Consider the following 71,478-nt stretch of genomic DNA (forward strand, 5'->3'; position numbering starts at 1 on the left):
GCTAGAAGAAAAGGAATTTACGGTAAGTAAACAAAATTCCCTTCTTCTTTTTCGCTCCTAATTGGGAGACCCAGACAGTGGGACGTCCAAAAGCAGTCCCTGGGTGGGTAAAAAGATACCACATGAACGGGCTGTCAGACAGCCTCTTCCTACAGGTGGGCCACCGCCGCCTGAAGGACCTGTCTACCTAGGCTGGCATCTGCCGAAGCGTAGGTATGCACTTGATAGTGTTTGGTAAACGTGTGCAGACTCGACCAGGTAGCCGCCTGGCACACTTGCTGAGCCGTAGCCTGATGCCGCAATGCCCAGGACGCACCCACGGCTCTGGTAGAATGGGCCTTCAGTCCAGATGGAATCGGAAGCCCAGCAGAACGGTATGTGTGAAGAATTGGTTCCTTGATCCACCGCGCCAGGGTGGATTTGGAAGCTTGCGATCCCTTATGCTGACCAGCGACTAGGACAAAGAGCGCATCAGAACGGCGTAGAGCCGCCGTGCGAGAAATGTAAATCCTGAGTGCTCTCACCAGGTCCAACAGATGTAAACCCTTTTCAAATTGGTGAACTGGATGCGGACACAAAGATGGCAAAGTGATATCCTGATTGAGATGAAAGGAAGAAACCACCTTGGGAGAAAACTCTGGAATTGGACGCAGTACTACCTTGTCTTGGTGAAACACCAGGAAGGGAGATTTGCAAGATAACGCCGCTAGCTCGGACACTCTTCGAAGAGACGTGACCGCCACAAGAAAAACTACCTTTTGTGAAAGCCGAGAAAGGGGAACCTCTTTCAAAGGCTCGAAAGGCGGCTTCTGGAGAGCAATGAGAACCTTGTTCAGATCCCAGGGTTCCAATGGCCGTCTGTAAGGAGGAACAATATGACAAACTCCTTGGAGAAACGTGCGTACTTTAGAAAGCTGTGCCAAGCGCTTCTGAAAGAATACGGATAGCGCGGAGACTTGACCCTTAAGAGAGCTAAGCGACAAACCTTTTTCCAACCCAGACTGCAGGAAGGAAAGAAAAGTTGGCAATGCAAATGGCCAGGGAGAAACCCCTTGAGCCACGCACCACGCTAAGAATATCTTCCACGTTCTGTGATAGATCTTAGCTGAGGATGGTTTTCTAGCCTGTCTCATTGTGGCAACAACTTCATGAGATAAACCTGAGGCCGCTAGGATCCAGGACTCAATGGCCACACAGTCAGGTTCAGGGCCGCAGAATTCAGATGGAAAAACGGCCCTTGAGACAGCAAATCTGGACGGTCTGGTAGTGTCCACGGTTGGCCTACCGTGAGATGCCACAGATCCGGGTACCACGACCTTCTTGGCCAATCTGGAGCGACGAGTATGGCTCGATGGCAGTCGGACCTGATTTTCCGGAGAACTCTGGGTAACAATGCTAGAGGTGGGAACACATAGGGGAGTCGGAATTGCGACCAATCCTGAACCAAGGCGTCTGCCGCCAGTGCTCGGTGATCGTGAGACCGTGCCATGAAAACTGGGACCTTGTTGTTGTGTCGTGACGCCATCAGATCGACGTCCGGCGTCCCCCAGCGGCAACAGATCTGCTGAAACACGTCCGGGTGAAGGGACCATTCTCCTGCGTCCATGCCCTGGCGACTGAGAAAGTCTGCTTCCCAGTTTTCCACGCCTGGGATGTGAACTGCGGATATGGTGGACGCTCTGCTTTCCACCCACGTCAAAATCCGATGGACTTCTTGAAAAGCTTGGCGACTGCGTGTTCCCCCTTGGTGGTTGATGTACGCCACCGCCGTGGAATTGTCCGACTGAATCCGAATCTGCTTGCCTTCCAGCCATTGTTGGAAGGCTCGCAGGGCAAGATAGATTGCTCTGATTTCCAGAACATTGATCTGCAGGGTGGACTCTTCCAGAGTCCACATCCCCTGAGCCCTGTGGTGGAGATACACCGCTCCCCACCCTGATAGGCTCGCATCCGTCGTGACCACTGCCCAGGACGGGGGAAGGAATGACTTTCCCTGTGACAATGAGGTGGGGAGAAGCCACCAACGCAGAGAGTCCTTGGCAGTCTGAGAGAGGGAGACAGTCCTGTCGAGGGACGTCGATTTCCCGTCCCATTGGCGTAGAATGTCCCATTGTAGAGGGCGCAGATGAAACTGCGCGAACGGGACTGCCTCCATTGCTGCTACCATCTTTCCTAGGAAATGCATGAGGCGCCTCAGTGAGTGCGACTGGCTCTGAAGGAGAGATTGCACTCCAGTCCGTAGCGAGCACTGCTTGTCCAGTGGAAGCTTCACTATCGCTGAGAGAGTATGAAACTCCATGCCAAGATAAGTCAGAGATTGGGTCGGGGTTAGATGAGACTTTGGAAAGTTGATAATCCACCCGAAACTCTGGAGAGTGTCCAGTGCCACCTTCAGACTGTGTTGGCATGCCTCTTGAGAGGGTGCCTTTATAAGCAGGTCGTCTAGATACGGGATGACCGAGTGACCCTGCGAGTGCAGAACAGCTACTACTGCTGCCATGACCTTGGTGAAGACCCGGGGGGCTGTTGCCAGACCGAAAGGTAACGCTACGAACTGCAGGTGTTCGTCGTGTATGACGAAGCGTAGGAAACGCTGATGCTCTGGTGCGATCGGCACGTGGAGATACGCATCTTTGATATCTATTGATGCTAGAAAATCTCCTTGAGACATTGAGGCTATGACGGAGCGTAGGGATTCCATCCGGAACCTCCTGACTTTTACGTGTCTGTTGAGCAACTTTAGATCCAGGACGGGCCGATACGATCCGTCCTTTTTTGGGACCACAAACAGATTGGAGTAAAAACCGTGACCTTGTTCCTGAAGAGGGACGGAGGTCACCACTCCTTCCGCTTTTAGAGCGGCCACCGCCTGCAACAGAGCATCGGCTCGGTCTGGTGGGGGAGAAGTTCTGAAGAAACGAGTTGGCGGACGAGAACTGAACTCTATCCTGTACCCGTGAGACAGAATATCCCTCACCCAACGGTCTTTGACGTGTGACAGCCAGATGTCGCCAAAGTGGGAAAGCCTCCCACCGACCGCGGGTGTGGGAATCGGAGACCTCAAGTCAGGAGGACGCCGTCTTGGCAACGGTTCCTCCGGCTGCCCTTTTTGGGCGTGACTGAGACCTCCAAGAATCTGAGCGTCTCTGGTCCTTTTGAGTCTTTTTTGACGAGGTGAATTGGGACCTGCCCGGTCCTCGAAAGGACCGATAACCAGACTGACCCTTCCTCTGTTGGGGTCTGTTTTGTCTGTGTTGCGGTAAGGATGAGTCCTTACCCTTGGAGTGTTTGATGATTTCATCCAAACGCTCTCCAAACAATCGGTCACGAGAAAAAGGCAAATTGGTTAAGCACTTCTTGGAATGAGAATCTGCTTTCCAATGTCTCAACCACAGGGCCCTACGCAAAACAACGGAGTTGGCTGACGCCACTGCCGTGCGGCTTGTAGCGTCAAGAACAGCATTAATCGCGTACGACGCGAATGCCGCCATTTGCGAGGTCAATGGTGCTACCTGCGGGGCAAATGCACGTGTGACGGAGTCAACTCGCGCAAGCCCGGCTGAGATAGCTTGGAGTGCCCATACGGCTGCAAAAGAAGGCGCCAATGACGCTCCAATCGCTTCATAGATGGATTTCAGCCAGAGCTCCATCTGCCTGTCAGTGGCATCTTTAAGTGCCGCTCCATCCTCAACTGCAACCAAGGATCTAGCTGCAAGCCTGGAAATTGGAGGATCCACTTTTGGACACTGGGTCCAACCCTTGACCACCTCAGGGGGAAAAGGATAGCGTGTATCTTTAAGCCGTTTAGGAAAACGCCTTTCAGGATAAGCGTGGGGTTTCTGGATTGCGTCTCTAAAGTCAGCGTGGTCCAGAAAAGTGCTTAAAGTACGCTTAGGGTATCTGAAATGGATTCTCTCGTGCTGCGAAGCTGACTCCTCCACAAGAGGAGCTGGTGGGGAAATATTTAACATCTTATTGATGTTAAATATAAGATCATTAACTATGGCGTCACCATCTGGTGTATCTAGATTGAGAGCGGTCCCAGGATCAGAATCCTGATCAGTTACGTCCGCCTCATCACCCATAGATTCATCTCGCTGGGATCCTGACCATTGAGATGAATGTGAAGGCCCGTCATAGCGAGCCCGCTTAGGCTGCCCGGGGCCATCATCCGAGTCAGAGTCTTCACCCTGAGGTGTATATGCCCGTCCCGGAGCTTGGAGCTGAGGGGGATCAGGGGGCAATGATTGCACAGTGTCCGTGGCCTGAAGTACAGGCCTAGCTCGCAATGTGTCAAGAATTTGTGACATAGTGAGAGACATTCTGTCAGCAAAAGCTGCAAACTCAGTTCCTGTCACCTGGACAGCATTCACAGGTGGTACACCCTGGGTCACGTCCAGCAGAGGTCCCGACTGTGCAAGCGCCGCAGGGGCCGAGCACTGCACACAATGGGGGTCCGTGGAGCCTGCCGGTAGAAAAGTCCCACATGCGGTGCAGGAAGCATATAATGTCTGTGCTTTGGCACCCTTGCGTTTTGCGGACGACATGCTGCTGGCTCTCTGCAATGTGAGAGAGTCTATAGCCAAAGGGCGACCAGCGCTATGCAATACAAAGTATTTGTAGCAACAAAATACTAAGAATAGTACTGGCACAAGAGGGGGTGAGCCCTGAGGGCTGCTTACCGCCCGCTGAATAGCGGGTAAGAGGCTGTAGAATTCCTTGTCTGGGTCTCCCCGGCTCCCCTCTGCAGCTCAGCGTGTCAGCAGGAATGGCTGCCGGCGTCTGTGGAGAGGGGCGGTCCGTGGGAGTTCCCAAACAAAACTGCGGGAAACAGTGTCCCCTCTGTGCCGATTGGGAGGGCTGGAGTATGTAAAAACGACTCCAGCCCTCAGCGCTGATGCACTGGCCAGCGTCCCGCCCCTCTCCTGACTGGCAGGTCTGGGGGCGGGAACGAACGGAAGCAGGCCGCAAAAGCCGGGGACTCGAGTTATCAGCGCGGCCGCCGTAAAAGCGCGGGCCGCGCTGAAGTCCCCGGCGCACCACAAGTGCCAGCCGCGCCGCAGTCCCAGCGGCCGGCATGACCGATTCCTAAACGTGGCCAGCGTCCCGCCCCTCTCCTGACTGGCAGGTCCGGGGGCGGGAACGAACGGAAGCAGGCCGCAAAAACCGGGGACTCGAGTTATCAGCGCGGCCGCCGTAAAAGCGCGGGCCGCGCTGAAGTCCCCGGCGCACTACAAGTGCCAGCCGCGCCGCAGTCCCAGCGGCCGGCGCGACCGATTCCTGGAAGTGTGCCTGCTTCAGCTAAGCTGAATGAGGCCATGGCACAAGCGCCGTAGCGCAGATGTCCCCCGGCGCACTACAACACCCAGCATGCTGCGGTGTGAGCGCCAAATGCACGGGGACACAGAGTACCTTGAGGAAGCAGGGCCATGTCCCTGATGTACTCCGCTCCATCCAGCATCTTCTCCAGGGGCTGTAGATGGAGCCCGGTCTCAGTGCCTGGAGACCAGTAAATCCCACTTCACCCAGAGCCCTGTAAAAAGGGATGGGGAAGGAATCAGCATGTGGGCTCCTGCCGCCGTACCCGCAATGGGTACCTCAACCTTACAAACACCTCCGACATACAGTGGGGTGAGAAGGGAGCATGCTGGGAGCCCTGTTTATGGGCCCTCTTTTCTTCCATCCGATATAGTCAGCAGCTGCTGCTGACTAAAAACAATGGAGCTATGCGTGCGTGTCTGACCTCCTTGCGCACAAAGCTAAAACTGAGGAATCTGTACTCCTACGGGAGGGTGTATAGCCAGAAGGGGAGGGGCCTTACACTTAAGTGTAGTTCTTTGTGCGGCCTCCAGAGGGCAGTAGCTATACACCCACTGTCTGGGTCTCCCAATTAGGAGCGAAAAAGAAATAAAAAATACAGACGCAAATACCCCCATAGAATATAATGTGTGTACTGTTAGAAGGGGATCAAATGTCAAAGGATTTGCAAATAAAGCCCTAAAAAGAATTCAGTTTACAGGGTTTGTCTGGCGCCAATCCCTTGCACATTGGAGGCAAGTGGTGCTGATGACATTGCCACATCACATACATGTTCTGCACATGTACTGTTTGTTAACATATGCCATGTGCACGTGTGTGGGGTCAAAACAATGTCAGCACTGCTCACCTGTGACGTGGAAGCAAGCGGCGCCGAATAATTCCTTTGAAGCATCCTCCTAAGGACATGAAGAGTAAACTTTGCAGAGGAACTCTGATATGCAGATATTCTCCATTACAGAAAAATGTGTGAAACCTTTATAAAATATAAAAATATATTTGCAATTGGGGTAAAGAAAGTGATATATTGTGCACCATACACAAAAATCATAAAACAAGAGTCTCTCCGATTCGATGCACTCAGTGACTTTATTTACGGCTTCACCAGCCCCAGATCGGCCCATGCCACAACATATATCCACCAGTCTGTAGAGTTCATTTATTTTACTCCATTGAAATAAAACGTAACAAGCAGAGGATAATGTACAGATAATGGGGAACAGAGTAAAGCGCAGAGGAAGGTGGAGAGGAGAGAATGTGATTGTGGGGAAGGGAGTGTGCAGAACAACACAGAGCAGGTCACTTATAGAGAATGTCGTAGTGTCCGGGTCGGTAGAGCAGGAACACCTGTGGATTTGAGCCCTCAGGAAACACATGGGTGACTGTGCTGCCCCCCTCACCCCTGTCCATATATTCAACCTGGATAGAAACATTCAAGGCCTGGGAGAGAGCAATGATGTGAATGTGGTCACTTTCCTTACACATGGGCTCAACCTCCTGAGCAGGAAGAACAGAAGGAATGGGAAGAAAAGAAGAAGAAAAAAAAAAAAATTAATATTGCAAAGATTTGCAATGGCAATAAATGGCAAATTACAAGTTAAGCATTAAATGCATTATGGAGCAAAAACAAGGTACCGTATTTTTTGTTTTATAAGACGCACCAGATTATAAGATGCACCCAAAATTTAGAGGGAAAAAAAAATATAGGAAAAAAAAGGTTTAATGTTAAAATGAGAGTCTGTCTTATAATCCTAGTGCATCTTAATCCTAATACTCACCGGGGGGAGCGGCTCAGGAAAGTCACAGGAGGCAGGGTCAGCAATACTGGCTGAGAGGAGGGGGTGTTGAGGCTCAGCGATACTGCGGGCTCGGGGGTATCGCAGCGGGCACCATTGATTTGCCAGCGGTCTGCAGGGGTGTCCCGGCAGTGTAACAACTCTGGGTAGCTTGTCATGGCAGTGGAGCAGGGTCATAGGAGGCAGAGTAGGTAATACTGAGGGCTTGAAGAAGCAGTAGAGAGGATCACATGGCGGTGTCTCAGCCACGATATCCATTGATCTGACTGCGGGGCTCCATTGAATCGCCCACAGTTGACGAGATGGACCTCAAGAAAACTGCCACGGAGGTGGCGCATGGCCAGATAGGACTCAGTGACCATTTTCTTGAAGTCTATTACGTCAATCTGCGCACGCACCGCCTCCGCAGCCATTTTCTTGAAGTCCATCGCATCAACCGCAGGCGATTCAATGGAGCCCGCAGTCAGATTAATGCACTTGCCACCAAGACACTCCGTCCTGTGACCCTTTCCACTGCTCCTCTGAGCCCTCAGAATCACCTACCCTGCCTCCTGTGACCCCGCTCCACCACTGCACCGGTAAGCCATATCCGGATTGTAAGACGCACCCCCAGTTTTTTGTGGGGGCAAAAAAGTGCATCTTAAAAAGCAGAAATACAGTAAATGTAATTTAGAAAGACTATCTTTCCTGTGACACCTAATAACTAGTGTTGAGCGAGTAGTTAGCGAGTACTGTCCGCTACGCGCATATTTGTTACGAGTAGCAAACACAATGCAAGTCACTGGGAAATACTCGCTAAGTAGCGAGTAAAGCAAAAACCGTACTTTTCGTGCGAGTAGCAAATAGTACAGCTTTGGAGTTACTTGCTACTTAGCGAGAATTTCCCATTGACTTACATTGCGCCCGCTACTCGTAACGAATATGCAAGTAGCGGACAGTACTCGCTAACAGCATAGTGAGTACGATTAGTCAACTACTCGTTCAACACTACTAATTTTTCTAAAACTGTTTCAAATGGAGCATAGCCAGTTAAAACAACTCATGCCATTACTTTAGTGATAGTGACACAGAAGTAAAATCTTAATCAAGAACACAATAAATAGAGCACAATCCATGTAGGTCATAAGCAAAGGGGGAAGTAAAATTACAGACAAAATAAATTAAAAACCCAAAACGATCATTTGGCATGAAAGTGCTGCAGACAAGATTAATCCGTCTTTTTCTATGTACAGTGGAACCTTGGTTTACGAGCATATTCCGTTCTAGGACTGTGCTTGTAAACCAAGTTACTCGTCTAGCAAAGCAAGATTTCCCATAGGAAATAATGCAAGCGCAGAATTCGTTCCACAACTTGTTCAATGGCCCGTCTTAGTACACACACACACACACACACACACTCCCGGTTCTTGTAGTTTGCGGTACAAGATGTGTATCGAGTAACCATCGAGACCCATGTCTGAGCTTACGCTGCCAGAGCGCTGACGTCAAACCCATGAGCCGCTTGCCTCAGATTGGTCAGCACGCTGCCTTTGAGAAGCAGCTGACAGCAGAAGTTCCTCCGTCGCAATGGTTACCCGATACACATTCTGTACCGGCGTACTACAAGAACTGGGAGGCTGGCGATGGAACAGTAAGGTGAGCATAGTGTGCGTGCGCGGACTGCAAGAGCAGGTCAGAGCGCAGTGAAAATACGGAACCGGAAGTGTGTGCGGTGACTATTTTGCTCGTACAGCAAAGCATTGCTCGTAAACAAGAGAGTCACAAATTTACAGCAAGCTTTGCTCGTAAAGCGAAATACTCGCACCCCAAGTAAAGCCTGCTTTACACCTTGCAATTAAGCATACGATATCGTATGCGATCATACCCGCCCCCATCGTATGTGCGGCACATTCAATTTGTTGAACGTGTCGCACAAACAAATAAACCCTTCCGTCACATGTACTTACCCGTCCATACGACCTCGACGTGGGGGCGAACATCCACTTCCTGGAGTGGGAGGGACATTCAGCGTCACAGACGTCACGCGGCAGCCGGCAAATAAAAGCTGAGGGGGCGGAGATGAGTGGGACGTAAACATCCTGCCCACCTCCTTCCTTCCGCATTGCCGGCGGGAGCTGCAGGACGCAGGTAAGATCTGTTCATCGTTCCCGGGGTGTCACACACTGCGATGTGTGCTACCCCGGGTACGATGAACAACCAGACGTTCAATTTTTAGGAAATGGACGTGCATGCGATGAATGTTTTACCGTTCAATCGCACGTAGCTGTTACATGCTACAATGTAACTTATGATGCCAGATGTGCGTCACTTACGACGTGACCCCGACGACACATCGTAAGATATATTGTAGCATGTAAAGCGCCCTTAAACCGAGGTTCTACTGTACTAACATTGTAGACTATATATGTACAGTAGTTCCAAGTGTCAAATAACTTTATAGGATTTAGGAGGTTGTGACTGTTAAACTTTATCCTTCAGTTAAATTTCCGAACCAAGTAAAAGGAAAAACGTGCATGTTCTATATCTAATAAATCTACAGATACTACTCATAGGCAGTAGGTTCTTTCCATCTCTAAACTTAGCACCTCTCGTATTGTACACCAGGATTTGCGTTACCTGCTGGCAGAATTCCTTGACGCTTCTTCCGCCTTCTATAAAGTGCTGGTAGAAGACATTTTCCCTCTGCAAGTGTCCAGAAGTCAGAAGGCGCAGATAGACGACCACATAATCTGAAACAGTCTGCTCATTAAATGCTGCTAGTAGCTCAGACACTGCAGGACGTTTCTCTGCAAGAGCAATTAGATCCATGAACTGTGAACGCAAAAAAAAACAAAACAAGAAGTCCCATAGATGAGTCGCCACAATGGCCAAGACAAAAGGAACAGGCCATCAGAACAAGTGCCCCAAATAGGAAAAAATACAGTTAGAAGAAGAGGGTGCAATGGTCTAGCAGGTAATGGTGCTTACTGTGTTATGGAAATCTTCTATAGTAAATTCTGTAAACCCTTGTCTGATAAGCTCCTCTTTGCTACGCAACGCCACCTCTTTAAACCTAGAAGAAAAGGAAAAAAAATAAAAATTTTATTTTCCTACAAAAATGTTACTTTAGACCCACATTCAGCATTCTCACAAAGGGTTTCAAGAAATTTCACAACAAATTGTATGGTGCATTTTCTCCTGAGTACGCCGATACTCCATATGTGATGAAAAAAGAGAATTTTGTTACTTACCGTAAATTCTTTCTTAAAGTTCCGTATTGGGAGACCCAGACAATGGGTGTATAGCTTCTGGCTCCGGAGGACACACAAAGTACTACACTAAAAAGTGTAGCTCCTCCCTCTGAGCATATACACCCCCTGGATAACCAAATCTAGCCAGTTTAGTGCAAAAGCTGAAGGAGGACAGCCACCCACAAGTAGAGATAGAGCAAAAAACCGGAACAACCGGAGCCTCTGTCTACAACAACAGCCGGTGATAACACGCGGAACAAGAAACTGCCAACAGGCAACAGGGAGGGTGCTGGGTCTCCCAATACGGAACTATAAGAAAAAGAATTTACAGTAAGTAAACAAAAAAATCTCTTTTTCTTTATCGTTCCTATGGGAGACCCAGACAATGGGACATCTCAAAGCAGTCAATGGGTGGGAATAAACAGAAAACTGGGAAGTAGGCAAAACCTAACTTCACAAATGGGCGACAGCCGCCTGAAGGATGCGTCTGCCCAAGCTCGCATCTGCCGAAGCATGAGCATGCACTTGGTAGTGCTTTGAAAAGGTATGCAGACTAGTCCAAGTGGCAGCCTGACAGACCTGCTGAGCCGTAGCCTGGTGCCTGAAAGCCCAAGAGGCACCGACAGCACTGGTCGAGTGCGCCTTGATCCCCGGCGGGGGAGGCACCTGAGTACACTGGTAGGCATCGGAAATAGCCAACCTAATCCAACGAGCTAAGGTTGGCTTAGAAGCCGAGAGGCCCTTACGCTGACCTGTGGTTAGCACAAAACGAGAGGTGCACCGCCTAAGAACAGCGGTGTGAGACACAGATCCGGAGCGCCCGCACCAGATCCAGAGTATGCAACGCTTTTTCAAAGCGATGAACAGGAGCCGGACAAAAGGAAGGCAGGGAAATGTCCTGGTTAAGGTGGAAAGGAGAAACCACCTTAGGGAGAAAGTCCGGAGTCGGACGGAGAACCACCTTGTCTTGATGAAAAACCAAAAAAGGTGACTCCGAAGAGAGCGCAGCCAAATCAGAGACTCTGAGGGAAGTTATGGCCACTAGAAAGACCACTTTCTGTGAAAGACGAGACAAAGAAACCTCCCTAAGAGGCTCAAAGGGGGGTTTCTGTAAGGCCGTGAGGACCAGATTGAGGTCCCAGGGCCGCCGGTAAGGCGGAATGATGTGAGACGCGCCCTGCATGAAGGTGCGCACCTGAGCCAGCCGGGCGATACGCCGCTGGAACAACACTGACAGAGCCGAAACCTGTCCCTTGAGGGAATTGAGGGATAGTCCTAGCTGCAGAACGGACTGTAGAAAGGACAGGAGGGTCGGCAAGGAAAAAGGCCAAGGAGCATGGCCGGAAGAGCGACACCAGGACAGGAAAATTCTCCAAGTCCTGTGGTAAATCCTGGCCGAGGAAGACTTCCGAGCCAGAGTCATAGTGGAGATGACTTCAGGAGGAATACCAGAAGTAGTCAAGATCCAGGACTCAAGAGCCACGCCGTCAATCTGAGAGCCGCAGAATTCTGGCGGAAAAACGGACCTTGAGAGAGAAGGTCTGGACGGTCCGGGAGATGCCACGGCACCTCTACGGACAGATGGAGCAGGTCTGGGTACCAAGCTCGCCTGGGCCAGTCCGGAGCAATGAGGATGACCCGACGGCCCTCCATTCTGATCTTGCGCAGGACTCTGGGCAAGAGAGCTAGAGGGGGAAACACGTAGGACAGACGAAACTGGGACCAATCTTGAACCAGAGCGTCCGCTGCAAAGGCCTGAGGATCATGGGAGCGAGCCACGTAAACCGGAACCTTGTTGTGCCGGGATGCCATTAGATCCACTTCCGGAGTGCCCCACTTGCGGCAAATTGCGAAAACACTGCCGGATGCAGGGACCACTCGCCATTGTCCACGGTTTGACGGCTGAGATAATTTGCCTCCCAGTTTTCCACGCCTGGGATGTGGACTGCGGATATGGTGGACTTGGAGTCCTCCGTCCACTGAAGGATGCGTTGAACCTCCAGCATTGCCAGGCGGCTGCGTGTCCCGCCTTGGTGATTGATGTAGGCAACCGCTGTCGCGTTGTCTGACTGGACTCGGATATGCTTGCCCGCCAACAGGTGGTGAAAGGCTAAGAGAGCTAGAAGCACAGCTCTGGTTTCCAGCACATTGATCGAGAGGGCTGACTTGGACGGAGTCCAAGTGCCCTGCGCTCTGTGGTGGAGATAAACCGCTCCCCAGCCGGATAGACTGGCATCCGTGGTGAGAATCACCCAGGACGGGGCCAGGAAGGAGCGTCCCTGAGACAGAGAGAGGGGCCGAAGCCACCACTGAAGGGAGCCCCTGGTCTGTGGCGACAGAGCCACTAACCTGTGCAAGGAGGAAGTCCGCTTGTCCCAACAGCGGAGAATGTCCAGCTGCAGAGGACGCAGATGGAACTGGGCAAAGGGAACCGCCTCCATTGACGCCACCATCTGACCCAGCACCTGCATTAGGTGCCTGATGGAATGACGGCGGGGCCTCAGCAAAGAGCGCACCGCCAGATGGAGGGACTGCTGTTTGACTAAGGGCAGCTTCACAAGTGCCGGCAGAGTCTCGAATTGCATCCCTAGGTACGTGAGCTTCTGGGTCGGAGTCAGAGTGGATTTGGGCAGATTGACAAGCCACCCGAATTGGACTAGAGTGGCGAGAGTGAGCGAGACACTCCGCTGACAGTCTGCACTGGATGAAGCCTTGACTAGAAGGTAGTCCAGGTAAGGAATCACTGCCAACCCTTGGAGGTGCAGAACCGCAACCACTGCTGCCATGACCTTGGTGAATACTCGAGGAGCCGTGGCTAACCCGAAGGGGAGAGCCACGAATTGGAAATGTTCCTCTCCGATTGCAAAACGTAGCCAACGCTGGTGTGAAACTGCAATTGGCACAGGTAGATAGGCATCTCTGATGTCGATGGATGCCAGGAAATCTCCTTGGGTCATTGAGGCAATGACTGATCGCAGAGACTCCATGCGAAAATGCCGCACATGAACATGCTTGTTGAGAAGCTTGAGATCCAGGATGGGCCGGAAGGAACCGTCCTTTTTGGGAACTAGGAAGAGATTTGAGTAGAAACCTCTGAACCGTTCCCGGGCGGGAACCGGTACAATTACTCCGTTGGCCTGCAAGGATGCCACGGCCTGAGAGAAGGCGGCGGCCTTGGAGCAGGGGGGAGTTGACAGAAAAAATCTGTTTGGCGGGCTGGAAGAGAATTCTATCCTGTAGCCGTGGGAGATGATATCCCGCACCCACTGATCGGAGACGTGTTGAAACCATACGTCGCCAAAGTGGGAGAGCCTGCCACCGACCAAGGACGTTGCTGGCGTGGCCAGATAGTCAAGAGGAGGCTGCCTTAGTGGCAGCAGCTCCTGCGGTCTTTTGAGGACGCGGCTTCGTGCGCCAGTTGGGTTTTTGGGCCTTGGCTGAGTTAGTGGACGAGGCCGAGGGCTTAGAGGACGACCAGTTGGAGGAACGAAAGGAACGAAACCTTGACTGGTTCCTGCCCTGGACAGGTTTCCTGGTTTTAGTTTGTGGAATAGAAGTACTCTTCCCGCTAGTAGCTTCCTTAATAATTTCATCCAGTTCACCGAACAGCCTGGACCCAGCAAAAGGGAGCCCAGCAAGGTACTTCTTTGAAGAAGCGTCTGCCTTCCACTCTCGAAGCCACAAGATCCTGCGGATAGCGAGGGAATTAGCCGAAGCCACCGCAGTGCGGTGAGAAGCTTCCAGCATGGCAGACATGGCATAGGATGAAAAAGCTGAAGCTTGAGAAGTTAAGGCAACCATTTCGGGCATAGATTCCCTGGTGAGGGAATGCATCTCCTCTAGAGAAGCAGAGATGGCTTTGAGAGCCCACACTGCTGCAAAAGATGGGGAGAACGAGGCCCCTGCCGCCTCATATACAGATTTGGCCAGACGGTCAACCTTGTCGGTCAGTGGAATCCTTAAGTGAGGTGTCATCAGCCACTGATACAACTGTCCGGGCTGAGAGTCTAGACACCGGAGGGTCTACCTTTGGTGAATGAGCCCACTCCTTGACCACCTCTGGTGGAAAGGGAAAACGGTCATCAGAACCACGCTTTGGAAAGCGTTTGTCAGGACAGGCCCTAGGCTTGGTCACAGTAGCCTGAAAACTGGAGTGGTTAAAGAACACACTCCTTGTCCTCTTAGGCAAGGTAAACTGGTGCTTTTCTGCCAGAGAGGGTTGCTCCTCTGATACTGGCGGATTGAGGTCCAGTACAGAATTAATGGATGCAATCAAATCACTAACATCTGAGTCACTTTCGGACAGATCAATGGGGCACATGGAGGCTGCCTCCGAGCCCCCAGTAACGGCATCCTCCTCGTCCTGCGAGTCAGCTCTTGAATCAGAGCCGCGGGACGAGGAAAGAGAGGGAGCCCTGCGTCTCCTTTTAGGAGGACGGGGTCTGGGACCAGATGAAGAATCCTCTGTGAGCTCTGCTGAGAGAGCCCTAGCAGCAGAGGCGCCCTGTGAAGGGGGCTGATGCATGTTCAGCAAAGTCCGGGACAGCTGTCCCATGGAGTCGGCAAAAGACTGGGAGATAGACCTAGAGAAGGATTCTACCCAAGCCGGGGGTTCAGCCGCCGGAGCAGCCGGAGGGACCACTGTGGGTGCGATTCCAGGCTGAGGCATTGTCATGTTAGAGCAGGCATCACAATGTGGATATGTGCTCGGTTCAGGCACCACGAGCTTACAAGCAGTGCATATTGCGTACAGCCTTGCAGCCTTGCTCCTTGTGTGAGACATGCTGCTGAAGTGGGGGCTCTGAGCCAGAATGACCCCCAGAGAGTATATAAACAGGTCCACAACCGGAGGTTGTGGCTTACCAGACAGTTTGTGTGCCCTCCAGATCCCACAGCCCGGACCCCCAGACATTAGCAGGGATGCTGCAGCCAGCGCCGATCGCTGAGAGAACGCTGATAAAATGGCGCCGGAGCGAGGAGAGGGGGCGGGACCTACTCTGAGAGCGGGATCTGAAGGGCCAAGGAGATTTACAGGGGAGGGGACATTTACTCAGAGAGGAGTGTCCCTCCCCTGTGCCGAACGGCCGCTGGGCGGAGCCGCACTGTCCCTCTGCATGATTGACATGCAAGGGCAGTGAAATCGAAACTAGGCCTCAGGCGAAGCCGGGGCCTAAATTTAAGCGATGCGGCCGGCGCGCAGGCTCCATCGGCGCGGTTCTCAGGTGACAACCAGAGAACCGGCCGGAAATGTCAGAACAGTTACACAGCACACTCTCCCCAACAATAAAGTACAAGGGACCCCCCGAACATAAACGTCTCAGATACTTAGCTTGTGAGACGCAGGGTTTCAAGTCCCTGGGGATGAGTGCTCCGTCCAGCAGGATCCTGAAGGGCTGCGGATGGAGACCGGCCTCCTGCAAAGCAGGGAGAACCGTGCTGGCTCCCACTTCAAGCCAGAGCCCGAGAGATGGTGAAAGAGCGCGGCATGTAAGGCTCCAGCCCTGGAATCAACCTTAACAACACCGCCGACACAGTGGGGTGAGAAGGGACATTCCGGGAGTCCAGGCTTGGACCCGCTTTTCTTCAAAAACTTTCCAAAAATGAAAAATCAGATGAGAATGCATGTGTGGATGTATGCCTCCTGAACACAAAGCAATGAACTGGCTAGATTTGGTTATCCAGGGGGTGTATAAGCTCAGAGGGAGGAGCTACACTTTTTTAGTGTAGTACTTTGTGTGTCCTCCGGAGGCAGAAGCTATACACCCAATGTCTGGGTCTCCCATAGGAACGATAAAGAAATCAACTGTTTGGGCGCACGGCAAGGGGCTCAGAAGGGAAGCAGCGCAGTTTGACTTTTGGGAAGCAAAACTGGTTGGAATAGTTAGACACCATGTCGCGTTTGCAGCGCCCAAACAATGGAGCTCCCCCACAAGTGATCTCATTTTGGAAACGAGACCCCTCAAGGAAAGTATCTAGATGTGTGTTTAGCACCTTGAAACCCAGGGTGCGTCACAAAAGAAGGGAATTTTGTTTACTTACCGTAAATTCCTTTTCTTCTAGCTCCAATTGGGAGACCCAGACAATTGGGTGTATAGCTTCTGCCTCCGGAGGCCACACAAAGTATTACACTTTAAAAAGTGTAAAGCCCCTCCCCTTCTGCCTATACACCCCCCGTGCCTCACGGGCTCCTCAGTTTTGGTGCAAAAGCAAGAAGGAGGAAAAGTTATAAATTGGTTTAAAGTAAATTCAATCCGAAGAAATTTCGGAGAACTGAAACCATTCAACATGAATAACGTGTCACAAAGAACAACAGCCCGAAGGGAACAGGGGCGGGTGCTGGGTCTCCCAATTGGAGCTAGAAGAAAAGGAATTTACGGTAAGTAAACAAAATTCCCTTCTTTGTCGCTCCATTGGGAGACCCAGACAATTGGGACGTCCAAAAGCAGTCCCTGGGTGGGTAAAGTAAAACCTCGTAATAGAGCCGTAAAAAGGCCCCTTCCTACAGGTGGGCAACCGCCGCCTGAAGGACTCGCCTACCTAGGCTGGCATCTGCCGAAGAATAGGTATGCACCTGATAGTGCTTCGTGAAAGTGTGCAGGCTTGACCAGGTAGCTGCCTGACACACCTGCTGAGCCGTAGCCTGGTGCCGCAAAGCCCAGGACGCACCCACGGCTCTGGTAGAATGGGCCCTCAGCCCTGAGGGAACCGGAAGCCCAGAAGATCGGTAAGCTTCGAGAATTGGTTCCTTGATCCACCGAGCCCGGGTTGATTTGGAAGCCTGTGACCCTTTACGCTGGCCAGCGACAAGGACAAAGAGTGCATCCGAGCGGCGCAGGGGCGCCGTACGAGAAGTGTAGAATCTGAGTGCTCTCACCAGATCTAACAAGTGCAAATCCTTTTCACATTGGTGAACTGGATGAGGACAAAAAGAGGGTAAGGAGATATCCTGATTGAGATGAAAGGGGGATACCACTTTAGGGAGAAATTCCGGAACCGGACGCAGAACCACCTTGTCCTGGTGAAACACCAGGAAAGGGGCTTTGCATGACAGTGCTGCTAGCTCAGACACTCTCCGAAGTGATGTGACTGCTACTAGGAAGGCCACTTTCTGCGAAAGGCGTGAGAGAAATATCCCTCATTGGCTCGAAAGGTGGTTTCTGAAGAGCCATCAGCACCCTGTTCAGATCCCAGGGTTCTAACGGCCGCTTGTAAGGAGGGACTATGTGACAAACCCCCTGCAGGAACGTGCGTACCTGTGGAAGTCTGGCTAGGCGCTTCTGAAAAAACACAGAGCGCTGAGACTTGTCCCTTAAGGGAGCCGAGCGACAAACCTTTTTCCAATCCGGATTGAAGGAAGGAAAGAAAAGTGGGCAAGGCAAATGGCCAGGGAGAAAAACCCTGATCAGAGCACCAAGATAAGAATATCCTCCACGTCCTGTGGTAGATCTTGGCGGACGTTGGTTTCCTAGCCTGTCTCATAGTGGCAATGACCTCTTGAGATAACCCTGAAGACGCTAGGATCCAGGACTCATGGCCACACAGTCAGGTTGAGGGCCGCAGAATTCAGATGGAAAAACGGCCCTTGAGACAGCAAGTCTGGTCGGTCTGGTAGTGCCCACGGTTGGCCCACCGTGAGATGCCACAGATCCGGGTACCACGACCTCCTCGGCCAGTCTGGAGCGACGAGGATGGCGCGGCGGCAGTCGGACCTGATCTTGCGTAACACTCTGGGCAACAGTGCCAGAGGAGGAAACACATAAGGGAGTTGAAACTGCGACCAATCCTGAACTAAGGCGTCTGCCGCCAGAGCTCTGATCTTGAGACCGTGCCATGAATGTCGGGACCTTGTTGTTGTGCCGGGACGCCATTAGGTCGACGTCCGGCATCCCCCAGCGGCAACAGATCTCCTGAAACACGTCCGGGTGAAGGGACCATTCCCCTGCGTCCATGCCCTGGCGACTGAGAAAATCTGCTTCCCAGTTTTCTACGCCCGGGATGTGAACTGCGGATATGGTGGAGGCTGTGGCTTCCACCCACAGCAGAATCCGCCGGACTTCCTGGAAGGCTTGCCGACTGCGTGTTCCGCCTTGGTGGTTGATGTATGCCACCGCTGTGGAGTTGTCCGACTGAATTCGGATCTGCTTGCCTTCCAGCCACGGCTGGAACGCCTTTAGGGCAAGATACACTGCCCGTATCTCCAGAACATTGATCTGAAGGGAGGACTCTGGCTGAGTCCAAGTACCCTGAGCCCTGTGGTGGAGAAAGACCGCTCCCCACCCTGATAGGCTCGCGTCCGTCGTGACCGCAGCCCAGGATGGGGGCAGGAAGGATTTCCCCTTCGACAAAGAAGTGGGAAGAAGCCACCACTGAAGGGAGGCCTTGGCTGCCCGAGAAAGGGAGACGTTCCTGTCGAGGGACGTCGACTTCCTGTCCCATTTGCGGAGAATGTCCCATTGAAGTGGACGCAGATGAAACTGCGCAAACGGAACTGCCTCCATTGCTGCTACCCTCTTCCCTAGGAAGTGCATGAGGCGCCTCAAGGGGTGTGACTGGCCTTGAAGGAGAGATTGCACCCCCGTCTGTAGTGAACGCTGTTTGTCCAGCGGAAGCTTCACTATCGCTGAGAGAGTATGAAACTTCATGCCAAGATATGTCAGAGATTGGGCCGGTGTCAGATTTGACTTTGGAAAATTGATGATCCACCCGAAACTCTGGAGAGTCTCCAGAGCAATGTTCAGGCTGTGTTGGCATGCCACTTGAGAGGGTGCCTTGACAAGCAGATCGTCTAAGTAAGGGATCACCGAGTGTCCCTGAGAGTGCAGAACTGCTACTACTGTTGCCATGACCTTGGTGAAGACCCGTGGGGCTGTCGCCAGGCCGAAAGGCAGTGCCACGAACTGAAGGTGTTCGTCCCCTATGGCGAAACGCAGGAAGCGCTGATGCTCTGGAGCAATCGGTACGTGGAGATAAGCATCTTTGATGTCGATTGATGCTAGGAAATCTCCTTGGGACATTGAGGCGATGACGGAGCGGAGCGATTCCATCCGGAACCGCCTGGTTTTTACGTGTTTGTTGAGCAGTTTTAGGTCCAGAACAGTTCGGAAGGATCCGTCCTTTTTTGGCACCACGAACAAGTTGGAGTAAAAACCGTGACCCTGTTGCTGAAAGGGAACAGGGATCACCACTCCTTCTGCCTTCAGAGTGCACACCGCCTGAAGAAGAGCATCGGCTCGCTCGGGGGGCGGAGATGTTCTGAAGAATCGAGTCGGAGGACGAGAGCTGAACTCTATCCTGTAACCGTGAGACAGAATGTCTCTCACCCAACGGTCTTTTACCTGTGGCAGCCAGGCGTCGCAAAAGCGGGAGAGCCTGCCACCGACCGAGGATGCGGTGTGAGGAGGCCGAAAGTCATGAGGAGGCCGCTTTGGGAGCGGTTCCTCCGGCGGTCTTTTTAGGACGTGACTTAGACCGCCATGAATCGGAGTTCCTCTGATCCTTCTGAGGCCTTTTGGACGAGGAGAATTGAGACCTGCCCGCGGACCGAAACCTCGATTGTACCTTCCGTGGTTGAGGTCTGTTTGGTTTGGACTGGGGTAAGGATGAGTCCTTTCCCTTGGATTGTTTAATGATTTCATCCAATCGCTCACCAAACAGGCGGTCGCCAGAAAATGGCAAACCGGTTAAGAACTTTTTGGAAGCAGAGTCTGCCTTCCATTCACGTAGCCACATGGCCCTGCGGACTGCCACCGGATTGGCGGATGCTACCGCCGTACGGCTCGCAGAGTCCAGGACAGCATTAATGGCGTAGGACGCAAACGCTGACGCCTGAAAGGTTAAGGACACCACTTGCGGAGCAGACGTACGTGTGACTGCATTAATCTGCGCCTGACAAGCTGAGATAGCTTGGAGTGCCCATACGGCTGCGAATGCTGGAGCAAAAGACGCGCCGATAGCTTCATAGATGGATTTCAACCAGAGCTCCATCTGTCTGTCAGTGGCATCTTTGAGTGAAGCCCCATCTTCCACTGCAACTATGGATCTAGCCGCCAGTCTGGAGACTGGAGGATCCACCTTGGGACACGGAGCCCAGCCCTTGACAACGTCAGGGGGGGGAAGGGATAACGTGTATCCTTAAGGCGCTTGGAAAAACGCTTATCTGGACAAGCTCGGTGTTTCTGGACTGCCTCTCTGAAGTCAGAGTGATCCATAAACGTACTCAATGTACGCTTGGGAAACCTGAAACGGAATTTCTCCTGCTGAGAAGCTGACTCCTCAATTGGAGGAGCTGGGGGAGAAATATCCAACACCTGATTGATGGTCGCTATAAGGTCATTCACTATGGCGTCACCTTCAGGTGTATCTAGGTTGAGAGCGACCTCAGGATCAGAATCCTGATCTGCTACCTCCGCTTCATCATCCAGTGAGTCCTCCTGCTGAGACCCTGAACAGTGTGATGAAGTCGAGGGAATTTCCCAGCGAGCCCGCTTAGGCGGCCTGGGACTGCGGTTCGTGTCAGAGACCTCACCCTGGGACCTATGAGTCACCCCAGGAGCACTTTGCTGCTCCAACTGAGGGGGGCCTGGGGTCAATGATTCAACAGTGCCCGGGGCCTGAGTCACCGGTCTGGACTGCAAGGCTTCTAGTATCTTAGCCGACCATTTATCCATACTCTCAGACAGTTTGTCAGCAAATACTGCAAACTCCGTCCCTGTCACCTGGACAGTGGTAGCAGGTGGTTCCACCTGGGCCACCAGTAGCAGAGGCTCCGGCTGAGTAAGTGCCACAGGGGCCGAGCATTGCACACAATGAGGGTCGGTGGAACCTGCCGGTAGTATAGCCGCACATGAGGTACAGGTTGCAAAGTAAGCCTGTGCTTTGGCACCCTTGCTGTTTGCGGACGACATGCTGTTGTCTCCTCTGAGTACAATCCAGGAGGGTATATAGCCAAAAATCAACAGTGCGACAAAATACAATACAAATATATATATATATATATATATATATATATATATATATATATATATATATATATATATATATATATATATATATATATATATTTTATATATATATATATATATTTTATATATATATATATATATATATATATATATATATATATATATATATATATATATATATATATATATATATATATATATATATATATATATATATATATATATATATATATATATATATATATATATATATATATATATATATATATATATATATATATATATATATATATATATATATATATATATATATATATATATATATATATATATATAATATATATATATATATATATATATACACACTTCGGCACTCAGTGGGGCCAGCACCACAGGTGCTGCTTACCGACCGCTCAAAGCGGTTGTGTGATCCACCAGATTCCCTGCCTGGGCCTCCCAGAGCCGTGTTGTCTCTCCTCTCCAGCGTCAGAAGTGCTGACAGGAATGGCTGCCGGCGTTCTGTGGGGAGGAGGGGGCCGTGGGCGTGCCCTAGAAAGTGCGGGAATCTGATGCCCCACTGTGCTGAGTGAGGGGGGAGGAGGATACAAAGTATGCTCCAGCCCTCAGCGCTGACGTCCTGTGCAGCGTCCCGCCCTTCCCCTGACTGGCAGGCCTGGGGGCGGGAATATGCGATACTAGGCCGCAAAAGCCGGGGACTAAAGTTATAAGCGCGGCCGGCAAATAAGCGCGGTCGGCGCGGTAGTCCCCGGCGCACTAACACACCCAGCAGTGCTGCAGTGTGTATGGCACGAGCGCTCCATGCGCGGTCCCCCACGGGGACAGAGTACCTCACAGTAGCAGGGCCTTGTCCCTGACGATACCCAGCTCCTGTCCAGCAGATTCCCCAGGGGCTGCGGAGGGAGCACGGTCCCAGTGCCTGGAGACCGATTAGGATCCCACTTCACCCAGAGCCCTGAGGGATGGGGAAGGAAAACAGCATGTGGCTCCTGCCTATGTACCCGCAATGGGTACCTCAACCTTAACAACACCGCCGACCAGAGTGGGGTGAGAAGGGAGCATGCTGGGGGCCCTGTTATGGGCCCTCTTTTCTTCCATCCGACATAGTCAGCAGCTGCTGCTGACTAAGATGTGGAGCTATGCGTGGATGTCAGCCTCCTTCGCACAAAGCATAAAAACTGAGGAGCCCGTGAGGCACGGGGGGTGTATAGGCAGAAGGGGAGGGGCTTTACACTTTTAAGTGTAATACTTTGTGTGGCCTCCGGAGGCAGAAGCTATACACCCAATTGTCTGGGTCTCCCAATGGAGCGACAAAGAAAAATTTTATAACATTGAACTGTGGAGAACAAAAAAAAACAAAAAAAAAAACTAAGCACCAACTTTCCACTCAAAAATGTTTGGGTGTTTTTGCTCAAAATTTAGCAATTTCACAAGGGTAGCAAGATAAAAATGACAGCATAATTATTACACAATTTCTCCTGAACGTGACAATATCCCATATATGCAGTACTGTATGGCCGCATCACAGGGCTCTTGAGGGAAGGAGCGCCATCTGATTTTTGGAGGACAGATTTTACTAGAATTGTTTGCGGGTTTCATTTGCAGAGCCACCAAGTGCCTAACAGCAGAAACCCACTCAAGTGACCACATTTTGGAAATTACCTCTGGGGTGTCCCTCTACCGGTGTAGACACTATTTAGTCTCTGGAAAACTACCCATTAAGTCAAAGGCAGTGAATGTTGCAGAGTTTAAAAATTGCAAATAAGCCCTTATAATGCCCAGTACATTGTGGTGCCCGTGCGTTGTACCCAGCTCGTTGTAGTGAAAAAAGCCCGTTAAATTAAGCAGGCTTTTTCACTACAACAATGCTATAAAAGTGGAGCGCAAAGTTCCTTAGAATAGTTTGTAGACTCCATATACAGAGCCCTTAAGTGCCAGAACAGAAACCGCCTTCAAGTGAGCCTAAGACTAGGTTCATATTTCCGTTGTTTTGCATCAGTCACATGCGTTGCTTGACGCTTGTGACTGATGCGTTGTACAACAGATGACAATAATTAATAATTAGAAAGCGGACTCCGTTGTAAAACGAGAGAACGATCAGCTGCTCGCTCACAGAAGCCGGCCGGCGATCAGCTGCTCGCTCACAGAAGCCGGCCGGCGATCAGCTGCTCGCTCACAGAAGCCGGCCGGCGATCAGCTGCTCGCTCACAGAAGCCGGCCGGCGATCAGCTGCTCGCTCACAGAAGCCGGCCGGCGATCAGCTGCTCGCTCACAGAAGCCGGCCGGCGATCAGCTGCTCGCTCACAGAAGCCGGCCGGCGATCAGCTGCTCGCTCACAGAAGCCGGCCGGCGATCAGCTGCTCGCTCACAGAAGCCGGCCGGCGATCAGCTGCTCGCTCACAGAAGCCGGCCGGCGATCAGCTGCTCGCTCACAGAAGCCGGCCGGCGATCAGCTGCTCGCTCACAGAAGCCGGCCGGCGATCAGCTGCTCGCTCACAGAAGCCGGCCGGCGATCAGCTGCTCGCTCACAGAAGCCGGCCGGCGATCAGCTGCTCGCTCACAGAAGCCGGCCGGCGATCAGCTGCTCGCTCACAGAAGCCGGCCGGCGATCAGCTGCTCGCTCACAGAAGCCGGCCGGCGATCAGCTGCTCGCTCACAGAAGCCGGCCGGCGATCAGCTGCTCGCTCACAGAAGCCGGCCGGCGATCAGCTGCTCGCTCACAGAAGCCGGCCGGCGATCAGCTGCTCGCTCACAGAAGCCGGCCGGCGATCAGCTGCTCGCTCACAGAAGCCGGCCGGCGATCAGCTGCTCGCTCACAGAAGCCGGCCGGCGATCAGCTGCTCGCTCACAGAAGCCGGCCGGCGATCAGCTGCTCGCTCACAGAAGCCGGCCGGCGATCAGCTGCTCGCTCACAGAAGCCGGCCGGCGATCAGCTGCTCGCTCACAGAAGCCGGCCGGCGATCAGCTGCTCGCTCACAGAAGCCGGCCGGCGATCAGCTGCTCGCTCACAGAAGCCGGCCGGCCGATCAGCTGCTCGCTCACAGAAGCCGGCCGGCCGATCAGCTGCTCGCTCACAGAAGCCGGCCGATCAGCTGCTCGCTCACAGAAGCCGGCCGATCAGCTGCTCGCTCACAGAAGCCGGCCGGCGATCAGCTGCTCGCTCACAGAAGCCGGCCGGCGATCAGCTGCTCGCTCACAGAAGCCGGCCGGCGATCAGCTGCTCGCTCACAGAAGCCGGCCGGCGATCAGCTGCTCGCTCACAGAAGCCGGCCGGCGATCAGCTGCTCGCTCACAGAAGCCGGCCGGCGATCAGCTGCTCGCTCACAGAAGCCGGCCGGCGATCAGCTGCTCGCTCACAGAAGCCGGCCGGCGATCAGCTGCTCGCTCACAGAAGCCGGCCGGCGATCAGCTGCTCGCTCACAGAAGCCGGCCGGCGATCAGCTGCTCGCTCACAGAAGCCGGCCGGCGATCAGCTGCTCGCTCACAGAAGCCGGCCGATCAGCTGCTCGCTCACAGAAGCCGGCCGATCAGCTGCTCGCTCACAGAAGCCGGCCGATCAGCTGCTCGCTCACAGAAGCCGGCCGATCAGCTGCTCGCTCACAGAAGCCGGCCGATCAGCTGCTCGCTCACAGAAGCCGGCCGATCAGCTGCTCAGCTGATCATTCGGCCGCCGAGAGAGAGCATGCGCAGCGAAATCCTAAGGATTCCGCTGCTCAAAAAACGTTACGCTCTGCGTTCCTGCTGCCCGACGGTCAGTCATTCCACGACTGATCAGTCGGGCGGAGAATGCAACGCAAGGGCATCAGTCACAATCCGCTGCTCATAAGTGTATGGGAAACGATGGAATCCGCCAAACGGATTGCTTTGTTTATCAGAGCGGCGGATTATGACTGATGCAAAACAAAGGAAATGTGAACCTAGCCTTAGGCTTTAGCCTAGCCTTTTGGATAAGTGTTCTATTCTATTAAGAAGGAGCTTATAGATGTAAACTTCCCAGACAACCCCTGGTATGTCTTTTAGGTTACATGGAGGAAATTAGAGTAGACAACAATTTTAAAATAGTGATAGCCAGACTGCTGTATGCGGCAAGGAAAGTAATTGCCAAACACTGGATGCAGGGGACCCACCAACTAGAGGGGAATTTGTCGCATACGTTAATCATTTTGTTGCACTTTGATAGATTGTGGAATCCGTGGTTGCAATATGGATAAATATTAGAGTTGGGAGATGTTGGACTAGGGGCAGAGATAGTTCTATACATTCCAATATATGCTATTGAAGGGTTAAAATGTAAGATCTTTGATATTGATATGGGTAATATGTACACTGAGGGGGAGGGGACGTTTTTTAGTTCTGCTCGTTATTGCTGAAAACACATGTACTGTATACTTTGTGAAAAATAAAAATTTATCCGATTAAAAAAAAAAAAAAAAGTACGGAACCGGCAGTGTGTGCGGTGAGTATTTGCTCGTACGGCAAAGCATTGCTCGTAAGCGGAGTTACATCATTTGCTTGCCTGTATCAGGTTGAAAAAGATCGCGAAAGTACATCCCTGGGTCTGGTGTTCACCTCTTCTGGTCTGGGTCTACAATGCTAAATATGCAATGATTCCTCACCTTGCCTGGTTTGTTAACAATGCTGCATGTGGGTGTGTGTGTGTACAATGTTGTCCCACGCTGACACAGTAATGGATTCTTGATGCTTACTTGTGGGCTAATTTAGTTACAAGTACACACAGCATGGCATCTTATGTATTGATGTATCAGTCAGGCTCGGTGAGTGTTTGATTTGCTATCTAATATTTCCTGGGCATAAGTGCAATTCTGGCGCTACATTTTAATACCATTCAAGAGCCCAAGAGAGCACCTTCGCACATTATATATCGGTGAGATGGGACCAGCATGTATACTGTTCCAATTTTGCATGTTAACAGTCACTATTTACAATTTCTTACATGTATATGTGTAATTGAGTTTTTTTATGCTTAATATTATTCGATGTGATTTTCATGTAAACTGAAATATAAAATTATAGATATATAGATATGCATAATTGAGACAAATGTTGTTGCATACTGATGTTTTGGTGACCGACATACCTCCATCTATAATGTATAATGAAATATGTTGATTGTACTATGCACTTGCTGCGCTAATAAAAAACGGATTTTTGTGTACTCACCGTAAAATCGTTTTCTCTTAGCCATCATTGGGGGACACAGGACCATGGGTGTTATGCTGCCTATCCATAGGAGGACACTAAGATGCAAAAGCATAGCTCCTCCTCTGCAGTATACACCCCCTGGCCGGGCCAGGCAGCCTCAGTTTTAGTACACAAGGAGGACAAAAGAAAAAAAAAAACACCAAACACAGTAAACTTCTCAACAGCGGAACATGAGAAAAGAAGAGTCAAAACCAAATAAGGTACTGAGAGAACCAAGGCCCAACAGGGCAACAGGGAGGGTGCTGTGTCCCCCAATGATGGCTAAGAGAAAACGATTTTACGGTGAGTACACAAAAATCCGTTTTTCTCTGACGCCTCATTGGGGGACACAGGACCATGGGACGTCCTAAAGCAGTCCATGGGTGGGAAACATAAAAGAAAACAACACAACCCAAGGACTAGGAACCAGTCCCAGACAGTTTGGAGCGCCTACTAAGGAGGTGCTCTACTGCCATTTGCAGAATTGTCCTACCCAGATTTGCCTCAGATGAAACCCGGGTATGGACTCTAATGTTTTGAAAACGTATGTAGGCTAGACCAGGTCGCAGCCTTACACACCTGTTCCACTGAAGCCTGATACCGAATGGCCCACGAAGCGCCAACTGCTCGTGTGGAATGAGCCCGCAGCCCACTAGGAATGGGCTTGAGTTGCAAGCGGTAGACTTCCTGAATCTCAGAGCGAATCCAGCGAGCCAGAGTCGCCTTTGAAGCTGCCTGTCCCTTTTTAGGCCCCTCAGGAATGACGAACAAGAAGGGAATTTTGTTACTTACCGTAAATTCCTTTTCTTCTAGCTCTTATTGGGAGACCCAGACGATTGGGGTATAGCTACTGCCCTCTGGAGGCCACACAAAGCACTACATCAAAAGTGCAAGGCCCCTCCTCCTCTGGCTATACCCCCCCCGTGATATCACGGGTTCTCCAGTTTTAGTGCCAAAGCAAGAAGGAGGAAGCCAATAACTGGTTTAAACAAATTAACTCCGAATAACATCGGAGAACTGAAAAACCGTTCAACATGAACAACATGTGTACCCGCAAACAACAAAAAAACATCCCGAAGGACAACAGGGCGGGTGCTGGGTCTCCCAATAAGAGCTAGAAGAAAAGGAATTTACGGTAAGTAACAAAATTCCCTTCTTCTTCAGCGCTCTATTGGGAGACCCAGACGATTGGGACGTCCAAAAGCTGTCCCTGGGTGGGTAAAGAAATACCTCATGTTAGAGCTGCAAAACAGCCCTCCCCTACGGGGGTGTCACTGCCGCCTGCAGGACTCTTCTACCTAAGCTGGCATCCGCCGAAGCATAGGTATGCACCTGATAATGCTTGGTGAAAGTGTGCAGACTGGACCAGGTAGCTGCCTGGCACACCTGTTGAGCCGAAGCCTGGTGACGAAATGCCCAGGACGCACCCACGGCTCTGGTTGAGTGGGCTTTTAGCCCTGAAGGAACCGGAAGCCCCGCAGAACGGTAGGCCTCTAGAATTGGTTCTTTGATCCATCGAGCCAGGGTGGCTTTAGAAGCCTGCAACCCCTTGCGCGGACCAGCGACAAGGACAAAAAGTGCATCGGCACGGCGCATGGGCGCCGTGCGGGAAATGTAGATTCTGAGTGCTCTCACCAGATCTAGCAAACGTAAGTCCTTTTCATACCGGTGAACCGGATGAGGACAAAAAGAAGGCAAGGATATATCCTGATTAAGATGAAAAGAGGATACGACCTTAGGGAGAAACTCCGGAATAGGGCGCAGCACTACCTTGTCCTGGTGGAACACCAGGAAGGGAGCCTTGGATGACAGAGCTGCCAGCTCAGACACTCGCCGAAGCGATGTGATCGCAACAAGAAACGCCACTTTCTGTGACAGCCGAGAAAAGGAAACTTCCTTCAGAGGCTCGAAGGGCGGCTTCTGGAGAGCAACTAGTACCCTGTTCAGATCCCATGGATCTAACGGCCGCTTGTACGGGGGCACAATATGACAGACCCCCTGCAGGAACGTGCGCACCTTAGAAAGACGTGCTAGACGCTTCTGAAAAAACACGGATAGTGCCGAAACTTGCCCTTTAAGGGAGCTGAGCGACAAGCCCTTTTCTAACCCCGATTGCAGGAAGGAAAGAAACTTGGGCAATGCAAATGGCCAGGGAGACACTCCCTGAGCAGAGCACCAGGATAAGAAAATCTTCCACGTTCTGTGGTAGATCTTAGCCGAATTCGACTTTCTAGCTTGTCTCATTGTGGCAACGACTCCTTGAGATAATCCTGCAGATGCTAGGATCCAGGACTCAATGGCCACACAGTCAGGTTCAGGGCCGCAGAATTCTGATGGAAAAACGGCCCTTGGGACAGTAAGTCTGGTCGGTCTGGCAGTGACCACGGTCGACCGATCGTGAGATGCCACAGATCCGGATACCACGACCTCCTCGGCCAGTCTGGAGCGACGAGTATGATGCGGCTGCACTCGGATCTGATCTTGCGTAGCACTCTGGGCAAGAGCGCCAGAGGCGGAAACACGTATGGGAGCTGAAACTGCGACCAATCTTGAACCAAGGCGTCTGCCGCCAGAGCTCTTTGATCGCGCGACCTCGCCATGAATGCCGGGACCTTGTTGTTGTGCCGGGATGCCATTAGGTCGACGTCCGGCACTCCCCAGCGGCGACAGATTTCCTGAAACACGTCCGGGTGAAGGGACCATTCCCCTGCGTCCATGCCCTGGCGACTGAGGAAGTCTGCTTCCCAGTTTTCTACGCCTGGGATGTGAACCGCGGATATGGTGGATGCTGTGTCCTCCACCCACATTAGAATGCGCCGGACTTCTTGGAAGGCTTGCCGACTGCGCGTCCCTCCTTGGTGGTTGATGTATGCCACCGCTGTGGAGTTGTCCGATTGGATTCGGATCTGCTTCCCTTCCAGCCACTGTTGGAAGGCCAGTAGAGCAAGATACACTGCTCTGATCTCCAGAACATTGATCTGAAGGGTGGACTCCTGCGGAGTCCACGTCCCCTGAGCCCTGTGGTGGAGAAATACCGCTCCCCACCCTGACAGACTCGCATCTGTCGTGACTACTGCCCAGGATGGGGGCAGGAAGGATCTTCCCTGAGACAATGAGGTGGGAAGGAGCCACCATTGTAGGGAGTCCTTGGCCGTCTGGGAAAGCGAGACTTTCCTGTCCAGTGACGTTGACTTCCCGTCCCATTGGCGGAGAATGTCCCATTGAAGTGGGCGCAGATGAAATTGCGCAAAGGGAACTGCTTCCATGGCTGCCACCATCTTCCCTAGGAAATGCATGAGGCGCCGCAAGGGATGCAACTGGCCCTGCAGAAGAGATTGCACCCCTGTCTGTAGTGACCGCTGCTTGTTCAGCGGAAGCTTCACTATCGCTGCTAGAGTATGAAACTCCATGCCAAGATACGTTAGTGATTGAGTCGGTGATAGGATCGACTTTGGAAAGTTGATGATCCATCCAAAAGACTGTAGGGTCTCCAGCGTAGCATTCAGGCTGTGCTGACATGCCTCTTGAGAGGGAGCTTTGACCAATAAATCGTCTAGGTAAGGGATCACCGAGTGTCCCTGCGAGTGCAAGACTGCTACCACCGCCGCCATGACCTTGGTGAAGACCCGTGGGGCTGTCGCCAGACCAAATGGCAGAGCTACGAACTGAAAATGGTCGTCTCCTATCACAAAACGTAGAAAACGTTGATGTTCTGTAGCAATTGGCACGTGGAGATAAGCATCTTTGATGTCTATTGAGGCAAGGAAGTCTCCTCTGGACATTGAGGCAATGACAGAACGCAGGGTTTCCATCCGGAACTTCCTGGCATGCACATGTTTGTTGAGCCGTTTTAGGTCCAGAACAGGACGGAACGAGCCGTCCTTTTTTGGAACCACAAAGAGATTGGAGTAAAACCCTTGCCCTTGTTCCTGAGGAGGGACTGGGATCACCACTCCTTCCGCTCTTAGGGAGTCCACCGCCTGCAGCAGAGCATCTGCTCGGTCTGGATGTGGGGAGGTTCTGAAGAACCGAGCTGGAGGACGAGAATTGAACTCGATTCTGTACCCGCGAGACAAAATGTCCGTCACCCACCGGTCTTTGACCTGTGACATCCAAATGCCGGAAAAGCGGGAGAGCCTGCCCCCGACCGGCGATGCGGAGGGAGGGGGCTGGAAGTCATGAGGTAGCCGCTTTGGAAGCGGTACCTCCATTTGCTTTCTTGGGGCGCGTGTGAGCCCGCCACGAATCTGAGTTTCTTTGCGTCCTCTGAGTCCCTTTGGACGAGGTAAATGGTGTCTTGCCCGAACCTCGAAAGGACTGAAACCTCTGCTGCCACTTTTTCTGCTGAGGTTTGGTTGTTCTGGGTTGTGGTAAAGAGGAGTCTTTACCCTTGGACTGCTTAATGATATCAGCCAATGGCTCGCCAAACAGTCTATCTCTAGATAAAGGCAAACTGGTTAAACATTTTTTGGAACCAGCATCTGCTTTCCAGTCCTTTAACCACAAGGCTCTGCGCAAAACTACCGAATTGGCGGACGCCATTGAGGTGCGACTGGTAGATTCTAGGACCGCATTGATAGCGTAAGACGCAAACGCCGACATCTGCGTGGTAAGATGCGCCACTTGCGGCACTGCTGGATGTATGATAGCATCCACTTTTGCTAAGCCAGCTGAAATAGCCTGGAGTGCCCATACGGCTGCGAATGCCGGAGCAAACGACGCGCCGATAGCTTCATAGACAGATTTTAACCAAAGGTCCATCTGTCTGTCATTGGCATCTTTAAGTGAAGCGCCATCCTCCACTGCCACTATGGACCTAGCTGCGAGCTTGGAAATCGGGGGGTCTACCTTTGGACACTGTGTCCAGCGCTTGACCACCTCAGGGGGGAAAGGGAAACGCGTATCTTTAGATCGTTTAGAGAAACGCCTTTCTGGGTGAGCGTCGTGCTTCTGGATTGATTCTCTGAAGTCAGAGTGATCCAAGAAAGCACTCAATTTACGCTTGGGATAAAGGAAACGAAACTTCTCCTGCTCTGCCGCTGCCTCTTCTGCTGAAGGGGCTGGGGGAGAAATATCCAACAGCCTATTGATGGCTGAAATAAGGTCGTTTACCATGGCATCCCCATCAGGGGTATCCAGGTTGAGAGGGGTTCCAGGAATGGATTCCTGATCACTCTCATCAGACACATCACAGGGAGACTGATTGCGCTGAGACCCTGAGCAGTGTGATGACGTCGAGGGTCTTTCCCAGCGAGCTCGCTTAGGGTGGCTGGGGCTATCATCTGAGTCATAATCCTCGGCCTGTGAAGCCGTGGACCCCCCTGTGGGCTGGATTAATTCCAAGTGAGGGGGACCTGAGGACAGAGGCCTCGCCGTGCCCAAAGACTGAGCCCCATGCATAGATTGCAAGGTTTCAAGGATTTTTGCCATAGACAGAGACATATTATCAGCAAAAACTGCAAAGTCTGTCCCTGTCACCGGGGCAGAACTTACAAGCGTCTCAGCCTGGGTCACTACCTCTCCTGACTCCGGCTGGCGAAGCAGCACCGGGTCGGAGCATTGCACACAATGGGAGCCTGCTGGTAGATCAGCCCCACATGCAGCACACGCAGTACACACAGCCCTGGCCTTGGCAGCCTTGCGTTTTGAGGATGGCATGTTGCTGCTTCCACAGAGTGATCTGGGAGAGCAGCCAGAAGCGACCTCACAGTGCAAGAAAAACAATATCTATATATCTGTACACAGTACACCGATACACCGTGAGGCACTAGAGGGACCAGCACAGAAAAATCGCTTACCGCCCGCTTAAAAAGCGGGTGTGTGGTCGCCAGATAGCCCCTAGTCCAGGTCTCCCAGAGCCTTGCGTCCTTCCTCCAGCCAGACTGTATGTAATGGCTGCCGGCGTCCTGAGAGGAAGGGGGGCGGGCCCTGGGCGTTCCTGGCTAAGAGCGGGAAGCCTGCTTCCCTCTGTGCCTAGTGTGAGGGCTGGAGCATGTAAATCAGGCTCCAGCCCTCGTCGCTGCTAGCGAACAGCGTCTCTCCCCTACCCTGAATGACAGGGTGGGGGCGGGAACAAATCGGAGCTGCCGGCGTCCTAGGCCCAAAAAGCCGGGGACTCAATTTATAACCGCCGCCGCCGTAAAAGCGCGGACGGCGGATCCCCGGCGCACCACAAGTCACAGCAGCGCCGCCCGGTCCAGAGGGGGTCGGCGCTGCGTTCCCATACACAAAAAATCCCCCAGTAATCTGTAGGGACACTAACTCCAACGTTGCGGTCCCCGGCGCACTACAACACCCAGCCAGCCCGGAGTGTGTCTGTGCCTGCCGGGGACACAGAGTACCTGTATGATGCAGGGCCTGTCCCTGATCGTACTCCTGCTCCGAATCCATCAGGTTCTAATGGGTCTGTGGATGGAGCCCGGCGTCAGAGCTGAGAGGCCGGCAGGATCCCTCTTCCACAGAGCCCTACAAGGGGATGTGGAAGGAAAACAGCATGTCAGGCTCCAGCCCTGTACCAGCAATAGGTACCTCAACCTTACAACACCATCCAGGGGTGAGAAGGGAGCATGCTGGGGACACTATATGTGTCCTCTTTTCTTCCATCCGAAATAGTCAGCAGCTGCTGCTGACTAAAATCTGTGGAGCTATGCATGGAATGTCTGACCTCCTTCGCACACAAAGCTAAAACTGGAGAACCCGTGATATCACGGGGGGGGTATAGCCAGAGGAGGAGGGGCCTTGCACTTTTGATGTAGTGCTTTGTGTGGCCTCCAGAGGGCAGTAGCTATACCCCAATCGTCTGGGTCTCCCAATAGAGCGCTGAAGAAAGAGTCCGTTTTCCTAAATGGGGCTGTCCTGGATATGTAATATCTGAGAGCTCTGACGAGGTCTAACGAATGCAGACCTTTCCACCCTATGAACCAGGTGTGGACAAAAGGAAGGCAGAACAATGTCCTCGTTCAAATGAAACTGGGTAAGAACCTTTGGAAGGAAATCCGGAAGGGGGCGCAGAACCACCTTGTCCTGGTGAAAGATCAGAAAAGGCTCGCGGCAAGCGAGTGCTGCTAGCTCCGAAACCCATCTGATGGACGTAATTGTCACCAGGAATGTTACCTTCCAGGACAGAAGAGCAAGGGAGGATTCCTTGAGGGGTTCAAAGGGAGACCTCTGGAGGCCGTCCAGAACGAGGTTCAGGTCCCATGGGTCCAGCGGTCGTTTGTACTTGCGTTTTTTGAGCCAGGCGGCATTGGTAGAAGATTGAGGGCGCTGAGACCTGCCCTTTAAGGGAACTGAGAGCCAACCCCGCTTGCAAGCCAGACTGTAGAAAGTCGAGAATTCTGGGGATGGCCAGAGGCATAGGCTGGACGTTAGTTTCCCTGCACCATAAAAGGAAGATTTTCCACGTACAGTGGTAAATGCGGGATGAAGCAGGCTTTCGGGCGCTGATCATGGTGGAAATAACCGCGGGGGAGAATCCCGCTCTTGTTAATACCCAGGTCTCAATGGCCATGCCGTCAGCTTCAGTGCTCTGGAGTCCTGATGGGAAATGGGCCCTTGGGTCAGCAAGTCTGGGATGTCTGGAAGGCGCCACGGTGATAACTAACTCGGCGTACCAGGCGCGCCTGGGCCAGTCCGGTGCTATCAGTATCACCGGGACTCCCTCTGCCTTGATTTTCCTGAATACCCGCGACAGCAGGGGTAGAGGTGGAAATATGTAAGGCAGGCGGAATTGGTGCCAGGAGCAGACTAGAGCATCCGTGCCGAGTGACTGCGGGTCACGTGACCTGGCTATGAACGCGGGTACCTTTGCATTCAACCTTGAGGCCATTAGGTCCACGTCTGGTGTGCCCCAGCGAGTGCAGATGTGTAGAAACACTTCTGGATGGAGAGACCATTCTCCGGCGGCCAGGCCTTGGTGACTTAGAAAGTCTGCTGCCCAGTTCTCTACCCCCGGTATGTGTACCGCTGATATCACTGATCCCGACGATTCGGCCCAGCTGAGGATCTTGTGGGCCTCGAGATAAGCAGCTTTGCTGCGGGTGCCCCCCTGCCGATTGATATAGGCTACAGCTGTCGCATTGTCCGATTGGACTCTAGTCTGACGACCCGCTAGCAGAGGACAGAACGCTCTGAGCGCAAGGAAGATCGCGCGGAGTTCCAGGATGTTTATGGGTAGGAAAGACTCCTGAGGCGTCCAACGTCCTTGAGCAGTGTGGTGCCGGTCCATTGCTCCCCAGCCTAGGAGGCTGGTGTCCGTGGTCAGGACCAGCCAGTTCACTGGGAGAAAAGATCTCCCCTTCGATAGGGATGAGGACCGAAGCCACCAGCGGAGCGCGTACCTGACTGAAGGAGTCAGGTGAAGATGTCTGTCCAGGGAGAAGGGGCTCTTGTCCCAGACCGTTAGAAGGGCTAGCTGCAGTGGGCGGAGGTGCAGTTGAGCAAAGGGTACTGCTTCCATAGCTGCCACCATCCTGCCGAGCACTTTCATGCTGAATCGAATGGAGCGAGACGGAGGACGTAGAAGGCAGCGTACCGCTCGTTGAAGAGCGATTGCCTTGTCCTGAGGGAGAAGGATCAAGCCCCGACGGGTGTCCAGGGACATGCCCAGGAAGGTGATGGATCGTGATGGGATCGGGGATGATTGTCCAGATTCACTAGCCACCCTAAGCGGGATAGGGTGTCCACAGTGATCTGTACGCTGGTTGAGCAGTCGCGGAAGGAGGGGGCCTTGATGAGGAGGTCGTCCAAGTAAGGGAGAACGACTACTCCCCTGGCGTGAAGGACGCTCATGGCGGCCGCCATGACTTTGGTGAAGACCCTTGGTGCGGTGGCAAGGCCGAAGGGTAGAGCTACGAATTGAAAGTGTGTGTGCAGGATCCTTGGGGCTCTTCTCCTTGCACTCAGCAAGGGACTTTCTCATAATAAATACAGTAAATGTCGTGGGAGCCTTCCCTGCAGCGTCTTTTCTCCCTTTGTCTGGGAAACCAGTCAGGGGGATCTCAACTTAAAACACTGCTTCAGTCCAGGCAGTGAAAATAGAGTCAGCTTGCTGTGTCCGGTCACACCGGTGCCATATTCAACTCAGCCTGCAAAGCGGGGCTGAGGAATTGGGCTATAGGGGCACAGGCCTTTACCCTGGGCTTTGGAAAAAAGAGAATTTTGTTACTTACCGTAAATTCTTTTTCTTATAGTTCCGTCATGGGAGACCCAGACCATGGGTGTATAGCTACTGCCCCCGGAGGACACACAAAGTTACTACACTCAAAACGTGTAGCTCCTCCCTCCTAGCATATACACCCCCTGCTAGCCAGTCCTAGCCAGTTTAGTGCAAAAGCTGAAGGAGGACATCCACCCACAAGAAGAGACAGTAAAATCCGGAAGAACCGGAACCTCTGTCTACAACAATAACAGCCGGTGAAGACACACGGAACAAGAAACCTGCCAACAGGCAAAAGGGAGGGTGCTGGGTCTCCCATGACGGAACTATAAGAAAAAGAATTTACGGTAAGTAACAAAATTCTCTTTTTCTTTATCGTTCCTATGGGAGACCCAGACCATGGGACGTTCTAAAGCAGTCCATGGGTGGGAATAAACAGACAACTGAGAAGCAGGCAAAACCTAACTTCACAAATGGGCAACAGACGCCGGAAAGATGCGTCTGCCCAAGCCCGCGTCTGCCAAAGCATGAGCATGCCTCGGGTAGTGCTTCGAAAAAGTATGCAGACTAATTCGAGCTGCAGTCTGACAGACCTACTGAGCCGTAGCCTGGTGCCTGAAAGCCCAAAAGGCGCCGACAGGTCTGATCAAATGTGCTCTGATCCCCGGCGGGGAAGGCACTTGAGTACACTTGTAGGTCTCGGAAATGGCCGACCTAAGCCAACGAACCAGGGTCGGCTTAGATGCCGAGAGACCGCTACGCTGACTAGCAGTCAGCATCAGAGAGAGGTGCACCGCCTAATAACGGCGGTGCGAGACACAGATCCGGAGCGCCCGCACCAGATCCAGGATATGCAACGCTTCCTCAAAGCGATGAACAGGAGCCGGACAAAAGGAAGGCAGGAAAATTGCCCCGGATAAGGTGGAAGCAGTAACCACCTTAGGGAAAAAAGTCCGGAGTCGGACGGAGACCACCTTGTCTTGATGCAAAGACCAAAAAGGGGGGTGACTCCGAGAGAGCCAGAACTCTGACGGGAAATTATAGCCACTAGAAAAAGACTACTTTCTGTGAAAGATGAAACAAAGAAAACCTCCCTAAGAGGCGCAAAGGGGGGTTTCCGGGAACCGGGAGGACCGGATTAAGGTCCCAGGGCTCCATAGGCCGCCGGAAAGGCGGAATGATGTGAGATGCGCCCTTAAAGGAGCGCACCGGAGCCAGCCGGACGATACGCCACTGGCACATACTGACAGAGCCGAGACCTGTCCCTTAATGAGGGATAGTCCTAGCCGTAGACCGGACTGTGGAAGGGACAGGAGGGTCGGCAAGGCCAAAAAGGTCAAAGGACACTTTGGAGCTCGAGTCATAGCGGAGATGACTTCAGGAAGGATACCAGAAGTCGCCAAGATCCAGGACTCAAGAGCTACGCCGTCAATCTGAGAATCCAGAATTCTGACGGAAAAAACGGACCTTTTGAGAAAAGGTCTGGACGGTCCGGAAGATGCCATGGCAATCCAACGGACAGAAGGAGCAGGTCAGAGTACCAAGCCTGCCTGGGTCAGTCTGGAGTATGAGAATGACCCGACGGCCCCCTTTACTGATCTTGCGCAGGACTCTGGACAAGAGGTAGAGGGTGAAATACGTAAAGAGACGAAGCTGGGATCAAACATGAACCAGTGTGTCTACCGCAAAACCTGAGGATTGTGGACCACGGTTGGACAGCTGAAATAGTCTGCCTAGCAGTTTTCACATCTGGGATGTGGGCTGCGGATACGGTGGACTAGGAGTCCCTTGTCCACTGAAGAATGTTGAGCCGCCAAGATTGCCAGGCGGCTGAGTGTCCCGCCCTGGAAGCTGATGTAGGAAAACGCTGTCACGTTGTCCGACTGGACTCGAATGTGCCTAGCCGCCAACAGATGGTGAATGCTTAGAGAGCTAGAAATACAGCTCTGATTTCCAGCAAATTGAACCAGAGGGCTGATTCGGACAGAGTCCAAGCGCCCTGCGCTCCACGGTGGAGATATACTGCTCCCAAGGCGGATAGACTAGCATCCTGGTGAGGATCACCCGGGACGGGGCCAGGAAGGAGAGTCCCTGAGACAGAGTGGCCGAAGCCACCACTGAAACGAGCCCCTGGTCAGTGGCGAAGCCACCACCCCGTGGAAGGAGGGAGTTCGCTTGTACAGCGGAAAACATCCAGTCTCAGAGGACGCAGGAGAAACTGGGCAAGGAATCGCTTCCATTGACGCCACCGTCTGACCAGCACCTGTATATGGTGTCTGATAGAACGACGTCGACCGCCAGCGGAGGGACTACTGATCGACTAAGAGCAGCTTCACAAGTGCCAACAGAGTCTCGAATTGCGTCCCTGAGAACCTCTGGTTCGAAGTCAGAGTGGACTTGGACAGAATGACAAGCCACCCGAATAGGTTAGAGTGGCGAGAGTGAGCGAAGCACTCTGCTAAGAGTCAGCACTGGATGAAGCCCCGACAAGAAGGCCGTCCAGGGCAAAAGATCACTGCCAATCCCTAGGGGTGCAGGACCCTAATCACAGCTGCCCCAATGAGAATACTCGAGGGGCCGTGGCTAACCCCAAGGGAAGAGCCACGAATTGGACCACTCCGATTGTCAAAACGTAGTCAACGCTGGTGTGAAACTGCGATTGACCCGTGCAGATAGGCATTTCTGATGCCGATGGCTGCTAGGGAATCTCCTTGGGTTCTTGATTGATCCGGTGAAAAACACACGGAACAAGACCGAGACTCCATGTGAAAATTCCACACCTGACTATGCTTGAAAAGCTAAAGATCCAGGTCGGAAGGCACCGCCCTCTTCGGGGACTAGGAATAGAGTTAAGCAAAAATCTCAGAACCGTTCCCAGTCGGGAACCGGTACAATTACTCCATTGGCCTGTAAGAAATGCCACGGCCTGTGAGAAGGCGGCGGCCTTGGAGCCGGGAGGAGTTGACAGAAAAAATCTGTTTGGCGGGTGGACAGAATTCCATCCTGTAGCCATGGGAGATATAATCCCGCCCCCACTGAACGGAGACGTGTTAGAACCATACGTCGCCAAGTGGAGAGAGCCTGCCACCGACCAAGGAGGTTGTTGGCGTGGCTAGATAGCTCGGAGGAAGCTGACTCAGTGGCAGCATCTCCTGCGGTCTTCTGAAGACGCAGCTTCGAGCCATTTGGTTCTATGAACCTAGGCCGAGCTAGAGGACGATCAGATGGAGGAACGGAAACCACCGAAACCTCAACTGATTCCTGCCCTGGACAGGTTCCCTGGTTTAGGTTTGTGGCAAGGAAGAACACTCCCCGCCAAGAGCTTCCTTAATTTCATCCAGTTGGTTCCGAAGAAACTGGTCCCCCAAAGGGGAGCCCAGCAAGGAACCTCTATAGAGGCATCTGCCTTCCATTTCCGAAGCCACAGGAGCCTGCGGATAGTGAGGAAAGTAGCCAAGACCACCGCCGTGCGGTGTCCAGCATGGCAGACCTGGCATAGGATGAAAAGACTGAAGTCTGGAAGTTCAGGCAACCGTTTTGGGCATAGAGTCCCTGTGAGGGAATGCATCTCCTCCAGAGAAGCAGAGAAGGTACAAAAAAACCGCACTGCTGTAAAGGTGACCGGGCGGACCGCAAAACTTTAAGTGAGGAGCCATCAGCCACTGACATAACGGTCCGGGCTGAGCCACCTGAGGTGAATGAGCCCACTTCTTGACCACCATTGGTGGACAGGGGAAACAGTCCTCAGAATCACGCTTCATGGGAAGCGACTGTCAGAGCGGACCCTGGGCTTGGTCACAGGGGCCTGAAAACTGGAGTGGTTAAGGAACACACGTTGTGTTCTCTTAGGTAAGGTAACTCCGGCGGATTGAGGTCCAGTACAAAACTAATGTACCGTGGGATCCTTATAGAGGTGCCGTCAGCCACTGATACAACTATCCGGGCTGAAAGTCTAGACACCGGAGTGGCCACCCTTGGCGAATGAGTACACTCCTTGACCACCTCTGATGGGAGGGGGAAACAGGCAGCAGAACCCCGCTGTGGGGTCTGCAGGACAGGCTGTGGGCTTGGACGCAGCAGGTTGAAAACTGGAGTGGTTAAGGAACACACTCCTCGTCCTGTTAAAGGTATACTGATGCCTTTCTGCCAACGGGGAATACTCCCCTGATACAGGCGGATGGAGGTCCAGTACAAGTATAATGGACGCAATCCAATCATTCGCATCTGTGTCACCTACGGACGGATCAATGTACATAAAGTAGCGTCCGAGCCCCTGGTAGAGACATCCTCCTCGTCCAGTGAGTCAGCTCGTAATCGGAGCTGCGGGACGGGGAGGACAGGGGACCCTGCGTCTCCCTGTCAGGAGGACGGGGTCTGAGCCCAGAAGGGGAGTCCCTTGTGAGCTTTGCTGAGCGAGCTGAAGCAGAAAACGCCCTGAGAAGGGGGCTGCATGCTCAGCAGATGCCGGGACAGCCGACCCCTGGAAATAGGATTCCCCCAGGGGTCAGCCACCGAAACCGGAGCAGCTGGAGGGACCATTAATGAGCCTCCAAGCTGAGGGGCCACAGTGGTTATGAGCTCGGTACAGCCGTACGAGACTACCTGCAGTGGAATAATAAAAACAGCCTGCAGCCGCGCTCTGAGAGACATGCTGCAGAGGTGGGGGCTCTGTCTAGAATGGCCCCCAGCATATATAAAACGGATAAAATAAGCAGCTGCACAAACCGGAGGTCGTGGCTGCAGATCGTTTAAACAGACATGTCTGTGCCCTCTAGTCCCTCAGCCCCGGCCCCCACTTGTCACAATGTGGAATCTCTGTGCTTATGCAGGCACAGAGAACGCTGAGAAAATGGCGACCGGAGCGAGGAGAGGGGGCGGGGCCTACTCAGAGCGGCAAATGAGGTAGCCAGGGGAGGGAATCTTTCCTCAGTGAGGAGTGTCCCTTCCCTGTGCTGCACAGCCGCTGGGCGGAGCCACACTGTCCCTCTGCTGACTGACATGCAGAGGCAGTGGAAACCGAAACTAGGCCTCAGGCGAAGCCAGCGCCTAGAGTAAAACATGCGGCCGGCGTGCAGGCACCATCGGCGCGGTTCTCCAGTGAAAACTGGAGAGCCGGCCGGAAACGTTAACACCAAACATAAAACACACTCCCCCAATAATAAACATAAAGGACCCCTGGAAAGACCACTTTCTGTGGTAATAACGTCTCATATACTTAGCTTGTGAGACGCAGGTTGCCAGGTTCCTGGGGGGTGATAGCTCCATCCAGCAGGATCCTGCAAAAGGGCTGCGGATGGAGACCGGTCTCCTGCAAAGCAGTGAGAACCGTGTTGGCTCCCACTTCAAGCCAGAGCCCCAGCATAGGATGGTGAAGGAGCGCGGCATGAGAAGGCTCCAGCCTTGGAAAATCAACCTTAACAGCACCGCCGACACAGTGGGGTGAGAAGGGACATGCCGGGAGTCCAGACTGGACCCGCTTTTCTTCCAAATCTTTGATCCAGAAGGAAAAAAAATCAAAAATCAAAATCAGAGATGCATGTGTGTGTGATCCTCCTGAAACACAAAGCATTGAAACTGGCTAGGACTGGCTAGCAGGGGGTGTATATGCTAGGAGGGAGGAGCTACACGTTTTGAGTGTAGTAACTTTGTGTGTCCTCCGGGGGCAGTAGCTATACACCCATGGTCTGGGTCTCCCATAGGAACGATAAAGAAATCTGTGTCTGTGGAACCAGTCGTCCAGCCCAGGATCCAGCGTCGCAGGAGGGGATACGTGGAGGCGACACTCCACGTTCCCGCCCGTTGATGGTAGTGGGAGATCGGTCCCAAAAGGAAACAGTCGCCCAAAAAAAAATAACAAACCTTGAAAGGAAGTGCCTCCTACAGACACTAAGATAAAACTGAGGTTGCCTGGCCCGGCCAGGGGGTGTATACTGCAGAGGAGGAGCTATGCTTTTGCATCTACTTAGTGTCCTCCTATGGATAGACAGCATAACACCCATGGTCCTGTGTCCCCCAATGAGGCGTCAGAGAAATATGTATTGTGTTTTCCCTTACAACCACTTCGTTTTCTTTGGTTTTCTATATGTTTCTAGTGGTGGGAATAGATTATGTGAATATGGTATGCCTTAGCAACTTGGTTGTATGGATCCTCTTTGTTTCTAATGAGTTACAAATTTACAGCAAGATTTGCTCGTATAGCGAAATGCTCGATAACTGGGTTACTCGTAAACCGAGGTTCCACTGTATAATCATAATGTATCGTACATATAACTAAACCTCGCTTTACCTTTCAAGTTCGCTTCCTCCATCCAGCAGAGCTTCTAAATAGGAATATCCAAATGCTCTGTAGAAACAATTGCCATCTGGTCTTGTTCGACGTATGAAAGTATATCTTCTGTGTAAGTCCTGGGAAGATATATGTAAGTAGTTATAAATGTCAGCTGTCACATTAAAGGGAACCTGTCACCAGATTTTCCCTATGAAACGAAAAGAATCACCTTCTGCAGCTCCTGGGCTGCATCCTATGAAGGTGTACCTTGGCCCTGACTCCTTTTAGACCCCAAAAATAATTTTATAAAACTTGGCCGTTAGGTATGCTAATTACCTTGGTGGGCCACAGGGGCGGGCTCATTTTCTGATCCGTTTCCCCCCTCCTGCCTTTGATCGCCGGCCTCTTTCCTTGATTGACGCACTGTCATTCTCCTCGTCGCATTTTCAAATCTCGCGTCTTAGGTCTGCTCGCGGAGGTGCAGTTCACTGCCATTATCTCGGGCAGAGCGCCGGTGAGCTAAATGCGCAGGGGCGAGAGTATGGGCGGGTACTAGGATGACGCTGGCAAGGTGTTTGCTGTGCATGACCTCACCAGCGCCATCCTAGTACCCGCTCAATCTCGCGCCTGCGCATTTAGCTCACCGGTGTTCTGCCCGAGATATGGCAAAGTTAACTGCACCTGCGCGAGCAGACCTAAGACGCGAGATTTGAAAATGCGACGAGGATAACGGAGAGCGTCATCCCGTCAATCAACGATGGAGGCTGGCGATCAGCGGCAGGAGGGGGAAAACAGAGCAGAAAATGAGCCAGCCTCTGTGGCCCACAAAAGGTAATTAGCATACCTAAGGGCCAAGTTTTGTAAAGTTATTTTTGGGGTCTAAAAAGGGGAGTCAGGGCCAAGATGCACCTTCCCAGAATGCAGCCCAGGAGCTGCAGAAGGCGATTCCTTTCGTTTCATAGGGGGAAAAAAAACCTAGTGACAGGTTCCCTTTAAGAGACCATAAATCACTATTAATAAACTGTAGTGAGAACATACCTTGATCTTGTCTTGGTAAATTTGGTCATCAGGAGCGTATTCCTGGTAGAGTACAGAGAGGTCCAACCGGTCAGAGAGCAGCGGAGTGTGTCCAGCAATCTAATATGAAGACGGAGCATTACCCTTCATTATATATTAATAACCATTGTCCTTGAACAGCCCGCACCAGATCCCAACCCACAGAGGTAAGCGGCAGCCATTCATTCAGGCATCTATATCAGTTAGCAGCTTCCTACCGATGGCGCTCAATGAAAGTATCAGACAGCTCACCCTGCACTCGTGGTGTGAGATTCCCTCCGGCTATTACACAAGAATAGAGGATACTAACCTCTTGCTGTATACGGTCCTGCTGGGCAATAATTGCTTCATCGTACGTCAGGCAATTTACACCTGGAAAAAGACAAAAAACCCAAGAAGAAAATGATTCACAGGAGTAGCTTTCGAGGTCACATGGCCCCCACGATAAACCCAACATTGACAACTGGGGTGTAGGAAAGCTGGGTGAAAGCCAATGGCACCTCCGATCTCCGGACTGGTTGTCAGCCGGACTTTTCAGAAACAAATTTAGATAGATATAGATGGATATATCTATATATATCTAAAAAAAAAAAAAAAAAAAAAAAAAAAAAAAAAAAAAAAAGAAGGGAATTTTGTTTACTTACCGTAAATTCCTTTTCTTCTAGCTCCTATTGGGAGACCCAGACAATTGGGTGTATAGCTTCTGCCTCCGGAGGCCACACAAAGTATTACACTTTAAAAAGTGTAACCCCTCCCCTCTGCCTATACACCCTCCCATGCCTCACGGGCTCCTCAGTTTTGGTGCAAAAGCAGGAAGGAGGAAACTTATAAATGGTCTAAGGTGAATTCAATCCGAAGGATGTTCGGAGAACTGAAACCATGAACCAAAGGAACAATTCAACATGATCAACATGTGTACACAAAAGAACAAACAGCCCGAAGGGAACAGGGGCGGGTGCTGGGTCTCCCAATAGGAGCTAGAAGAAAAGGAATTTACGGTAAGTAAACAAAATTCCCTTCTTTGTCGCTCCATTGGGAGACCAAGACAATTGGGACGTCCAAAAGCAGTCCCTGGGTGGGTAAAAGAATACCCCGATAAAAAGAGCCGAAAACGGCCCCCTCTTACAGGTGGGCAACCGCCGCCTGAAGGACTCGCCTACCTAGACTGGCATCTGCCGAAGCATAGGTATGCACCTGATAGTGTTTCGTGAAAGTGTGCAGACTAGACCAGGTAGCCGCCTGACACACCTGCTGAGCCGTAGCCCGGTGCCGCAATACCCAGGACGCACCCACGGCTCTGGTAGAATGGGCTTTCAGCCCTGAAGGAATCGGAAGCCCAGAAGAACGGTAGGCTTCAAAAATCGGTAACTTGATCCACCGAGCCAAGGTTGACTTGGAAGCCTGCGACCCCTTACGCTGGCCAGCGACAAGGACAAAGAGCGCATCAGAACGGCGCAGGGGTGCCGTGCGAGACACGTAGATCCGGAGTGCTCTCACTAGATCTAGCAAGTGCAAATCCTTTTCACATTGGTGAACTGGATGAGGGCAAAATGAAGGTAAGGAGATATCCTGATTGAGATGAAAAGGAGATACCACCTTAGGGAGGAATTCCGGGACCGGACGCAGAACCACCTTATCCTGGTGGAAAACCAGGAAGGGGGCTTTGCATGACAGCGCTGCAAGCTCCGACACTCTACGGAGCGATGTAACTGCCACTAGAAAAGCCACCTTCTGCGAAAGACGTGATAGAGAGACATCCCGCAGCGGCTCGAAAGGTGGTTTCTGAAGAGCCCTTAGAACCCCGTTAAGATCCCAGGGTACCAGCGGCCGCTTGTAAGGTGGGACTATGTGGCAAACTCCTTGCAGGAACGTGCGGACCTGCGGAAGTCTGGCTAGACGCTTTTGAAAAAACACGGAAAGCGCCGATACTTGTCCCTTGAGAGAGCCGAGAGACAAACCCTTGTCCATTCTGGATTGAAGGAAGGAAAGAAAAGTGGGTAAGGCAAACGGCCAGGGAGTAAAACCCTTATCAGAGCACCAGCATAAGAAGATCCTCCAAGCCCTGTGATAGATCTTGGCGGACGTTGGTTTCCTGGCCTGTCTCATAGTGGCAATGACATCTTGAGATAACCCTGAGGACGCTAGGAGCCAGGACTCAATGGCCACACAGTCAGGTTGAGGGCCGCAGAATTCAGATGGAAAAATGGCCCTTGAGACAGCAAGTCTGGTCGGTCTGGGAGTGCCCACGGTTGACCCACCGTGAGGTGCCACAGATCCGGGTACCACGACCTCCTCGGCCAGTCTGGAGCGACGAGGATGGCGCGACGGCAGTCGGACCTGATCTTGCGTAACACTCTGGGCAGCATTGCCAGAGGAGGAAATACATAAGGCAGTCGAAACTGCGACCAATCCTGAACTAATGCGTCCGCCGCCAGAGCTCTGTGATCCTGAGACCGTGCCATGAATGCCGGGACTTTGTTGTTGTGCCGAGACGCCATGAGATCAACGTCCGGCGTTCCCCAGCGGCAACAGATCTCTTGAAACACGTCCGGGTGAAGAGACCATTCCCCTGCGTCCATGCCCTGGCGACTGAGAAAGTCTGCTTCCCAGTTTTCTACGCCCGGGATGTGAACTGCGGAGATGGTGGAGGCTGTGGCCTCCGCCCACAGCAGAATCCGCCGAACTTCTTGGAAGGCTTGACGGCTGCGCGTGCCGCCCTGGTGGTTGATGTACGCGACCGCCGTGGCGTTGTCCGACTGTATGCGGATCTGCCTGCCCTCCAGCCACCGATGGAACGCCTTTAGGGCTAGATACACTGCCCTTATCTCCAGAACATTGATCTGAAGGGAGGACTCTGTCGGAGTCCAGGTTCCCTGAGCCCTGTGGTGGAGAAAAACCGCTCCCCACCCTGACAGACTCACGTCCGTCGTGACCACAGCCCAGGATGGGGGCAGGAAGGATTTTCCCTTCGACAGAGAAGTGGGAAGAAGCCACCACTGAAGAGAGGTTTTGGCTGCCAGAGAAAGAGAGACGTTCCTGTCGAGGGAAGTCGACCTCCTGTCCCATTTGCGGAGAATGTCCCATTGGAGTGGACGCAGATGAAACTGCGCAAAGGGGACTGCCTCCATTGCTGCCACCATCTTCCCCAGGAAGTGCATGAGGCGCCTCAAGGGGTGTGACTGGGCCCGCAGAAGAGAGTGCACCCCTGTCTGCAGCGAATGCTGTTTGTCCAGCGGTAGCTTGACTATCGCTGAGAGAGTATGAAACTCCATCCCGAGGTAAGTCAGTGATTGGGTCGGAGTCAGTTTTGACTTTGGGAAATTGATGATCCACCCGAACCTCTGGAGAGTCTCCAGAGCAACGGTCAGGCTGTGTTGACATGCCACCCGGGAGGGTGCCTTGACTAGGAGATCGTCTAAGTAAGGGATCACCGAATGGCCCTGAGAGTGTAGGACCGCCACAACGGATGCCATGACCTTGGTGAAGACCCGTGGGGCTGTCGCCAGTCCGAAAGGCAGTGCCACAAACTGAAGGTTTTCGTCCCCGATGTCGAAACGCAGGAAGCGTTGATGCTCTGGTGCGATCGGCACATGGAGATAAGCATCCCTGATGTCGATTGATGCTAGGAAGTCTCCTTGGGACATCGAAGCGATGACACAGCGGAGAGATTCCATGCGAAACCGTCTGGTTCTCACGTGTCTGTTGAGCAGTTTGAGGTCCAAAACGGGACGGAATGATCCGTCCTTTTTTGGCACCACGAACAAGTTGGAGTAAAAACCGCGACCACGTTCCTGAAGGGGAACGGAGATCACAACTCCCTCTGTCTTCAGAGTGTTCACCGCCTGAAAAAGTGCATCGGCTCGCTCGGGGGGGCGGAGATGTTCTGAAGAAACGAGTCGGAGGACGAGAGCTGAACTCTATCCTGTAACCGTGAGACAGAATGTCTCTCACCCATCGGTCTTGGACATGTGGCCACCAGGCGTTGCAAAAGCGGGAGAGCCTGCCACCGACCGAGGATGTGGTTTGGGGAGGCCGAAAGTCATGAGGAGGCCGCCTTGGAGACGGTGCCTCCGGCGGTCTTTGGAGGACGTGACTTAGACCGCCATGCATAAGAGTTCCTCTGGCCCTTCTGTGGCCTGTTGGACGAGGAGGATTGGGACTTGGCTGAGGGCCGAAAGGACCGAAACCTCGCTTGAATTTTCCGTTGCTGAGGTCTGTTTGGTTTGGACTGGGGCAAGGACGAGTCCTTTCCCTTGGATTGCTTAATAATTTCATCCAATCGCTCGCCAAACAATCGTTCGCCAGAAAATGGCAAACCGGTTAACAACTTCTTGGAAGCAGAGTCTGCCTTCCATTCGCGTAGCCACTTGACCCTGCGGACTGCCACCGAATTGGCGGATGCTACCGCTGTACGGCTAGCAGAGTCCAGGACGGCATTCATGGCGTAGGATGAAAATACCGACGCCTGAGAAGTCAAAGACGCAACTTGCGGAGCAGAGGTACGTGTGACCGCATTAATCTCAGACAGACAAGCTGAGATAGCTTGGAGTGCCCACACGGCTGCAAAGGCCGGGGCAAGACGCGCCTGTGGCTTCATAGATGGATTTCATTAGGAGCTCTATCTGCATGTCAGTGGCATCCTTGAGCGATGAACCGTCTGCCACTGATACTACGGATCTAGCCGCCAGTCTAGAGACTGGAGGATCCACCTTGGGACATTGAGCCCAACCCTTAACTACGTCAGAGGGGAAGGGGTAACGTGTGTCATTAAGGCGCTTAGCAAAGCGCTTGTCCGGAAATGCTCTGTGCTTCTGGACAGCATCTCTGAAGTTAGAGTGATCGAAAAAAGCACTCCGTGTGCGTTTGGGAAACCTAAACTGGTGTTTCTCCTGCTGCGCAGCCGACTCCTCTATAGGTGGAGTTGGGGGAGAAATATCTAGCACCTGGTTGATGGACGCTATAAGGTCATTTACTATGGCGTCCCCTTCAGGTGTATCAAGATTGAGAGCAACGTCAGGGTCAGAGCCCTGAGCTGCGACCTCCGCTTCATCCTCCAGAGAGTCCTCAAGCTGAGACCCCGAACAGCATGATGAAGTCGGGGAAGATTCCCAGCGAGCCCGCTTAGCCGGTCTGGGACTGCGGTCCGTGCCTCAGTCCTCCCCGTGAGACCTAGGTGCCACCCCAGGAGCACGCTGCGGCGCAGACCGAGAGGGGCCTGGGGGCGATGATCCCGCAGTGCCCGGGGCCTGTGTAAGGGCCGATCTGGACTGCAAGGCTTCTAGTATCTTAGCAGACCATTTGTCCATAGACAGAGCCATGGATTGTGAAAGCGACTCAAAGTTTCTCAGCTAAAACTGCAAACTCTGTCCCTGCCACCTGGACAGGGGAAGCCGGTGGTTCTACCTGAGCCGAGGGCCCCACCAGTGCCCGAGGCGCCGGCTGAGTGAGTGCAACAGGGTCCGAGCATTGCTCAGTGAGGGTAGGTGGAACCTGCAGGTAGCATAGCCGCACAAGAGGTACAGGTTGCAAAATAACCCTGTGCCTTAGCGCCCTTGCTCCTTGTGAACGACATGCTGTTGTCTCCCAGGAGCGTGATCACTGAGGGTATATAGCCAAAAGCAAAACAATGCGGCCGAATAGAGAAAATGTATGTATGTATATATATATATATATATATATATATATATATATATATATATATATATATATATATATATATATATATATATATATATATATATATATATATATATATATATATATATATATATATATATATATATATATATATATATATATATATATATATATATATATATATATATATATATATATATATATATATATATATATATATATATATATATATATATATATATATATATATATATATATATATATATATATATATATATATATATATATATACTTCGGCACCCTAGGGGGACCAGCACCGGGTGACCGCCCAAAGCGGTGTGTGTCCACCAGATTCCCTGCTTTGGGTCTCCCAGAGCTGCAGAGCTCGTTCCAGAAGTCCTCCACCGGCAGAATGTGTTTAAAAAAAATGGCTGCCGGAGCTCTCAGGGGAGGAGGGAGCCGTGGGCGGCGACTAATAAAGTGAGGGAATCTGGTGCCCCACAGTGATCAGAGAGGGGGGAGGAAGACACCTTAAGTATGCTCCAGCCCTCACTGTCGACTCAGGTCGACCGTCCCGCCCTTACCCCTGACTGGCAGGCCCGGGGGCGGGAGTTATGGTACTAGGCCGCATGAAGCCGGGGACTAAAGTTAATACTGCGGCCGGCAAACAGGCGCGGTCGGCGCGGTAGTCCCGGTCGTCATAACAATACAGCAGCCGCTGCAGTGTCTGTGACACGAGCGCTCCATGCACCGTCCCCAAGGGGACACAGAGTACCTTTAGATGCAGGGCCCTGTCCCTGATGATATCAAGTCTCCTGTCCGTCAGATTCCCACAGGGGCTGCGGAGGGAGCCCAGTCCCAGTGAATGGATGACCGGTAAGGATCCCACTTTTCCCAGAGCCTCTAAGGGATGGGGAAGGAAAACGGCATGTGGCTCCAGCCTTTGTACCCGCAATGGGTACCTCAACCTTAGCAGCACCGCCGACTTAGTGGGGTGAGAAGGGAGCATGCCGGGGGCCCTCTTTTCTTCCATCCGATACAATCAGCAGCTGCTGCTGACTAAAATGGGAGCTTGAGTGAATGTGTTCTGCCTCCTTCAACACAAAGCATAAAACTGAGGAGCCCGTGAGGCACGGGAGGGTGTATAGGCAGAGGGGAGGGGTTACACTTTTTAAAGTGTAATACTTTGTGTGGCCTCCGGAGGCAGAAGCTATACACCCAATTGTCTGGGTCTCCCAATGGAGCGACAAAGAAAAAAAAAAAGTTACCAGACTTTATATAAACAGGGAAACTCTGGGACTTTTTCTAAAAGGGGATTTTTTTCCATTGTTTAGAAGAGAAAAAAAAAAATGCAGAAACTACGTGCGTGCATAGACAAAAGCCTGTCACTCCAGGTTTGCGGAGAGCCACAAGGGTCCAACCTGTCCAACAGTCTTCAGAGGGGCTCAGTCCCCGGCGGCCTCTAACATACGTTTTTCTCTGAAACGCCACAACGTCAAACCTTACTGAATGATATTATATAGCCAGTGCCTGATACATGCTGTCCATGAATCGTGTTCGCTTTAACCCCCTTAACTCGCGGGCAGTAATATTACGTCCTAACCCTTATAGTTGTAATCCCCGCCAGCTGCTGCAGGCAGCTGCCGGTGATCCGTGCACATGTCAGCTGTTTACACAGCTCACAAGTCACTCATCTCAACAAAACGATCACTAAGGCCTCTGTCACACGTTCGTGCCTCCAGTACGTGTTTGACAGTTTTCTCACGTACCGGAGACACGTACAGACGTGGACCTAGGTATTCCTAATGGTTTGGGCACACGTAAGTATTTTGGAACGGAACGTGTGTCGGTTCCGTACTTACGTGTGTCTGTGTTTCTCACGCTGACATGTCAGTTTTTCTCAAGCATCATGGGTGTCACACGGCCAGCATCCATACCACACGGATGTAGTGTGGATGCGGTCCAGTGTGACACGCGCCAGAGAAACACGTGTCATTATTTTAAAATAATAAAAAAAAAAAAAAAAAAGTAAAAAAAAAAAAAAAAAAAGAAGAAGACATACTCACCTCCTTCAGCCATAGCAGAATCTTCCACTGCAAACAGTTGCTGCCGTCCGCCACTCATTATGTGTGTGTTAAGGAGGTAGGTGTGAGGTCACGGGCGCTAAACTCCGCCCCTCCGCCAGAATCAGCATCAGCGGGGAGTGGGCGGGGCTGGAGCCGAAGATCAGTACCCTGGACAGCAGCGTTGACCACGTGAGTATGTAAATACCGGTTCTCCGTGTGTTATCGCGGATAGCACACGGAGAACACACGTGGCCCACACGTACTGGAGACACGTACTTACCAAACGCAACACGCAAGTAAAATATGTGTCTCGCGGCACGTGCGTGATTTTCACGTATGTGAAAGAGAGGCCTAACGTAGACTCTTTACACTGGTTGATGTTTACTAAAAACTATGATTCCTACGGCTGCAAAAATTATCCAGACGTGTCGAACAAGCCTTTTGCTCATTTGTTGTAGGACTTCCAGCAAGCTTACACCAGCGGATAAGACGATAACAAAAAAAAGTGTTCTTACGGTTCAGATGGTTCTCAGTGCTATTGTGGACCAAGTGGAAATTTTTTTATATATGGCCACATGAGAAAAAAGGACACTCAGGCCAAGCTGATCAAAAATAAGTCAGTTTTTCTCATACGTGAAGAAAAAAAAACCCCCGACATCTGAATGATGCCTTAGGCTACATGCGCACGCTGCTTCTTTTTCGTGTTCACAAAATGCAGCCAAAACTGCAGCCAAAACTGCAGCCAAAACTGCACCTTGTCAGAGAGAGCCTGGAAATGTCACAAAAAATGTAGGTGCTTTTTGGTGCATTTTTGGTGCGTTTTTGGCTGCAGTTTTGTCAACAATTGTTTCATGTATTTTTCAGTTCAAACAAGCCCATAAAGCTTGTTGAATTGAAAAAAAAAAAATTTTAGAAATAAATAAATAATTTAAAAAAACGGCATGCGGTCCCCCCCAATTTTAATGCCAGCCAGATAAAGCCATACGGCTGAAGGCTGGTATTCTCAGGATGGGGAGCCCCACGTTATGGGGAGTCCCCCAGTCTAACAATATCAGTCAGCAGCCGCCCAGAATGGCCGCAGCCATTAGATGCGGCTGTTCTGGGACTGTACCCGGCTCTTCCCGATTTGCCCTGGTGCGTTGGCAAATCGGGGTAATAAGGAGTTAATGGCAGCCCATAGCTGCCACTAAATCCTAGATTAATCATGTCAGGCGTCTATGAGACACCCTCCATGATTAATCTGTAAATTACAGTAAACACACAAACCCGAAAAATCCTTTATTAGAAATAAAAAACACAAACACATTCCCTCATTACCAATTTATTAACCCCGATAAAGCCCTCCATGTCCGGCGTAATCCAGGATGATGCAGCGTCGCATCCAGCTCTGCTGCATGCAGGTGACCGGAGCTGCAGAAGACACCGCCGCTCCGGTCACCTCCATGCAGCTAATGAAGACAGCCGCGCGATCAGCTGAGCTGTCACCGAGGTTACCCGCGGCCACCGCTGAATCCAGCGGTGGCCGCGAGTAACCTCAGTGACAGCTCAGCTGATCGCGCTACAGTGTGGAGCCGGCGGCAGGAGCGTGGAGCCGGCGGCAGGAGCGTGGAGCCGGCGGCAGGAGCGTGGAGCCGGCGGCAGGAGCGTGGAGCCGGCGGCAGGAGCGTGGAGCCGGCGGCAGGAGCGTGGAGCCCGGGACTTTCAGCGGCGGCGGTGAGAGGGGTCCATCATCTCCCCTGTGCGTGCACGCTGGGGACCGCGGTACTTCGGGGAACACGTGCAGGACGGGACTATCAGCGGCGGCGGCAGCGAGAGGGGGGATGGACGTTGGCAGCTGAAAACATTGATTTTTCCCTCTCGCTGCCGCCGCTGCTGATAGTCCCGTCCTCCACGTGTTCCCCGAAGTACCACTGTCCCCAGCATGCACGCACAGGGGAGATGATGTGGAGGACGGGACTATCAGCGGCGGCGGCAGCGAGAGAGAAAAATCAATGTTTTCAGCTGCCAATGTCCATCCCCCTCTCGCTGCCGCTGCTGATGATGTGGAGGACGGGACTATCAGCAGCGGCAGCGAGAGGGGGATGGACATTGGCAGCTGAAAACATTGATTTTTCCCTCTCGCTGCTGCTGCCGCTGATAGTCCCGTCCTCCACGTGTTCCCCGAAGTACCACTGTCCCCAGCATGCACGCACAGGGGAGATGATGTGGAGGACGGGACTATCAGCGGCGGCGGCAGCGAGAGAGAAAAATCAATGTTTTCAGCTGCCAACGTCCATCCCCCTCTCGCTGCCGCCGCCGCTGATAGTCCCGTCCTCCACATCATCTCCCCTGGGGACAGCGGTACTTCGGGGAACACATGGAGGACGGGACGGGACCACTTGCCTGACCTCACTTCCTGACAAATCACATGCGTTTTTGCTAGCAAAAACGCAGGTAAAAGGCAGGTAAAATGCACCACTTTTGATTAGCATGCATTTTTCCTGCGTTTTTGATGCCCTCATTGATTTCAATGGGTGACAAATGTTGACAAAAACGCAGGAAGAATGAACATGCTGCATTTTTTTTGTCACAAGCTTTTGACAAAAAAAACGCTGACAAATAAACTGCAATGTGCGCATGACAAATCTGACTTCTCATAGACTTTGCTGGGAAGTCAGATGTCAGAAAGTTCAGCTGACAAAACTGCAGCCAAAAAAGCAGCAAAAAAGCAGGAAAAAAAGCAGCGTGCGCATGTAGCCTTAGGAATGCTTGTTTGACAAATATTTACTTTACTAAATACACCTTAGGGCCAGTCCCACATATGTGTGTGCATTGGTGCGAGTATGGAGCACGATGCAGTAACTGGCCTGGACTAGAAGGCGAAGGAGTTTGTGTTGGGAGGGCTGCTGCAAATCCATGAATCATGGCTGTGTGAACGCAGCCTTAACCTGTTGCAGTACAACTACAGCAGCAGCTGATCTCCAGGATTGGGTGTTTATACTACCTGATACTTAATGGAGGAGAATCACGAGGCTCTTCCCATACACATCACATTTCCAGCCAGACCTTCCTGCTGACTTTTACTAAGACACACTAAGGGAGTTTACTGAAGCACACACGGCGAGTAAAACAGAGAGTGGAATGCAATAAAAATCTCATTCCACACAGACCAATAATACTCTATGTGCCAGCACCCATGAGCGACTTTTATCTCAGCCCTAATCAGACCGAGAAAACAATCGCGGCATGCTACGGGTGGAATCAGATTAGTTTTCACTCGCACCCATGTAAGTTTATGGGGGCGAGAGAAACATCACACTGCACTCGCACTACACCGAAGCGCAGTGCGATACACGCATCAGCTGACAATAGAAGAGATTGAGAAATTAATCCCTCCCTCTCCTCCGCAGCTGTGATCTGCTCGCAGCACATGTACTGCAGAGCGGGAGCCTTGTGTCATGTGATGTACTTGCAGTAATGCCAGTGTGTCCTTAGCCTAAAGACAGCACTGCACCTTCCATGTGTGCGTATAACGCCCCATAATAGCGGGTCCCCGATCCTGGGAAAGGAACCCCCTGCACCCGCAACACCCCCCCCCCCCCCCAGATCTCCCCATGCACACAGCCTCCCTGCACCCCCCCCCCCAGATCTCCCCATGCACACAGCCTCCCTGCACCCCCCCCCCCCAGATCTCCCCATGCACACAGCCTCCCTGCACCCCCCCCCCCCAGATCTCCCCATGCACACAGCCTCCCTGCACCCCCCCCCCCAGATCTCCCCATGCACACAGCCTCCCTGCACCCCCCCCCCCAGATCTCCCCATGCACACAGCCTCCCTGCACCCCCCCCCCCAGATCTCCCCATGCACACAGCCTCCCTGCACCCCCCCCCCAGATCTCCCCATGCACACAGCCTCCCTGCACCCCCCCCCAGATCTCCCCATGCACACAGCCTCCCTGCACCCCCCCCCCAGATCTCCCCATGCACACAGCCTCCCTGCACCCCCCCCCCCAGATCTCCCCATGCACACAGCCTCCCTGCACCCCCCCCCCCAGATCTCCCCATGCACACAGCCTCCCTGCACCCCCCCCCCCAGATCTCCCCATGCACACAGCCTCCCTGCACCCCCCCCCCAGATCTCCCCATGCACACAGCCTCCCTGCACCACCCCCCCAGATCTCCCCATGCACACAGCCTCCCTGCACCCCCCCCCAGATCTCCCCATGCACACAGCCTCCCTGCACCCCCCCCAGATCTCCCCATGCACACAGCCTCCCTGCACCCCCCCCCCAGATCTCCCCATGCACACAGCCTCCCTGCACCCCCCCCCCAGATCTCCCCATGCACACAGCCTCCCTGCACCCCCCCCCAGATCTCCCCATGCACACAGCCTCCCTGCACCCCCCCCCCAGATCTCCCCATGCACACAGCCTCCCTGCACCCCCCTCCCCAGATCTCCCCATGCACACAGCCTCCCTGCACCCCCCTCCCCAGATCTCCCCATGCACACAGCCTCCCTGCACCCCCCTCCCCAGATCTCCCCATGCACACAGCCTCCCTGCACCCCCCTCCCCAGATCTCCCCATGCACACAGCCTCCCTGCACCCCCCTCCCCAGATCTCCCCATGCACACAGCCTCCCTGCACCCCCCTCCCCAGATCTCCCCATGCACACAGCCTCCCTGCACCCCCCTCCCCAGATCTCCCCATGCACACAGCCTCCCTGCACCCCCCTCCCAGATCTCCCCATGCACACAGCCTCCCTGCAACACCCCCCCCAGATCTCCCCTCGCACACAGCCTCCCTGCACCCCCCCCAGATGTCCCCTTGCACACAGCCTCCCTGCACCCCCCCCCCCAGATCTCCCCATGCACACAGCCTCCCTGCAACACCCCCCCCAGATCTCCCCTCGCACACAGCCTCCCTGCACCCCCCCAGATGTCCCCTTGCACACAGCCTCCCTGCACTCTCCCCGCTGCATACAGACTCATACACAATGCACAGAGTACAGCGGCAGTCTCCATTGCTGAGGACACCCGCCCACAGGCTGGCAATGCTGCGGCCATGCACCTTGTACCACACTCCGTGCACCCGAGCATCCCCGCCTCCTCTCACCGTCACAGTCGCTCTGGAGACGATCAGATTCCTCAGCCGCCATCTTTCCAACGGTCCCCGCTTCCTATCACTTCCGGGAGACCCAGACCGGATATCAGGCCGTGCCTCACGAGGCCGCCGGATGTCACGTGACGTGCCGCTTATAGCGGGAGCTGTGCGGGTGTGCGCTCGTCAGGGCCAGTGTCTGTGTGCGGTGCCGGCGGGTGCAGGGGCAGTGGTGGGCTGAGCCCCCTCACAGCGCCCCCATAACGCCTCAGGGGGGGCTCCAGGCCTGAGAATGAGATGTCACGTCTAGAAATCACAACCCCCTCACCCTCCTCCAAAAATAACACGTTCCCCTCACCTGTCCTTGCTCTCTTATGCTTTTCTGATCACGTTTTAAAAGCGTCTCCAGATGGAAAACACTGCAAAGGGTGCACAGTCCGTTCAAAGAAAGCTTTAAGGCCTTGTGCACACACTGCGGTTTTTGACGCAGTTTTTCAGAAATCTGCATCAAAATTTGCATGCTTCTGAAGCCAGCAAAGTCTATGGGGTTTTAGATTTGCTGTGCACACGGTGCAGTTTTTTTTCGTGCAGATTTTGATGCAGAAAAAAGCAGCAGCATGTCAATTAGGCTATGTTCAGACCGGGCTTTTTTGGTACGTTTTTGCTGCGTTTTATAGCTGCAGATTTGCCTTGGTTTTATGCAAATTCATGCTAATAAAAAGCTGCTTTTTACAGTCCCAGCAAAGTCTACGAGATTTCTGAAATCTCATGCACACACACAAACACATCAGGTTTTTTTCCTGACTTTTGTCAAATACCTGCGTTTTTGGTCACGTTTTTAAAGAATGACCCTGTCAATTCTTTGCTGCAGATTTGCGGTGTTTTTTCATTGATACAACCCATTTTGTAGGAAAAAAAAAACAGCAAATCCGCACCAAATCTGCAAAAACGCCACTAAAAAACGCATGGAAAAACGCACAGATGACTCAAAGGAGATTTCCTGCCACAAGATCAGGTTTTGGTCAGGAAAAAAAAACCTTGCCAAAAAAGCCCTGTGTGAACATAGCCCTATTGGTCAGATTTAGTAGCGCTTTTTTCACCAATTGACTTCAATTCATTGATTTTCTTGATGGCCCAAAAAACTGCATCGAAACTACATCCGATTTTTTTGCCACAGCGTGCAGATATGGTGCAGAAAATATCTGCATCAAATCTGCAGCGTGTGCACATAGCCTAAGGGCGGCGTTACATGCACCGATTTATCGTGCGATCGCATGAGTGATCGCACCTGCCCCCGCCCCCGTCGTTTGTGCGTCACGGGCAATTCATTGCCCGTGCCGCACAAAGTCGTTAAACCCCCGTCACACACGCCTCCCGAAAGACCTCGCTGTGGGCGGTGAACATCCACTTCCTGAAGGGGGAGGGACATTTGGCGTCACAGCGACGTCACACTGCAGCTGGCCAATAGAAGCGGAGGGGCGTAACAACCCGCCCACCTCCTTCCTTCCGCATTGCTGGCGGCTGCAGGTAAGCTGTGTTCGTCGTTCCAGGGGTGTCACACGGAGCGACGTCTGCTGCCTCAGGAACGACGAACAACCGGCGGACAGAAGGAGGAACGACTTTATGAAAATGAACGACGTGTCAATGAGCAACGATAAGGTATTTTTACTTGTTCACCGTCGCTCGTAGCTGTCACACGCTACGACATCTCTAATGATGCCGGATGTGCGTCACGGAATCCATGACCCCGACGACATATCGCCCGATATATCGCAGCATGTGACGCCGCCTTAAGGCTATGTTCACACAGGGCTTTTTTCATGCATTTTTTTACCTGACCAAAACCAGATCTTGTGACAGGAAATCTCCTGAGTCATCTGCGTATTTGGTGCGTTTTTTAGTGGGGTTTGTGCTGTGGATTTGGTGCATTTCTTTCTACAAAATGGGTTGTATCAATAAAAAAAGTTGCAAAGAATTGACATGCTTATTCTTTGAAATCTGCAGCAAAAATGCAGGTATTTGACAAAACAGTCAGGAAACAATCTGCAAGTGTGTGTGTGTGTGTGTGTGTGTGTGTAGGTAGGTGTGTGTGTGTGTGTGTAGGTAGGTGTAGGTGTGTGTAGGTAGGTGTAGGTGTGTGTAGGTAGGTGTAGGTGTGTGTAGGTAGGTGTAGGTGTGTGTAGGTAGGTGTAGGTGTGTGTAGGTAGGGGTGTGTAGGTGTAGGTAGGTGTGTGTGTGTGTAGGTAGGTGTGTGTAGGTGTGTGTAGGTAGGGGTGTGTAGGTGTAGGTAGGGGTGTGTGTGTGTAGGTAGGTGTGTGTAGGTAGGGGTGTAGGTGTAGGTAGGTGTGTGTGTGTGTGTAGGTAGGGGTGTGTAGGTGTGTGCGTGTAGGTGTGTGTGTATATGAGATTTCAGAAATCTCATAGACTTTGCTGGGACTGTAAAAAGCAGCGTTTTATTAGCATGGATTTGCATAAAACCAAAGCACATCTGCAGCTAAAAAACACAACAAGAAAGCCCTGTGTGAACGTAGCCTAAAATGCTTTAAAAACTATTTGTAACGTAATGAAAGAAATCCCCAAAGATGAAGCTTTTCCTAAAGTGGTTCTAAGGCTATGTCCACACAGTGCTTTTTTGGTACGTTTTTTTCCTGACCAAAACCTGATCTTGTGGCAGGAAATCGCCTTTGAGTCATCTGCATTTTGGTTTTTAGTGGCGTTTTTGGTGCGTTTTTTTCTACAAAATGGGTTGTATCAATGAAAAAAAGTTGCAAAAACGCTGCCAAAACTTTTACATGCTCATTCTTTGAAATCTGCAGCAAAAACGCTGGGATTTGACAAAATCTGCAGGTGTTTGTATGTGCATGAGATTTCAGAAATCTCATAGACTTTGCTGGGACTGTAAAAAGCAGCTTTTTATTAGCATGGATTTGCAAGGCAAATCTGCACCTAAAACACAGCAAAAACTTACCAAAAAAGCCCTGTGTGAACATACCCAAACTTTCTAATCAAAACCTGTGTTTTTTCAGCTCCACATGGTGTTTCGAGAGTTGATGCTGAAAAATCATCTGAAGAAAACTCAGCCGAAATCTTATTTTTGACTACTTTAAAAAAACCCCTCTTTTTACATAACCTAAAATTATCAGTCCCAGGAAGAATTGGTTGTAGGTCTCCCAATCCGAGCGTCACAGCCTTATAATATCTCTGAGGATGCTTGAGAGAGTAGAGCCACGACCTTCTGTGCCCGGACCTCTGAATACGTTTTCACATGTAGCTTTTTTTTAGCAGATTCTGCTCCAAGATCCACATGAAAAATGTCTTCAAATACTCTTTAAATAAGCCACATCTATAATCCTAGGCTATGTTCACACAGGGCATTTCTGCAGAGTTTTTTAGGCTATGTGCGCACTTTGCGTCGAGTTAGTTGCACTTCTAAACGCATCCTCTGGCAGAAATTGTCTTTGTCAAATTTTGTTTTGACCACAAAAATGCTATAAATACGCTTGCGTTTTTACCGCGATTTACATGCTTTTTCATTGCTTAAAGTCAGATGCGTTTTGAATACAAATACACTACTAGTTAGTGTTCTAATAGTTATGTATAAAATAACAAGTAAATTATGGATTTTCATCAATTTAATTGTCGGACTATGTGTGCATATGTAAAGGGACATTATTCCCATATTATAAAGTCAAAACCGCATGCATTTATTTTGTCAAAAAAGCATGTTTTCTGCATCAAAAAAGCATGTGAAACGCTGGAATTTTGATTTAGGATGCGTTTTGCAACTTCTCATTGACTCTAATGTTAGCAAAACCCTTCCAAAATGGCAAAAACAATTGACATGCTGCTTCTTTAACCCCTTCACGACCTTGGACGGATCTATCCGTCCAGGATCGTGTCCCGTTAAGCCCCGCCCCCTGCTGCGGGCAGGCGGCGTGGATCGGCACACATATCAGCTGTTTTCAACAGCTGACATGTGTGCCTGCTAGCCGCGGGTGGAATCGCTTCCATTAACCCCTTTAATCTTGCTGCCAAAGTCTGGCAGCAAGATTTAAATGCGCGTGGCCATGTTTTTTACTTACTGCCGCCCCCACCGGAAGTCACGTGTGTTATCACGTGACTATCGGTGGTTGCCATCGTAGCACAGGGTCATGTGATGACGCCTGCTGCTATGATGTTTCACTTTCGTTTTCCCTCGGCCGAGAGCAGAGGGAAAAACAAAGTGACTGAATCTGCTGTTTACAGCTGTATTGCTGTGATCAGCAGATAAATAATAGCGATCGGATTGCTGATCGCTATAGCCCCCTAGGGGGACTAGTAAAATAAAAAAAAAAAAAAAGTTTTAAAAAATAAAAAAAAACCTAAAAGTTCAAATCACCCCCCTTTCCCCCCATTGAAAATTAAAGGGTTAAAAAATAAATAAATATACACATATTTGGTATCGCCGCGTTCAGAAATGCCCGATCTATCAAAATAGAAAATCAATTAATCTGATTAGTAAACGGCGTAGTAGCAAAAAAATTCCAATCGCCAAAATTACGTTTTTTGGTCGCCACAAGTTTTACGCAAAATGCAATAACAGGCGATCAAAACGTAGCATCTGCGCAAAAATGGTACCATTAGAAACGTCAGCTCGAGACGCAAAAAATAAGCTGTCACTGAGCCATAGATCCCAAAAAATGAGAACTCTACGGTTTTCGGAAAATGGCGCAAAACGTGCGCCACTTTTATTGGACATACTTGTGAATTTTTTTTAACCCCTTAGATACAAGTAAACCTATACATGTTTGGTGTCTACAAACTCGCACCGACCTGAGGTATCACAAAGATGCATCAGTTTTATCATATAGTGAACACGGTGAATAAAACATCCCAAAAACTATTGTGCGATCACACTTTTTTGCAGTTTTTCCACACTTGGAATTTTTTTGCTGTTTTCCAGTACACCATATGGTAAAACCTATGGTTTCATTTAAAAGTACAACTCGTCCCGCAAAAAACAAGCCCTCATATGTCAAGATTGACGGAATAATAAAAAAGTTACGGCTCTCGGAAGAAAAGGAGCAAAAAACAAAAACGCAAAAACGGAAAGTGCCCGGGGGCTGAAGGGGTTAAACGCTGAGTTTTTGCCAAATTTTCTGGAACTAAAACGCTGCGTTTTTAACAGCATTGTGCGCACAAGAAATCCCAATTTTCCATAGACTTTGCTTGAAAATCAAAACGCATGCATTTTGGCATTAAAACGCTGCAGTTCAAAAAGCTGCGGAAACGCATGAAAAACGCAAAGTGCACACATAGCCTTATGCCTTGGGTTTATGAAAATCCATGCTAATAAAACGCTGCCTTTCACAGTCCCAGCAAAGTCTATGAGAGTTCAGAAATCTCATCACACACACACACAAATGGCCTCCGGATTTTTCCTGACTTTTGTCAACCTCCTTGGTTTTTGCACCGTTTTTCAAAATGAGCATGTAAATTCTTTGCAGTGTTTTTGCCCTGGTTTTGCACTAATAACCACCCACAGTATAGGAAAACTGTTGCAAAAACGCCACAGAAACCGCACCAAAACCGCAGATGATTCCCAGGAGACATCCTGCCACAAGTTCAGAATTTAGTCAAGAAAAAACGCTGCAAAAAAACCCTGTGTGAACATAGCCTTATAGAGCTCCTTTTTCCATTTTTTTTCTTCTATGTGGAAAAGCAGCAATTTCAAGTCTTGAAGCGTTTCTGCTTGAAAAATGCTGCAAATTTTACTATTTTATCAACTGAATTAGAAAAGAAAAAAGCCCTATACACAAAAGGAGTGTAAAAAAAAGTGTGCAGTTTTTGAATGTGAATTTTTCAGCCAACAAATTTCAAGTAAGAATAAGGAGTGTTTTTACTCAAACTTGAAGCTGATTCCACAATCTTACTCAAAGAAGTGATATGCTACTTATTTTTTATCAGCTTGTAGGAAAAATTTTGTTTTTAAAAAAAACCTCTCAACGTATAAACAGCAAACTGGATTTCCTGCTAAACAAAGGTTGAGGGTTTTCCTCAACCTTTGTTTTCTTATGTGTATTTAAGCAGAGGATTCTGCCCCAACATCCAAATGAAAAACCACTTCATATACTTGAATAATCTTCATATTCATACCTTTTTTGGGAAAAATAGCAACATGTCAATTCTTTCTGCTAGCAAAACTCCACTTTTTATGCTGCTGGAATCCTTCCACCTATGCCAGCTATAGTTTGTGTTTGTTGGTCTGTGAGGTGTGATGTTCCAGACGGTCTGGTGAAAGTTGTGTTCATTGCTTGGTGTGGTTGTGGAGTTCACCCCTGTTTTGCAGCTTCCTTCCTGCTCTTGCCTTTCCTACTGAATCTCTTATTGTCTTAACCTTTGTGTGTGCTGTGTGACAGAGTTTTGGTTTTCCCTTGTCTGTCTTTATCTGTGGGTTTCATCACACTCTTGTTTCGTCCCTTCCTGGAGGAGGGGAATTAGATGACAACTGGTCAGGAGCAGGGACAGGAAGGAGACTCAGGCATCTTCACCATCAGGAGTATCCCAGAGATTAGGGACAGCATAGGGCTCCCTAGCTTCAAGGACCGCTTGTAAGGCTATGGGCGCACTAGAGATGTGAAGTTTCTCAAGAAACTTTCTCGAGAAACTTCTGGGAGTGAAAGATTTCCGGACCTCCGGAAAAAATCCGCGTCAAATCCGCATGCGGGTTTGACGCGGGTTTGCCGCGGATTAGCCGCGGAATTGCCGCGATTTTCCCGCGGGTGGTTCCCTGCGGATTTTTGCAGGCTGTACTGCAGAAATCCGCAGGGTACCTGCGGAGATAATGGACATGTTCATTTTCTCGAGAAAGTTTCTCGAGAAATTCCGCATGCGGAAATTTCTCGAGAAAAATCCGCACAAGTGCGCACAGCTTTTTTTTTTTTGCCATAGAAATTGCTGGGAAATGTCTGCACAAAGATTGCAGACATTTCTCAAGAAATTTCCGCGGCAAATCCGCGGGTAAAAAGCTCTAGTGCGCACATAGCCTAGTCCTGGTTCCCAGCTACCCCATAGTCATTGTGACAAGGATTTTTTCCTTCCAAAGGCTAAATCTTTTATAGACATCAAATCTAATCTGTACTGCTTAGTAAAAGTATGGACCGAGGACCAGGTGGGGACCTCTGCAGAGCTGTTCGATGGATGCACTAGCCCTTTCGGCCCAGGAGGCAGACATAGTTTCTGTGGAATGAGCTTTCAGTGATATCGGAGATGGATCTTGGTTTCTATATGACTCTATGATCACTTTCTTGATCCAATTTGCCAGAAGACTTCTTGCAGCTTTCATCCCCTTACTTGATCCACAGTACTGTACAAAAAGGTTTTGATCCTTCCTCTAAAACTCAAAAACTCTAAAACTTGATGATTATGGCTTACAGCCAATGAAAACCCAAAAGTCATTATCTCTGAAAATTGATTATATAAGACCAACTGAAAAAATGATGTTCATCTCAGAAATGTTGGCGCCTACTGAAAAGTCTGTACAGTAAATGCCTCAATACTTGATCGGGGTCCTTTTGCATAAATTACTGCACCAATGCGGCGTGGCTTGGAGGTGATCAGCCTGTGGCATTGCTGAGGTGTTATGGAAGCCCAGGTTGCTTTGTTAGCCGCCTTCAGCTCATCTGCATTGTTGGCTCTGGTGTCTCTCATATTCTCTATGGGGTTTAGGTCAGGCAAGTTTACTGGCCAATCAAGCACAGTGATACTGTAGTTACTAAACCTGGTATAAGTACTTTTGGAAGTGTGGATGGGTGCCAAGGCTTTTTTTGATTTACTGGTCCTGAGGAAGAGGTTTTGACCTTGAAACGTGTATACCGATGAAATAAAAGAAAGATATTATTAATCAACATCTCTACAGTTTCATTTGGCTGATGCGTGGCGTTAACCCCTTCTCTACTCCATTTTAAACACTAGCTACGTGCATGTGAGAGGAGAAAATAGAATATAGAGAGGAGCAAAAAAAAAAAAAAAATCTTTTGGGCTTTCTCTACATAGCCAGATTTAGAGACAGTACACCATATAGCACCAGCTATCCAAACAGTACAAAAGAATGAAGTTGGACGGCTTGTTTCAAGATCTAGTTTTGAGAGGACAAAACAAGTTCCGAGTTCAGGGCTGAAAGTGACATTTCTACTGTAACTTCAAGTATTGTGTTGAATAAGAAAACTTAGAGGAATGTTCCTTGAGGCTCAAAAAAATCCCAAAAAACTCACTGGTGGATTATAAAGATAAAATTTAATATTTGATAAATTTAAAACTAGGTTTTATACCCTTATAATCCACCAGGTCAGTGATTTTTCTTTGTTGTGGGTTCCTTTGGTGACGTACACTGATGCACTTCTAGCTTTATAATGAATCTTTAATCCAAAGCAGGTAGGATGAATAGGAGTTATTAGATCACTAAGAACTTCTTCACAGGTCAGTGTTTCAGTGTTCCAGTACATGTGGCATCCATTTTTTTTTTCTTCATGGATACTACATGTACCCATTATAACTAGTCTTGAGCTGATCCGGATCGGCAAAATCCAGATCCGCACGGTTTGACCACTCGATCCGAGTCTGACCCGGAATTCCGGGTTCGTTCTCTCTCACTCTCGTCCCCGGATTCCACTACCCATTGACATATATGGGGCCGAAGTCCGGATCGGATCCGGACTTCTTTCTCAACCCGCCGGACCCAGATTTTTTACTATCCGCTCAACTCTAATTATAACCTCTAGTGCCGCTCACATGTCCGAGTTTTTATACGAACCATGTATTCATATAAAACACAGATGTGTATTTTCTAACAGTACGGATGCCAAGGTCCATTATAAATCTATGGGTCTATGAAAAACCACATACAGCACACCGATGGTATCTGTGTACCATCCATGTTTAATGTTGAAAAGTATAGAAACTTTGTAATATATTTCTTTAGCCATAAAGCAGAAGACACTGATGGAAAAAAATAATGAAACCAGTTCCAGTTTTTCACATACATTTTATACCTCCATTTGAAGTGGGCCTAAAGCAAAGTCGCAGCAGTACTTCATTATTTTAGTTGGTCAGTGGCCACAAACCTGATCCACTTGGTCCAAAAGCATTTTTCTTTTCCAAGACTCACAGCAGAAATCAGAAGTACTGCAATTTTGTAGAATTTGCTGTTTCTTTCACTTTCTTAATATACCCTAACTTAGCCAAGAGTAGAGTGTAACGGGAGGAAAAAAATAAAGCAAAAAATACTTATGCACTACAATCAAGAACCATATCATTCATGTGATCATTGTAGCAAATTGTTGGCCTCAGCAGTGACATTTCCACATACAACCACTGAGGCAGGCTGCAGCAGGCAACTACATGATGGTTACACCATCTCCACTAAAGGACTAGCACAGACCTCTAAAATGATGCAGGATTAATATTTAAGCACAGGAGTTTAGCTAAAATGTTAGTTTTGGGCATATTTGTCCTATCACCAAGGTTACTAATAAAGACCATGGTGGGTCCATAAGTTAATGTATACTCTACATCAAGAAAGGGAGTCTTAAGGCTGCTTTACACGCTGCGATATTGTGACCGATATCACTAGCATGGGTACCCGCCCCCATCGAATGTGTGACATGGGCAAATCGCTGCCCGTGGCGCACAACATCGCTCAGACCAGTCACACTACTTACCTGCTCTGCGACGTTGCTGTGACTGGCGAACCACCTCCTTTCTAAGGGGGCGGTCCGTACGTCGTCACAGCTGCGTCAAAGAACCGCCACCAATAGACGCAGAGGGGCAGAGATGAGCGGGATGAACATCCCGCCCACCTCCTTCCTTCCGCACAGCGGCCGGAAGATAAGGAGATGTTCCTCGTTCCTGCGGTGTCACACGGAGCGATGTGTGCTGCCGCAGGAACGAGGAACAACTTCGTTACTGCCACAGCTACGATATTCGAGAATGGACCCCCATGTCACCGATTAGTGATTTTGCACGTTTTTGCAAAGATGCAAAATTGCTCAAAGGTGTCACACGCAACGGCATCGCTAATGCGACCGGATGTGTCACAAAATCCGTGACCCCAACGAGATTGCTTGAGCGATGTCGCAGCGTGTAAAACGGCCTTTAGGGTAAATTGGTAGGGCATGTGTCCATTACTAGTGTTGAGCGATTAGTTAGCGAGTACTGTCCGCTATTAGCATATTCATTACGAGTAGCGGGCACAATGTAAGTCAATGGGAAATATTCGCTAAGGCCGGTTTCACACATCCGGCTTTTTGCCGTTTTGCCGGATCCGGCGCTCTCCAGTACAGTTAATACAGTACAATGACAGAGCAACAAGCGCCGTCACATGCTGTCATGTGACCGGCGCATGTGACCCGGAAGTTACAGCGCTGTCATTGTACTGTATTATCTGTACGGGAGAGCGCCGAATCCGGTAAAACGGCAAAAAGCCGGATGTGTGAAACCGGCCTAAGTAGCGAGTAACCCGAAAGCCGTACTTTTCGTGCGAGAAGCAAATAGTATGGCTTTCAGGTTACTTGCTACATAGCAAGTATTTCCCTTTGACTTATATTAACGAATATGCGACTAGAGGACAGTACTTGCATGGCGAATACGAATAGTCAACTACTTGCTCAACACTATCCGTAACATTTTCTAGCACTAAAAGCAAATTAGGCATTACCAACTGACATGGCAGCTAAAGAGATAATATAAAGTACTTATAGGTGGGAGAATTGGAATCTGTCCCCAATAGAAAAATCAGAAAACACCAAACAATATGCTATAGCTCATCATGAGTAGTTGCAATTAATTTTGTTGCATGCAACATTAAAATGTTAAACACTACATTTCTAAAGCGTAGCCACTTCTTCCAGTGTAAACCCAAGTTGTTACACAGTTAGTGCAATATCACCAGGTGAGGTATTCACCTTCCCTCTTCTGTGACCCCAGGTGATGCCCTATGGATACAGGTGTTTTTCCCTATGTTTTTAGGGTCATATTAGGATAATGAGGGTCCCCGTCACCACAAATCAGCACCCCACAGAGGAGAAAATGCATGCACCTCTTTAAAGGGAACCTGTCACCACTTTTTTGGCTATAAGCTGTGGCCACCACCACCAGGCTCTTATATACAGCATTCTAACATGCTGTATATAAGAGCCCAGGCCAGGGGTATAACATAAAAAACACTTTATAATACTTACCCCACAGTCCATTGTCCGGTGCCGGCGCCTCCTCTTTCGGCCATCTTTGTCCTCTTTCTGAAGCCTGGGTGCATGATGTGGCTATGTCATACATGCTCGCCGGTCCTGCGCAGGCGCACTACAATACTTTGATCTGCCCTACTCAGGGCAGATCAAAGTGCGCCTGCTCAGGCCCTGAATGCCGGTGAGTGTGGATGACGTCGGACCTGTCATGCACCGCAGCTAGAAAAGAACAAAGATGGCCGAAAGAGGCAGAGCCGGCACCGGACAACGAAGACGCCCATTAGGCCCACAGCGCAACCGTTAGGTAAATATTATAAAGTGTTTTTAATGTTATACCCCCGGCCTGGGATCTTATATACAGAATGTTAGAATGCTGCATATAAGAGCCTGGTGGTGGTGGCCACAGCTTATAGGCCAAAAAAGTGGTGACAGGTTCCCTTTAATGTAGATCCTGGACAGTAAAATTATTCCACAACCCTCAAGCTCCAATGAAAGAGCCAACCCTTATATACTCTTGTCTAGTGTGTCAAAACACATCAAGGAACATTCATTCTCATAATTATGCACAGAAACAGCATAAGATTTGCCTATTTCTGCACCTGAGCTCTGCACCTGTCTTTTTTTTTTAAATTGTGAATCTTCCCACGAGGATTATTTTTGTATAGACAGGCTGTGCTGAAATGATTCATTCGCAGCATGTTGCAGAAAGAAGAATTTGTGCACCAGTGGTTGTTTCAAAATCTTCAGTAAATGACAGAAATAGCAAAATACAGGAGGATTGTAAACAATATTTATTGTAACAGACAAATCAATGTGCGTTTAGAACCAGCTTGCGGCTTTACAATGCTGGAAATGGAATGCAGTAAAGCGGAATGGAGCATGGAATGGCAGTACGTCAGCATCAGTCTCTCTTCTTATACTCCTCCAGGTGGGAGAGGATATAGCCCGATGGAACCAGGAAGGTGATCATAAAGGCCGTGAGGCCAATAATTGTGTCCTAAAAAAAAAAAATGGAAAAAAAAATAATTAACATTTCACTACTTGATTATGCAACAGTCATTCAGGCATCTCATCTAAAATTTAACAATATGTGCCAGACTCAATCATCCAGCTAGTGTGTGATAGCCCTGAACACATGGATATCCCATAAATACTTCAGATGGGAAAACTATCTGAAAACCAATTTTTGCAAATATAAAAATACAGCATCAAAGGAGAGATGGACACTTGTTCCGTTAGCAAGCAGCTTTATGCAAGTGCAATAACTCCATTGACTACAATAACGCAGAGTGGTTGCTGACAGCAAGATACCCCATGTATGGTAAACGTTGGACCTGTGGATATACTGGGATTGCGTCAAACAGGAATACACTTTTAGGAATTCACAATATTTTCATTTTAACAGGCGAAACAAAATATAAGCAAAGATATGAAGCAAAGACTATGCTCACTTGAGTGACCAATGAAACATTTTTGCTTTAGCAGCAGAAAACCACAATTGTTTTAGTTTATTTGCTCCATTAGGATGTGCTTAAAGGAGTTTTCCAGTTTCAAAAAACAAACATCCTCTTGCTGCAGTGCATATTTTTTTTTTTTAAACCTGTCAGGTGCAATATGCACTCAAACACAAGCAGTTATGGGTGCATATTGCTAATCCCTGCCTAATCGACCCTACATACAATAGCATAGCGTGGGGACTAGTCCCAAGGGCGTTATATCCCCTGACTAGTCCGCCCTCTTAGCACGCCCACAGGTGTGTACTAACAGGCTATTCAATGCAGCATCACAAGCGGTGCCGCACATACCCGTTTCTGCTGTAACCACGCTTCTGAATGCCGGGCACTTCCGGTCATGCGCAGTAGGAAGTCGGGTGTACGCGTCCAGGCATCAGAGAGGTCTACTGCACATAACTGGACGTACCCGACATTCAGAAGCACGGTCACGTGCAGCACCGCTCGTGACGCTGCATTGAATAGCATGTTAGTACACCCCTGTGGGCATACTAACATGCTAAGAGGGTGGGTTAGTCAGAGGATATAAGGCCCCTAGGACTAGTCCCCACACTAATTTGCATACGATAAACGATCTTTAACCCCTTCACGACCTTTGACGGATCTAGCCGTCATGGTGCCCTGGTACTTAAAGACCCATGACGGCTAGATCCGTCATGGCGGAATCGCGGCACCAGAGCACCGGGCACCGCGATCGGTTTTAAAAAACTGTAGATTCGGGAAGGAGAGGACTTGTACCTGACCTCAGGAGGGGTGGTGTCTCCTTCCCGGACCTACGGAGGCTGTGATTGGCTGAACGGCGTTCGTCAGCCAATCACAGCCAGTGTTATGTTTCAGCCATTGAAAATGGCTGAAGCATTGAAATCCAGCTATGTCAGTGCAGCTGCAGCACTGGCCATTGGCTGGAGCTCAGTGAGCTTTACTGCACCCGCCCCCAGCTCTGATTGGAGAGATCGGCCTTGTGACCGATTTCTCCAAGCAGCACCGTGCCTCTGGAACCGGGTGAGCTCGCTGTAGGAGATCGCTCTCCTTAGCTTCTCCCTCCGTGGAATCTGAGGAGAGCGATCCCTGCAGGCGCCCATCTGTGAGTCACAGCCCCCGATCCACCGCTGCCCTGCTCCATGTGCTTCGCCCCCTGCTCTCCCACTGCGCCCCTGCATGTGACGCCGCTACTCAGCAGTAAGAGCAAGCGGCGTCAGATGCAGGGGGTGGCACAGCGGGAGGAGAGCGTCACGGTGGCCGCTGCACTCTCCCCATCAGCAGCTCCACCGCCCCAGCATCTGCCGTCCCCTCTCCCCATCAGTCACTGCTGTCGCCCCATCTGCCGCTCCACCGCCCAGCATCTGCCGCTCCCCTCTCCCCATCAGTCACTGCTGTCGCCGCATCTGCCGCTCCACTCTCCCCTGCATCTGCCGCTCCCCTCTCCCCTGCATCTGCCGCTCCCCTCTCCCCTGCATCTGCCGCTCCCCTCTCCCCTGCATCTGCCGCTCCCCTCTCCCCTGCATCTGCCGCTCCCCTCTCCCCTGCATCTGCCGCTCCCCTCTCCCCTGCATCTGCCGCTCCCCTCTCCCCTGCATCTGCCGCTCCACTCTCCCCTGCATCTGCCGCTCCACTCTCCCCTGCATCTGCCGCTCCACTCTCCCCTGCATCTGCCGCTCCACTCTCCCCTGCATCTGCCGCTCCACTCTCCCCTGCATCTGCCGCTCCACTCTCCCCTGCATCTGCCGCTCCACTCTCCCCTGCATCTGCCGCTCCACTCTCCCCTGCATCTGCCGCTCCACTCTCCCCTGCATCTGCCGCTCCACTCTCCCCTGCATCTGCCGCTCCACTCTCCCCTGCATCTGCCGCTCCACTCTCCCCTGCATCTGCCGCTCCACTCTCCCCTGCATCTGCCGCTCCACTCTCCCCTGCATCTGCCGCTCCACTCTCCCCTGCATCTGCCGCTCCACTCTCCCCTGCATCTGCCGCTCCACTCTCCCCTGCATCTGCCGCTCCACTCTCCCCTGCATCTGCCGCTCCACTCTCCCCTGCATCTGCCGCTCCACTCTCCCCTGCATCTGCCGCTCCACTCTCCCCTGCATCTGCCGCTCCACTCTCCCCTGCATCTGCCGCTCCACTCTCCCCTGCATCTGCCGCTCCACTCTCCCCTGCATCTGCCGCTCCACTCTCCCCTGCATCTGCCGCTCCACTCTCCCCTGCATCTGCCGCTCCACTCTCCCCTGCATCTGCCGCTCCACTCTCCCCTGCATCTGCCGCTCCACTCTCCCCTGCATCTGCCGCTCCACTCTCCCCTGCATCTGCCGCTCCACTCTCCCCTGCATCTGCCGCTCCACTCTCCCCTGCATCTGCCGCTCCACTCTCCCCTGCATCTGCCGCTCCACTCTCCCCTGCATCTGCCGCTCCACTCTCCCCTGCATCTGCCGCTCCACTCTCCCCTGCATCTGCCGCTCCACTCTCCCCTGCATCTGCCGCTCCACTCTCCCCTGCATCTGCCGCTCCACTCTCCCCTGCATCTGCCGCTCCACTCTCCCCTGCATCTGCCGCTCCACTCTCCCCTGCATCTGCCGCTCCACTCTCCCCTGCATCTGCCGCTCCACTCTCCCCTGCATCTGCCGCTCCACTCTCCCCTGCATCTGCCGCTCCACTCTCCCCTGCATCTGCCGCTCCACTCTCCCCTGCATCTGCCGCTCCACTCTCCCCTGCATCTGCCGCTCCACTCTCCCCTGCATCTGCCGCTCCACTCTCCCCTGCATCTGCCGCTCCACTCTCCCCTGCATCTGCCGCTCCACTCTCCCCTGCATCTGCCGCTCCACTCTCCCCTGCATCTGCCGCTCCACTCTCCCCTGCATCTGCCGCTCCACTCTCCCCTGCATCTGCCGCTCCACTCTCCCCTGCATCTGCCGCTCCACTCTCCCCTGCATCTGCCGCTCCACTCTCCCCTGCATCTGCCGCTCCACTCTCCC

General features: G+C 51.2%; 1 protein-coding gene and 1 long non-coding RNA gene across 2 annotated transcripts in view; both read right to left on the minus strand.

The window, feature by feature from the left end:
- Window positions 1-6,386: 6,386 nt before the first annotated feature.
- On the minus strand, window positions 6,387-55,904 carry OTUB1 (OTU deubiquitinase, ubiquitin aldehyde binding 1). Its single transcript, XM_075326652.1, has 7 exons — window positions 55,801-55,904; window positions 43,315-43,376; window positions 42,987-43,085; window positions 41,967-42,085; window positions 10,080-10,164; window positions 9,729-9,923; window positions 6,387-6,813 (listed from the first exon to the last, which is right to left on the minus strand). The coding sequence occupies exons 1-7, from the start codon at window positions 55,841-55,843 to the stop codon at window positions 6,616-6,618; spliced, it is 801 nt and encodes a 266-aa protein (XP_075182767.1). The 5' UTR covers window positions 55,844-55,904; the 3' UTR covers window positions 6,387-6,615.
- Window positions 55,905-67,780: 11,876 nt separating this feature from the next.
- LOC142254775 (uncharacterized) overlaps window positions 67,781-71,478 on the minus strand; it is a 13,794-nt gene continuing 10,096 nt past the window's right edge. Inside the window, exon 2 of the long non-coding RNA XR_012727310.1 lies at window positions 67,781-68,001. This is a non-coding gene — a long non-coding RNA (uncharacterized LOC142254775). The remainder of the gene's footprint in view (window positions 68,002-71,478) is intronic.

Source organism: Anomaloglossus baeobatrachus, chromosome 10 (genome assembly GCF_048569485.1).
Source record: "Anomaloglossus baeobatrachus isolate aAnoBae1 chromosome 10, aAnoBae1.hap1, whole genome shotgun sequence".
Taxonomy (NCBI): domain Eukaryota; kingdom Metazoa; phylum Chordata; class Amphibia; order Anura; family Aromobatidae; genus Anomaloglossus; species Anomaloglossus baeobatrachus.

What these genes read in the sequence shown, in the direction of transcription:
- OTUB1 (XM_075326652.1), bottom strand. Translation starts at nt 55,843, where the DNA reads ATGGCGGCTGAGGAATCTGATCGTCTCCAGAGCGACTGTGACG. An exon ending in AGGACCGTATACAGCAAGAG is followed by an intron (nt 43,086 to 43,314) that starts GTTAGTATCCTC and finishes TCTTCATATTAG; the next exon opens with ATTGCTGGACACACTCCGCT. An exon ending in TCAAGGAATTCTGCCAGCAG is followed by an intron (nt 6,814 to 9,728) that starts GTAACGCAAATC and finishes CTTCCTGCTCAG; the next exon opens with GAGGTTGAGCCCATGTGTAA.